At 43.0% G+C, this 72,089-nt stretch overlaps 1 protein-coding gene and 1 long non-coding RNA gene across 11 annotated transcripts in view; both read right to left on the bottom strand.

Annotated features, from left to right (window-relative positions):
* The window catches only part of LOC141278637 (uncharacterized), a 29,033-nt gene extending 26,434 nt beyond the window's left edge, over positions 1–2,599 (bottom strand). For all 3 annotated transcript variants that reach the window (XR_012331694.1, XR_012331695.1, XR_012331696.1), the window contains exon 1: positions 2,494–2,599. This is a non-coding gene — a long non-coding RNA (uncharacterized lncRNA). The remainder of the gene's footprint in view (positions 1–2,493) is intronic.
* A 20,137-nt stretch (positions 2,600–22,736) lies between these two features.
* Positions 22,737–65,520, bottom strand: PRMT2 (protein arginine methyltransferase 2). 8 transcript variants are annotated; one of them, XM_019922946.3, is made up of 11 exons: positions 65,376–65,520; positions 64,050–64,146; positions 58,173–58,280; positions 57,326–57,508; positions 52,946–53,107; positions 51,874–52,038; positions 27,733–27,908; positions 26,352–26,481; positions 25,397–25,533; positions 23,867–24,038; positions 23,155–23,320 (listed from the first exon to the last, which is right to left on the bottom strand). In XM_019922946.3, the coding sequence occupies exons 2-11, from the start codon at positions 64,086–64,088 to the stop codon at positions 23,288–23,290; spliced, it is 1,305 nt and encodes a 434-aa protein (XP_019778505.2). In that variant the 5' UTR covers positions 64,089–64,146; positions 65,376–65,520; the 3' UTR covers positions 23,155–23,287. The 8 variants fall into 8 exon arrangements, 7 of the variants coding, with proteins under 7 accessions (XP_033712200.1, XP_073660731.1, XP_073660734.1 ...); XM_033856309.2 differs by lacking the exon at positions 23,867–24,038 and having other exon boundaries at positions 22,737–23,320; XM_073804632.1 differs by lacking the exons at positions 23,155–23,320; positions 23,867–24,038 and adding an exon at positions 24,045–24,084.
* Between the last annotated feature and the right edge of the window lie 6,569 nt (positions 65,521–72,089).

Raw genomic sequence — 72,089 nt, 5'->3', positions numbered from 1 at the left:
CACACATGTCAAGGGGTGCAGAATACACCACCCCAAAATATGCCCATTTGACAAAAGGATTATTTTGGACTGAGTAATTTAAGAAGCAGCAGACCCAGGAGAATCTTTCAAAACCAAGTGGAAAATGCCCTTTTAGGAGGTGCATTTGCATTTATTAGGGATATCTCCATTTGTAAGGGTATGTCCCTCTCTGGACCAGGAATTGAATGATGACTAAATATCAAGAAAAGCTTGTTGGGACTCCCCTGCTGGTCCAGTGGTTAAGACTCCATGCTCCCAATGCAGGGGACCAGGGTTCAATCCCTGGTCAGGGAACTAGATCCCGCATGCTGCAATTAAGAGCCCGCATGCCGCAACTCAAGATTCCACAGGCCGCAACTAAGACCCAGCGCAGCCAAATAAATAAATGTTTAAAAAATTAAAAAAAGCTTGTCAATGAAATAGACCTGGATGTAAATCTGTGTAACAACCATACCCTTGTTTACTGGGCTTTGACTAATAACATCCCTTAAATGGCTGCCTCCATTCCCTAACATCTTGCTTTTGTTCTGAAGATAGCATTTAAGGTAACGGCTTGGGCCATTTCAGGGAGTGACTCAGTTTTCCTGGGTATCTTTCAAGTATACAGGAGGTATGCATGGTATATATTAAACTTCTGGTTTTTTTCTCCAGTTCATCTCTTTTTCATTACAAGGGGAATCTCAATAAAGAACATAGAAGTGTAGAGGGAAAATTATTTTCCCTCTCATATACATGCAGTGCGATAGTATTCAGAGATATAAAGGAATGGACAATCATCAACCCGTGCAAAAAAAAAAAAAAATAGATGCATCTAACACTTACATTGCTAAGTGAAAGAATCCAGTCTGAAGAGCTACACACTGTATGACCTCCTTTATATGACATTCTAGAAAAGGCAAAACTGACACGGTAAACAGTTTACGGAATATGTGGTTGAAACAGTCCATATGATACTTCAGTGGTGAATAGCTGTCACTATGCATTTGGCTACACCCACAGATTGTTACAACCCAACAAGTAAGTTACAATCTATCCAAACTTAGCTACCTAGGATATGGGAGTGTCAAAGACTGGCATACAGAATGTAACAAAGAATCTAACTGATTCAGAAATGTATGAAAAAACTCGCTGTTGGTAGTGGGACAAATGGGCTGACCTAAGTTAACTTTGGAAAGGTACAGAATCTGTAGGCCAAAGACAAAATGTGCCATACACACACAGTGGACTCTATGTTCTTTCCCAGGAGGGGTAGCAGCTAACAGTACTGAAACTACGATATCAGTCGCCAAATGGAACAAGCATTGAATTTAATAAATGACAAAGGGTGGAAGCCAGGTTTCTTACCACTGGAGTTGGATGTTACAGTCAAACAAAGGGAGAAGTTTACAATATCCATGTCATAACAGATCCGGTTGGAGATATCAGTATAAACTATCTTTAGCCTGCACATAGTTCCACATGGAAACCTTTATAATTATGTGTATGTGCATAGGCTGGGATACATGCATATATTTCGATGTACTGTCAGCTGGGCATATTTAGCTCCCACATGTAAGTTTTTAATACCATTCTCTAATAAAAGGAACAAGGCCTCTTTGAAGAAAGGGCTGATGCTAGGACTGAGACAGTAAATATATGAAGCAGGATAATCTTAAAATATCAGAAAGTTGGGCTTCCCTGGTGGCGCAGTGGTTGAGAGTCCGCCTGCCGATGCAGGGGACACAGGTTCGTGCCCCAGTCCGGGAAGATCCCACATGCCGCGGAGTGGCTGAGCCCGTGAGCCGTGGCCACTGAGCCTGCGCATCCGGAGCCTGTGCTCCACAACGGGAGAGGCCACAATAGTGAGAGGCCCACATACAGCAAAAAAAAAAAAAAAAAAAAAAAAAAAAAATCAGAAAGTAAAGAAGTACCAAAAATTTTTAAAACCCACAAAAGAAAAATTATGTAAAATGAAAACAAGAGCAAATGGAAAAAGCTCTCAACAGCCAAAGCAAGAATGAACTAACCAGTCTAATAATGTAGTGCTGGATCATAACCAAAAGTTTACAATAATTATTCACGTGTCCCAACTGGTATAAATAAATTACATAGTTTTTGATGAATGGTGTTAAACAGAAATCTCCTGTGCAGAAAGCTTCTAAACAACGTATATAGCCACTCAGCTGTCCATCCGGATGTGAAGCTAACCCCTCTCTCCTCAAGTGTGGCTTCTGCATTATGACTTCCTCCTATATAAGACACACAGGATGGACATGGGAAAAAATTAACCTCACTGTGGGAAAACTTGACAAACATTACCTCAGCTAGGTGACCAAAATTAAGAATATAAGGGAGAAGTTCCCTTAAGAGCCTGTCCTCTTGATATATAGTGAAGAGGAAGCACTTCACCTCTGTGGTCTGCTTTTTCAAAGCCAAGTCTAACCACGACAAAACCACCAAGCAAATCCCAGCGCCCGGCAGTCTATACAATACCTGAGCAGCCCTCCTCCACGCTGTCAAGGTCATGGAAACAAGGAGAGTCTGAGCAACTGTCAGAGCCCAGAAGAGTCTAAGCAGACATGATGACCGCATGTCCTCTCAGATCCTGGAACAAGGAAAGGTATAACAAAGGGAACGTGAATAGGGGCTTCAGTTAATAGTAAAGTACGAGTATTTGTTCATTATTTGTCATGATTCTGTAGAAAATTAGACAGGAAAAATTAAACGTCAAATAAGAGAAACCTACTGTAACAAACTGGAAATCTAGAGGAAAAGGGGGATTTCTTTGTAAAAACACATTACCCAAATAATGGACCCTAAATGAAGGAAAACACAAAAAGGCCAATTAACCACTGAGGAACCTCTTCCCCTACTGGCTATCCTATCACTGTTCCAGGCTTTCCCTCTCCCGGGACAGGGAAGGAGCAGGGACAGAGCTGTTTGGCAGCTCCCCTAGTATATGACCCCACCCAGTGTCTTCACCTCCCACAGCCATGCCTACCCAGTGAGGACACCTGAGGAAGGGTCAGGGATTATTGACTCAGATGTATCAACCAGGACTTTTTCTTTTCCCAGCGACTGGACACACTTACGGAAGTAAAATAAATTAGTATTTATTGTAAGGGTAGAAATACATTAATACTTGCAAGTGGCAAGTTGAAGAATGGGTTTGGACCTGGCAGGTCCAGTGGCTCACACTGTCTCAGTGTGACCTTGCTTCTCTGCAAACCTTTGTCCCGCTCAGTGCCTTTGGGGGACCCCATTCACAGGCACAGGCTCTCTCACTGCACTTGGGCCAACAGCAGTTCTAGGCTGACAACCACTCACCATCCATTTTCCGAGAAAGAGTTTCTCCTTTTCTTGGATTCCAAGAAAGTCATGGTTTTAAAATGCCTTTGATCTGGCTTGGGTTGCATTCTCATCCTTGACCCATCACCAGAAGATGGAAAATGGGACTGGCTAGATGTGGGTTGTAAACCCATCTTCGAGCTGGGTGGAACATGGGGTCATCCTTCTGCAACTGTTTGGACTGGAAGCAGGTGAGATATAATTCCCAAAGGAAAACTGAGGCCCTTGGGCCTGAGAACAGATGCTGGCTGGGAGAAAGCAACAGATTCTATGTCAATGACAGCTCACTGCACAGCACAGAATCTGACACAAAAGAAAGAAAGGGGTTCACTTAGGGTCAGGGGCTGCAGCAACTCATCCAGTGCTCTTACTGTCCCTCCCAAGACTGCAAGTTCTTTCACTTGCTGAAAAGTCAGGATCATTGGTGGTGGTAAACTCTAGTCTCTTTCCTTGGGCATCAGGTCCTCACATCTCAGAGGCTGGCCCAGAACAGCCCATGTGCCGTCAGAAGACACACAGACCTCATTCCTGCCCCTGAGAGGTGGGAGTCCTTGAGTTATGCCATCTCCCTGGCCATATTAATTGCCCATCCCTGAAAAACAATACTGCTCCTTTGCCCGTTTCTTCTCTCTCCTTTACTAAGAGGAAGAAACCAAATGCTAGGTTGGTAAGGAAACTCTTGTGCAATGAAGTAACAGGAGGCTCGAGAATTCTTCCATGCCATGGAACCCATAGTCGGCAGGCTTTCCAGAGGCCACATGGATGCATATGGCTCTCCAAGACAATGGCAGTGGCAGTGTAAACCTCACACTGGGAGGTCCAGTTGCTCTTTGATTCTTAATGAATATGCATGTCAAAAGTTTCTAACGACTGAAAGGACAGAGGATTGCAGGGCCATGGTCTGCTGCATGGGTGTTGTGTCAGGGCCACACTCCAATGTCTAGAGGATTACTACCTGTCTTGGCAGCCTATGAGGCTGTGAGCAGGAGGCCTTTTTCTCAGCCACATGCATGTTGGTAGTTGAAACTTCTCAAAGGAATGTCTACACTGCCCAGGTAGCTCTTGAATTGCCCGGCATCATGATCAGCTCCGTAACTGTACATGAGGGCCTGACAATGCCCAGGCTGGACTGAGCTAGAGGACCACATATACCTGCCTGCATAGTCAGAGGTCGACGGCTGTCCTGCCTGAGACTTGATCATCTATTCATGCCCACTCAGATGGGACAAAGGATGCCTCCAGTGCCAGGAGGGCCCCACCAGCCCTTAATAAGGCAGCATCTGGGGGCTGGCAGGTCACTGCACCCAGTCCTTTATAAATCCACACATGTCCACTGAGTGCCCTCCAGTCTGGGCTGTGCTGGAACCTGGGGCTGCCCAGGCAGAGTAGGGCCAGCATCACCCTTCCCAGGTAGGAGGGCAGAAGGAAACCATGCGTGACTTCTGACACCCTCCCCAATGCTTGACAGAGGTTGAAGTGGATAAGAAACAGTCCGAGACAAGAACAGACATTTCATTCTTCTCTCAGAGCCCAGGACTGGGCGAAGGGAGGCCAGAAAAACAGTTGTTGACCTCAGCTCCCTGACTCCTGTTTGACCCTGGGCAAGTCCTATCCATTCTGGAGGCTTCAGAGAGAAGGAGAGGGGAGGGCAATGAGGGCCAATTGTGCTTAAACCTAACTCTAACCTTTACCCTAAGAACCCTAACCTCTAACTGTAATGCCCTAACAACCCTAGCCCCAGACCCCTAGACCCTCGCCACTGACCCCTAAACTCTAATCCCTGACCCTTTAACCACAACCCTCTACCCTGACTCTCCAACAATGACCCATAACCCTAAACCGTGACCGCTGAACCCTCACACTAACTCAGCCCCAGGCCTAAAGCCTGGCCTAGTGGGTACCGAGAAAGGACCCTATGAACTCTCAAATAAACCAAGGAATTAAATTTTCCCGACCACGAATTTAGCAATGATTTCTTAGATTTGACAGTAAAGCATAAGAAATGAAAGAAAAAAATAGATACATTGGATTTCCTCCAAATTACAAACCTTTGTGCATCAAAAGAGGCTATCCAGAAAGTAAAGAGACAGCCCACAGAATGGAAGACAATATTGGCACATGATATATCTCATAAGACTCTTTACCTAGAACGTACCCAGGACTTTTCCAACTCATCAACAAAAGACAAACAATACAATTTTTGAAACAGACAAATAACTTGCATGGACTGCTCTCCAGGCAAGACATACAAATGGTCAACAAGGACATGAAAAGATGTCAAACGTCAGGAGTCATGATGAAAATGCAAATTAAAGCCACAGTGTGATGCCCCTTCACACACACTAGAATAAAAATAAATTTTAAAATAAATTTTAAAATATGTAAATAAAAATAATAAATGTTGGCAACAATGCAGAGAAATTGGAACCCTTAAAAGTTACTTGTGGATATGTACAATGGTGCAGTCTATGTGTACAAACCTTTAGCATTTACTCAAAAATATAAAATATAATTACCATGTGGTTCAACAACTCCACTCCTAGATATATACCAAAAAAATGGAAAACAGGTGTTCAAACAAAAACTTGTACACCAATTATTCATAGCAGCACTGTTCACAATAGCCCAGGGTAGGAAAGATTTAAATGTCCATCAGCAGGTAAACGGATAAGCAAAATAAGGTAGATCCATAAGCTGCATTATTCTGTCATATAAAGGAATAAAGTAAGATTATACAGCCGCTGTGGAAAACTGTATGGTGGCTCCTCAAAAGCATGGAAAATGTATGATCCCTTGATTCCACTCCAGGCTGTACACCCAGAATATTAGAAAGCAAGGACTGGAACAGATATCTGTACCCCATATTCATAGCAACATTATTCACAATAGCCAAAAGGTGGAGGCAACACAACACATCCTTCAACAGATGAATGGATAAGTACAGTGTAGTATATACGCAATGGAATATGATTCAACCTTTAAAACTAAGGTAATTCTCACACATGCTACAATGTGGATGAACCTTGAAGTCATTATGCTAAGTGAAACCAGCCAGACACAAAAAGGACAAACGTTCTATGATTCCACTAGTATGAGGTATGCAGATAAGTCAAATCCAAAGACAAAGTAGAATAAGGTTGCCAGGGGTTGACGGGAGTTAGTGTTTAATGGCTACGGTTTCACATGGGGAAAATAAAGTTCTGGAGATGGATGGTGAGGATATTTTTACAACAATGTGAATGTACTTAAGGCCACAGAACTGGATACTTACAAATGGTTGAAATGGGGCTTTCCTCGTGGCACAGTGGTTAAGAATCCGCCTGCCAATTGCAGGGGACACAGGTTCAAGTGCTGGTCCTGGAAGATCCTGCATGCTGCAGAGCAACTAAGCTCGTGAGCCACAGCTACTGAGCCCTCGTGCCACAACTATTGAAACCCGTGCGCCTAGAGCCCGTGCTCCGTAATGAGAGAAGCCACCGCAATGAGAAGCCTGCACACGGCAACGAAGAGTAGCCCCTGCTCGCCGCAACTAGAGAAAGCCTGCGTGCAGCAACAAAGACCTGACACAGCCAAAAAATAGAAAATAAAATAAAATATTTTTTAAAAAGCTTTTAAAAAATGGTTTAAATGGTAAATGTTATGTGTTTTTAATCCCAATGGAAAAAATGAATGAAATAATGATCAATGCTACAATGCGGATAAACAGTGAAAACATCCCAAGTGAAAGAAGCCATACAGAAAACCACCCAGATCATGCTCATCTTGTACACTTTCAATCCAGCAAGGTTTTTAAAGTGAGGAAAGTGAGGAAAAGCCCCACTGATGGTTCCAAAAAGAGAAAACTGGTGAAAGTTGAAGCGGGTCTGTGGATAGGATTATAATGTGGAAACCATAATTATTCCTCATTTTGGGGTTATGTGCTGGTTCCCTGGGAGAGTGGCCCTCCCAGTCTCACAGGGTAAAACAAACTGGAGTATTTTGTGAAGGTGGAAAACTTTATACTGCTATTTAAAGTTTTTTATATACTTGAAATTTACTAGAAAATAAAGCACTTAGCAAAACAACCATGTCATACCATGCCAGAAATACAGACATCAAACTCTGTTACAGAGGCCGAGCCCTACCCAGATCCAGTTCGCCCACAGTGGGGACGCTAATCACCCTTGTAGGAGTCCACATACTACAAGAGGCACCATGGGAAGATTATATTGGAAGCCACTATGTCTTGGGTGCTGTGGATGACCTGGATGTAGATGAAACAGTGGGATTTCTGAATTCTAGTTTTCCACATTCAACCACCAAATAACTGTTACAACTAAAAAATGAATTCAGTAAAACTGCAGGATACAAAAAAAAACAAAGAAAAATCAATGCACAAAAATCATTTGTGATTCTATACACTGATAATGAACCATCAGAAAAAGAATTAAAAAAAAAACAACCCTGGGCTTCCCTGGTGGCGCAGTGGTTGAGAGTCCACCTGCCGATGCAGGGGACACGGGTTCCTGCCCCGGTCCGGGAAGATCCCACATGCCGCGGAGCAGCTGGGCTCGTGAGCCACGGCCGCTGAGCCTGTGCGTCCGGAGCCTGTGCTCCACAACGGGAGAGGCCACAACAGTGAGAGGCCTGTGTACCGCAAAAAAATAAAATAAAATAAAAAAGAAAGAAAGAAAAAAAAAGAAAACTTCCCCACTATAACTTATAAATACGAATGTAAAAATCTATCACAAAATAATAGCAACATGAAACCAACAGAACTTTAAGTGGATAATGCCATAAGCAAGTATCTCTACACCAGAAGTTTCAGGTTGCTCAACATATTAAAAGTAAGCAATGTATTAAAGCACAATAATGGTGTGAAGTAAAAACACATAATCATATCAATTAATGCAGAAAAACTACAGTGAAAATCCAGTGTTATTTCATGACAAACACTCAAGAAAGCAGGACTAAAAGGAAATTATTTCAATATGGAAAAGAGTAGTACAAAAAGCCACAGCAAACATCATGCTCAATGCTGAAGACTGAAAGATTTACTCCTGAAATCAGGAGCAAGGCCAGGAAGCTGGCCTCCATCACCGTTACTCAGTGGTGACTGGAAGTTCTACCCAGACTCTTGAGGAAAAAATGAAAGGCATCCGTGGGTGAATGGAAAAATTAAAACTGCGTCTCTTCACAAAACATAGGTCTCATCATCTTATATATAAAACTACCTATAATCAGCAAAGAAATTATTTGAGCTAATCAACTAATTAAGCAAAGTTATAGAACAAAATACCAATTCATGAAAATCTGTCTTATATGCATACACTAGCAAAAAATAATCTGAAAAAGAATTTATGAAAACAATTCCATTTTAAATAATGTCAACATCAATACTTAGGAGTATATTTAATCAAGGTACAAGACTTGTTTTATGTATGTAAATTTGTACGTTTGAAATTACTGGAAAGTAAATTACTTTTCAAAACATCATGTATGTCAATAGCATGCCAGAAAAGCAGAGAAAACATCAAACTTCCATATAGAAGCCAAGCTTTACCCAGATCCAGTTCACCCAAAGTCCACATGTCATTTAGAGGCACTGGGGGAAGGTTATATTAGGAGCCACTGTCCTCCGTGTTGTGGACGACCTGGATACGGTAGAAACAGTGGGATTTTTGAATTCCAATTTTCCACTTCATTCCACAAAAAAGCTATTAGAACTAATAAATGAATTCAGTAAAGTTGCAAAATCAATACACAGAAATCAGTTGCATTTCTAAACACTAATAATGAACCATCAGAAAGAGAAAGAAGGCAACCCTATTAACAACTGCATCAAAAAGAACAAAATACCTGGGAATAAAGTTAACCAAGGATGTGAAAGACCTGCACACTGAAAAGTTTAAGACATTGATGGAGAAATTGAAAAACACACCAATAAATGGAAAGACATCCTGTTCTCAGGGAATGGAACAATTAATATTGTTAAAATACCCATTCTACCCAAAGCAATGGACACAGTGAATGCAATCCCTCCCAAAATTCCATGGTATTTTCCCCCAAAATAGAGCAAATCCTCCTAATATCTGTGTGGAACCACAAAGGACCCCGAAGAGCCAAGGCAACTCTGAGAAAGGAGAACGGGCTGGAGGCATCTCCCTCCCTGACTTCACACTTCATCACGAAGCTACAGTCACCAAAACAGCGCGGAACTGGCTCAAAACAGGCGCAGGGACCAGAGGAACAGGACGGAGAGCCAGAATTCAGCCCACACGGACGGGGTCAGTTAATTCATGACACAGGGACCAAGGACACACCACGGAGCACGACACTCCCCACAATAAATGGTGCTGGGGAAACTGGACACCCCATAACTCATGCTGGCTACCCTGCACACAAACCTGACCCAAAACCCAGCTTTGCACACCAAGCCCTTCCTCGGTCACATGAAGACGGACCCTCTCGGCCGTCAGTCGCCCACAGGAAGCTTCTCCCCACTTTTCCTCACTGTCTCTTCACCTTTCCCTCAGGCATCACCTGGGTCCTCAGGAAACCTGTTCCCTAGTCAGCGTGGACGCAGCCCCACCTTGTCCTGAAGCCGAAACCCCAGCGAGTCCTAAGGAGACCGAGCTCCTCTCAGCAGAGACGCTGAGCCGGGCGTCCCACCCGAAGCCCCCGCCCCCGCGCCTGAGGAGGCACAACTCCTCTCAGCTGCGCTCAGAATCCAGTTCGCAGGGAACGCGCATGCGCTGTGGGTCAGAGAGGCGAGCTCGGCGCCACCCTGTGGTCAGTGCAGGAAGTGCAGGCCGCGCCTCCCTCACAGGTCACTGGAGACAGCGGCCCCTACTGACAGAACTGCTGAATCCATTAAACTGGAAATTCAAACTGAAATGGAGTCTCTATCCCAAAAGTTTTCTAAAATTAGTTAAGGAACAATTAATTGGAAAACATTTGGAATGAAATGAATGTAGATGCAAACTTTACAACTTATACCAAATTCACTCAAAGTTATTCAGAGTCAATTTTTATTTTATTTTATAATTTATTTTTGGCTACGTTGGGTCTTTGTTGCTTCATGGGGGCTTTCTCTAGTTGCATAGAGCGGAGCTACTCTTCGTTGCAGTGCACGGGCTTCTCATTGCAGTGGCTTCTCTTGCTGGGGAGCACCGGCTCTAGGCGCGCAGGCTTCAGTAGTTGCGCAGCACAGGCTTAGTTGCTCTGCGGGATGTAGGATCTTCCCGGACCAGGGCTCGAGCCCTAGTCCCCTGTCCCCACAGACAAATTTTAAATACAAAACTATTCAAACTTATAGAAGAAAATTGACATGAGCTTGGATTTGCCCATGTAAATCATGAGCTTTGGAGTTTTAACACGCAACACAAAAAGGCAATCTAAAAATGAAAACAAGCAATAACATGGACGTAATAAAATTAAAGATTTGTACTCTATGAATGACCTTACTCAGAAAATCAAAAGACAAGTCACAAACTAGGAGAAAAATATTTGCAAACACATATCTAATAAAGGTTTTGTGTCAAAACATACAAATAACTCTAACACAAACAACCCAATTAAAATAGGGAAACATCTGAATGGACACCTGGCCAAAGAAGACACACAGACAGTACACAAAACTATGCCCAGGACTAGGGGTCAGAAAAACAATGGTCCAGGTCAACTCCCTGAGCCATTTGTGACTGTGGACTAGTCCTGTCCTTCATGCAGGTCTCAGAGAGATGGGGAGAGAGGAAGGTGAAGAGGGCCAGTTATGCTTAAACCTAATCCTAATCCCTAAACCCAAAGCCAAACACTAACCCTAACCCTAAACCTTAACCCTAACCCTAACCCTAAACCCTAACCCTAACCCTAACCTTAATATTAAAAAGAAATTAGTCAGTGAAATAACTATATTCACAGGTCAAAATAAAGTATGACCATCCCAGTATTTGCCTCAAAATTCCATGATAAAATCCAAAATGGATTCAAAATTAAAATAACTTGTAGAAAAGTAACGATAAAATGGTACATGCTTAACCTAGTAAAAGTAATTAAAACCCTTGGTCCATAATCATCCTGTATAATGGTTAAACCCTGTGAACTCACTCTTTGTGAATGGGAAGAAAACAGGATAACTCTTTTCATCATCTTTGTACCAGAGGAGATGATCCATAAAACAGGGCAAGGAAATGACTAGCATAAGTTTGGGAAAGGAAGAAACACAATTTTCCCATTAGATGTTATTATTTTGTGTACATAAACTCCAAATAACCTAGGATTTAAAAAGTAGAAATAAGAGAGCTTTACAAGGTAAGTGGATAAAAATATCACTATACAATAATCACTTGTATTTGTTTATATCAGAAACAAACTCTATTACCAGATAAATTTCAAGGTTGAGATACTCTCTAAATAGCATAAAAGTATCAAATAACTTTAAATACAAAAGACATGAGAGCAGTAGAAGTATATCAATTTCTTAATATTAAAACCCTAAATAAATGTAAAGATACACTACATTCAAAGACTCAAAGCTTTGATATGTTAATGATGACCATTTTTCAGAAATGATAATATGGATATTACAGAATCCGAATCTAATTCTGAAAAATGATTTTCCCAACGGTAGAATGTCTATGATATGCATAATGTCAAGAATAGTCAAAGCAATTTTTAACAGAAGAAAAATGTGTAAACAATTTTTCCAGGAGGGATCAAGAGAAATCATTATAAAGTTAAATCATTAAATACAATCATTTTGGTCCAGGAGGCCCCTACAAAACACATTAGAATTCCTGGAAATCACCCTACACATTTTTCTAGTCCTGATATGTGATGGAGGAAGTAAAGAAGAGAAGTGGGAAGAGTCTTTCACAAACATGATGTTCTTTTCTACAAATGATCTCAGATATTTCTGATATAATGCCATCATTTTCATATGCATTGAACATCGAATTATAAAAACAAATCTATTAAATACTTTGGAATTAATATAGAGAATATCTTAAAGAGTTTAGACCAGATACATTTCCCTCAAATGTTTAAAAATAGAAGTAAAGATAAAAATATTAAAAGACTTGACCACATTAAAGTTAAGACTATAAAGCAAGTGTAATAACCAGCCCTATGGAGGAGGAAGATATTTGCCACAAACATAACTGCAAATTCTGGTGTGCAGATGCATTAGGGTGTGCAGATGCATTAGGGTGTGCAGATGTATTAGGGTATGCAGATGTGTTTCGACTAAAAGATATTAGAGTTAAGTATAAACCAAAGGAAAACAAGGGAAAGAAAAACAAAAGGACAACAAATACTCCTCTGAAAATAGAAGATGGTGGAAAATCATGGAACAGCAGAAATACTGTAATTAGTAGCAGAAAGAGAAAAGGGTGATGTACGTTGCAGAAGTAGATAAACGGAAGAATGAAGAAAATTACTTGAAATATTAATCATAGGAAAAATGATTGGATATATACTTAAAAGAAACAAAAGACTCTAAAAAAATGAGTGCATGAAAGTTGAAGAGAAAACACAACCAAGAAAAGAAGCAAGGAATAGAAATACAACAGGGGTTAAAACACATTCTTAAGGTGTAAAGGGCCAAGAAGAAATAATAAAAGAAAAAGGACAAAAAGGTTATGCAATCAGTACATGATATATTTTGATCTATAATCAAGTATATTTGATTATCTTAATTACATGGAAGAGATTTTTGTGTTTTTTGAAAATGAACAAATATTAAAGAAGAGAAATGGAAATGACCAGGGAAACCAAGAAATAAATTTAAACAGGAAAGAAGAATTTAGTTAAAGGGGAATTACTAGTAGAATAGAAAAAAAGATAAACAGAAGAAATTTTTAAAGTTGCTATAGTAAAACCACAATGTAATCGTACCATAAAAAATTAATACAAAGAAGAAATTGAAATAGAGGGGAGAATGCAAGAGATATGAGCATGAGTTCAGATTTAGAAAGAAGAGAATAGAGTGAGTAGGAGAGATTCTAGAAAAGGCTTAGCATCTCCTTCACAGCCCTGAGACCCCAGTCACACCAGCATCCTGACCAAAGCCAGTCTCCGCTGCCCTGGCGCAGGAGGGTAATCTCATACGCTGTGCTGAAAAGCAATGACCGGATGCAAGAGTTATGGGGAAGGAGCTGTGTGATTTATCTCCCACTGGGCACTAACTAGTTTGTTATCCAAAATGGAAATGGCCTGTGTACAGGGACTCAATCTGGCATGCCCAGGGAAGCCTAAACTGCCCTCCCTAGGCTCAACAGTTTCAAGTGTGCAATTACCTTCTGAAGTGATAGATTGTTCCTGAGTTGAACTAAGCTTGGTAATTATTTCTCAGGGTTCCAGAACAATGCCTGGAAGGTAATCATAAGTTTAATTCTCTCAGCTGACAAACAGTATGCCAATATTCAGTGTTACACTGGCCACCATGTAGCATCCCTGAGGCTGGGGTGGTGACTATTCAGAGCTGAATTTCAAGTTTCTATCATTTCCATACAAAACAAGCGTATTGCTCTTTCTTGGTCAATGACCAAATCCTAGTTTTTATTTGAATTCCCAGTACTTACTCAATGATATAACTTACGCAGTTTTAAACACATGAAAAATTTACATTTTAAAATTTAAACCTTTTATTTTGAAATAATTGTAGATTCACAGGAAGTTGTAAAAGTAGTACAGAGAAGTCCCATTAACCCTTCACCCAGTTTCCCCAATGGCTGCATCTTTCACAATTATAGCACAATATAAAACTTTTTGACATTGATGTAATGTTTATGTATAGTCACGTCATTTTACCACATGTGTAGATTCATGTAACCATCATCTCCATCAAAATGCAAAACTGTTGGGGATTCCCTGGAGGTCCAGTAGTTGAGACTTGGGCTTTCACTGACGTGGACCCGGGTTTGATCCCTGGTTGGGAAACTAAGATCCCACAAGTCGTGGTGTGGCCAAAAAAAAAAAAAGAAGAAAACGAAGATATAAAACTGTTCCATCCACACAAAGATTTCCCTCATGCTACTACCTCTTTATTCACTATAACTTTGTTTTTTCAAGAACACTATCTAAATATGATCATATAATTTTACAGCATACAATCTTTTGGGATTTGCTCTTATCACAACATTATTCTCCGGATCCATTCAAGTTGTTGCATGTCTCAAGAGCTCAATCCTTCTGCTTCCTAGAGTTAAGTTGGCTCTTCTTTTTCTAGACCCTTAGGGTGTAAAGTTATTCACTGGACTGAGAGCTTTCTTTTTTTAATATTCACATTTACCCTTATAAATTTCTCTCTGAGCACTGTTTCACTGTTTTGCACAAGTTTTGGTGTATTGTTCTCATTTTCATTCTTCTCTAAGTATTTTTTTATTTTTCTACATTGCTAAAATATACATAATACAAAATTTACCACCTTACTCATTTTTAGTGTACAGTTCAGTGGCACTGAATACGTTCAGTCATGCTGTGCTACTATCACTACCATCCGTCTCCTGATGGATGGAACTCTTTTATCTTGTGACACAAACGCTATACCCATTACAGGGATACCTTGGAGATATTACAGGACTGACTCCAGACCACCTCAGTAAAGAGTCACACAAAGCGTTTGGTTTTCTAGAGCATATGAAAGTAATGTTTATACTGTAGTCTAGTGTATTGTAGAAATATGTCTTTAAAAAAGTACATACCTTAATTACAAAATGCTTTATTGCTAACAAAATGCTAACCACCATCTGAACCTTCAGTGAGTCATAGTAGTAACATCAAAAACCACTGACCGGGCTTCCCTGGTGGCGCAGTGGTTGAGAGTCCGCCTGCCAATGCAGGGGACACGGGTTCGTGCCCCGGTCCGGGAAGATCCCACATGCCGCGGAGCGGCTGGGCCCGTGAGCCATGGCCGCTGAGCCTGCGCGTCTGGAGCCTGTGCTCCGCAACGGGAGAGGCCACAACAGTGAGAGGCCCGCGTACTACCAAAAAAAAAAAAAAACCCACTGACCGCAGATTACCATAACAAATATCATAACAGTAAAAATAAGTTTGAAGTGTTGTGAGCATTACAAAATGTGACACAAGATGAGTAAATGCTGTTGGGAAAATGGCACTGATAGACTTGCTTGACAGAGTTGTCACAAACTTTCCATTTGTAAAACAAAACAAAAAGCACAATATCTGTGTGAAGCGAAATAAAGCAAAGCACAATAACACCAGGTATCCCTAGAACTAGAACTCCCCACCCTTCCTTCCTCTCAGCCCCTGGAAACAGCCATTCTACTTTCTGTCTCCATGATTTTGATTACTTTAAGTAGCTCGTATAAATGGAAACATACAGAATTTGTCTTTTTGTGACTGGTTTAATTCATCTAGTATAATGTTGAATAGAGTACCGGAAATGAACATCCTTGTTAATCTTTTCATTGAACAAAATTTTTGTTGCATTAACTTTCTCTGTTGTTTCTCCTTGTTACTGACCTAAGGGAGAAAGTATTCCTCTTTTGCTATGAAGTATGACGTTACCTGTAGGTCTTTTGTAGATACTGTTAAAGTGAAGCAATTCTCTTTTCCTAACTTCCTGAGAGGTTTTACCATGAGCAGGTATTACACTTTATAAAATTGTTTTTCTGCCTCACTTCTTTGTTACGACTTTTATTCTTTGTCTCTTTGAACTGATGGTTTACAGTGAAGATAAATTATACCAATTTATTTTCAAATACTTACTAGCCTTGCTACATTGCATAAATTCCACTTAATCTGTATATAATTCTTTTTTATATTGTTGGACTTAGTTTGCTAATATTTAGTTCAGGAGTTTTGTATCTAAATTGGTAAACGATATTGGTCTGAGTTTTCTTTTCTTGCAACGTCTTTGTTTGGTTTGGGTAACAGAGTTATATTAGCCTCATAAAATACGGTTTTAAGCATTCCTTCTTCTCCGTAATGGAAGAGATTGTAAAATTCATGTTCATTCTTTTTATATGTTTGGAAGACTTTTTCTGTGAAACCAGCTGAGCCCAGAGATTTCTTTGTTGGGAGCTACTTAATTATAAATTCAATGTCTTTAATGGACTATTCAGATCATCTAGCTCATTTGTTGAGTTTTGGTATTTGTGTTTTTTGAGGAATTCAGCATGACTGTTTCTTCTAAGTTTTAAATGTATGAGTGTAGAAATGTTTATAGTATTTCCCTATTATCTTTTTCACAGCTGGAGTTTCTTTCTCAATATCCCCCATCTCGTCCTGACATAGATGATTTGCATGTTCTTTATTTTTGTCATCCTTGCTGGAGGTTTATCAATCTTATTGATTTATTCAAGGAATCAGATTTTAGTTTCATTGATTTTCTCTATCGTTTTCCTATTTTCATTTACTTCTGCTCTTACAGTTATTATTTCTTTCCTTCTGCTTGCTTTAGATTTATTTTTCTTTTCTTTTTCTGGTTTCTTATGGAAGAAGTTTAGATTAAATGTTTGAGACCCTTTTTCATTTATAGTATACTCTGTAAATTTTCCTCTCCTTCCTATTATTGAGCTTATATTGTGAAGTTATTTCTAAAATTTGGCCATTGTGCTTTTTCAGTTCCAAATTTTCAGTTTGGTTCTTCTTTATATTTTCTATTTCTTTGGCTGAGACCTTCCGTCGTTCTATCCATTTCAAGAGTCTTTGTCATTTTGCGTTATAAAATATTTATGGTGGTTTCTTTCAAGTTTTTTATTAGATAATTCCAAAATCTGGGCTAACTAAATGTTGACTTATGTATTTTTTTCCCATGTGAATTGAAGTTTTCCTGATGCTTCTGAGTAATTACCTGCTAAGTGAATATGTAACGTAACCAGGACATTTTCAATATTACGTTATGACCTCTGGATCTTGCTGAAGTACAATGGAATATGAGAAAATGTTTGTTTTCGCCGGCAACTGACCAAGTTATGTCCAGGCCACAGTTCTGGCCAGACTTCAGTGGATTCTGCTTTCAATGTCAGTTATGCTTTCAAAGGCTTGACTCTTTGGATTTGTCACATGTGTGTCACCCAGTGGCCACTCTGACACCTAGGTAGAGGTCTATCCTGTAGTTATTCTCAGAGTCTGTGGTACATTCCTAAGGTCACATTCACGCATGCACAGCTTGAGGGCAAGCCGGGAGTTCAGCAACAAGCTTGTAACGTTCTTTTTCTGAGATCCTCCCTTTCTGGATGTCCTCAGTACTTTCTGGGTCCCTAGAGCTCTCTTCTTTGGCACTCCAGCCAGAATGCTAGGACTTGATTTACCTGCCCTTCTGCACCTTTCCTGTGACTGCATGTGTATCTGGGACAAGTGGTAAGAAGATACAGAAAAAAAACAATAATATGTTACTCATCCTCTTGGGACCACAGCTCCTTTAATCTGAGTGGAGTGGATCCCTCAGAGTTTTAGGTGCACATGATACCTCTACCGTCCATGTGTTGACCTGGTTACTGTCCAATAATAGAATTTTCTGCAACTCAATCAATTTTACTGATCAAGAAAAGAATATTAGGAGAGGAAGAACATAGGCAGGAGAGATTGGGAAGACCTTTGTGGCCACTGTCTGTTATTCTGGAACTCAAGAGAGTGGTCTGGGTTATAGATCAACTACAAGTAGTGTTTGGGTCATAGACTAATAGGCGGGTGAAGGGAAGAATGCATCACAGTAAAGTAAAAGTGAGGTTGGAGCCCTACATAATTAAATGTTAGGGCAGAAATGGAACTGTATGCATACAATGCTAGCAAAAGTCTTTGGAAATTTTTTAAAATAGCTATAGGAAAATGTCATGCAATCGAAGCAGTGATAACAGAGTTTTTCATTAAAAACAGCAATCAAACATCACAAAGATATTGTGAAACAAGCATTGAACACTGATTGAACATTGAACATTGAATATTGATTAGGACAATGTATTTATCTCCCAGCTCATCAGTGAAGATTTGAAATTAGATGAATCTGGGTTCAAGTAACAATACCAGCAACCACACGCACAGTTAATGTAGACACAGGTGTTTGTTTCTTGAAATTCAGTTGCATTACCTGCAAAATAAAGACAACAATGCAAAGTTTATATAACCAAGTGAGGAAAATGAGATCTGTGATATCGAATGTCTTACATACTAGATCCTGCATTAATATAAGATTATATTCCTAGATGGTAAAAATTATAGTGAAGAAAATGGGAAAGGGTGTTAAAGGAAGTATTATAGCTAAAGAAGTAGGCTTGGTCCTTGTATGTTAGAAAAGCTCTTTAAGTAGCTTTGCTCTGAAAAACATTCGATTGGAATAGAAACACTTGGGTGATGCTGCACAGCCAAATGAAAGGTAAGTGCCAATAAGAGAGAACTCACCATTTTATTGAATGAGAAGAATATTGTTGATGAGAAAGATTTTAGATACACAAATTCAAAACAATCTACATAAATAAGCTCATCAAGTAACTTTATCACAGTAGCAACCATCAATTCTATCCTTGATATTCCATGAATCTAATAAATCAGATACTGAAATAAATTTTAAAAAAACACAAAAATTGTCCTAAAAAATCAATAGGTAATGGCTCTCAGGGATATTTTAGCCAGACTACTTAAAAATACAAGAGTATAGTTGAAATTAACTCTAATGTTTAGGAGAAAAATTGTCAATTGCCAATTGCAAATTTGACCTTTGGGAAAGGCCTAGAATTTCCCAAGAGAAAGCCTAATTTAATAGGGATAAAACAGGAAGCTCACCTCCTCTGAGCCCTGGATTCTTTACTGTAGAGACCTTATCAATTCCTTGCTTTCAGACTCCTGAAACACGACTCATGGTTGGAATTCTGAGTAGCTGAGAAATCTCTTCATTTGAGACAGAATCATTACGTTGATATTTTCTTCCTGGGGCTCAACTATTGCCAATTTTTATCCGTATGACAGAGGTGTGGTCCTCTTTAGACTGTTGTACAAAATTTCTAAGAATTAGATATTCAACTGTTACCATTTTGGAAATTTTCTTCATCTCTCAAGTTGGCATTGGGAATCTGGGAAACCTGTTCATATTAATATTATACATGTGCATTTAAAAAATTCATCCACACCAGAAGAAGCCCACAGATACGATTCTCATGCACCTAACCCTAGCTAATATCATGACCATTATGTTCAGGGGCATTCAAGTTGCAATGTCATCTTTTGGAATTTGGCCTATAATGGGTGATATTGGCTGTAAATCATTGTTGTACATTCCTAGCGTGACTCAAGGCATTTCTCTCTGCACAATTTCTATCTTGAACACTTTTCAGGCCATCAAAATTAGCCCCGGAAACTCTAAGTGGGCGTGGCTCAAACCCCAAACCTCCACGTGCGTTTTGCCTTCATTCCTCTTTTTCTGGGTCATCAACATGCTCATCTGCATCTGGATCATCACAAACAATGAGACCGTCACCAATGCCTCAGCTGCTCAACCCGGCTATTCTCCGGTTTACTGTAAAACAAAGCGAGGGGATTACAGGGAGTCAGCAGTATTTCAGAGTGCCATGCTCATCCGGGTTTTCCTCTGCATCAACCTCACGGTCTGGACCAGTGGCTGCATGGTGATGCTCCTCTACAATCACCACAAGACAATTCAGAATCTTCATGACAACAACCTTTCTCCCAGGCCATCTCCTGAAACCAAAGCCACCAACACCATTCTGCTCGTAAGCTGCTTTGTCTTCTTTTCTTGGCTGCCTTACCACTTACTTGTCCTTAAAATCTGAAAGTAACATGTTGCTAGAGAGCATCATTGGATTTCTGTCCTCTTGCTACCCAGCCATGTGTCCTTTGGTGATGCTGAAAAATGCCAGTAGAATTTCCTGCCTCAACTCCTCCCTTGCCAAGATGAGAATGCTCTCTAATAAAAGGGAATTAATAGTGATGGCATGGTCACCACCCAGCCTTCCTCTCAATAGAAGGATACATTGCCATAAAAGTGTTTTGAAAGAAAAGACACAGTATTGAAAAGTGTGGGGTTTTTTTATTCTGCCTCTGGGCTCTATTCAAAAGGTAATAGAAAAATATAGTTAAAGTTTAATTAACCCCTGTGAAAACTATGTCTGCTGCAGGATTCCTCTGAATTTTATCAGATTAAGAAATCTCTCTTCTATTCCTACTTTGCTAATAATTTTTTATTATGAATGTGTTTCGAATTTTATCATTTTTACATTTTTAAAAACTACATGATTTTTACTCCTTTCCTACTCATGTGGGCAATTTACTTCCCCACTGCATTTGAGTAGTTTATATTTAAATGTTGATTCACTCTTCTAGTCCTGGAATTCAAATATACCTGCTGATGATACTTTATTTTTACATATCACTGATTTTAACTTGCTGGTATTCACCTATAATTATTTTTTCCACAATGTCGTTGTATACTTTTGGTACATTTATACTGGTTCAATAAAACAAGTGGAGAATATTCTCTCATTTTTTATTCTCTGATAAAATATGAGAGAATATCCAAGGGTGCCTCCTACTCAGCGGCCCCAAGAGGAGTCCTGCCTGCTCGCTCAGGTCTGGATATCCCCCTAGGGTGACGGCCCGTCTGGACCATCTGCTTGGCTCTCCCGGATGCTGGAAGAGGACCCACACTCCCCCCATGGCCGACACCAGGGAAGGGCCCAGGAGCTCAAGATCCAACACAGTGAAAGACACGATGGGTGAGTGAGCTGGACAGCAGGTTGGTAGAAAGTCGCCAGGATGCCTGTGAGTCACGTGGGGCACAGTGAGTAGTTTCCAACAAATGTGTAAAGGAACCTAATACACAGAAGAGAGAAAGCAGGGCAGAAACGACATGTACAGCAAGAATGACCCAGAATTTTCTAAGACTGACAAACAATATCAACCCACAGATTCAAGAAGCTCCATGACAATGTAATAAAACTGCTGAAATCAAAGACAAAGAACAAATATTAAAGCAGGAAGAGCAAAAAAAGGCACCGAGCATTGGATTCGACAGCACAGAGCTGTTCAACTGCGAACACGATTATCCTTCAAGGAAAGGGAAGACTGACCCCAGCGGCTGCCACTGCCCCCACAGGCCCAGGAGGTGAGGCTGCTTCCTCCTCACAGGGCAGGGCTGGGGGCGGTGCCTCTTCGGTTTCAGGGCACCAGGATGACCCAGCCCAGGGCCTCAAGAGTGGGGCCCTCACAGAGAGCTCCTTGGGTGGCCCAAGCGGAAGGGTCACTGCCACCCAGTGGGCTTGGAGGGAAGAGCATCAAACCAAAGAGGATTATTGTCCAGACCTAAATACTGATGGAACTTGCCTTGCTAGGTTTTGGACATGCCTGGGACTCACCACCTTTTTATTCCTTCCAAGTTCCCCTTTCAGAGTGGGAGTGTCTGTCCTGTGCCTGTCCTGTCACTATGTTTTAGAAGCACAAACTCATGTGGTTCCATGAGTCACCTCTGGATGAATCCTACCTCAAGTCTCACATATATCTGGTTTCGATGAGATTTAGAGGAGACTTTGGACTTCGGAGCTGGTGCTGGATTGAGTCAAGACTTTAGGGCTGTTGGGATGGAAATGAATGTATTTGCAGGTGAGGACATGAATTTGGGGGACCCGGGGGCAGAATGCTATGGTCTGTGTCCCTCCAAAATTCACATGCTGAGGCCTGTGTTTGAGCTGCTGTAACAGAGTATCATAGGCTGGGTGTCTTATAAACAACAGAAACATCTGTCTCAGAGCTCTGGAGGCTGAGAAGTCCAAGGTCAAACACCAGCAGATTCAGTGTCTGGTGAGGCCCCCTTCCTGGTTCAGTCTTCCTGCTGTGTCCTCACATGGAGGAAGGGGACCAGGGTGCTCTCTGGGGCCTCTTTTATAAGGACACTAATCCCATCCTTGGGGCTCCACCTTCATGACCTCATTACCTCCCAAAGGCCCCATCTCCTAACACCACCATATTAGGGATTAGTTTTCAACACATAAATTTTGAGAGGTCACAAACCTTCAGTCTACAGCAAATTCAGTGTACAAGCCCATTCACACAATGTTTGAAACCAGGCTCAAGTCTTCTCTGGTCATAGAAGCCAGGTATCAGCCTTGGGGGTGGTTCTGAGTGGGAGGGGCACTTGGGGCCTCCAGCGTGTTGGAGGGTCTGGGCCTGAACACTGGTTACACGTGTGCCCACTTAGTGAAACTCCATCCATCTGTATACTCATGACTTACGCGGTTTGGTGTATATAATTTATATTTCAATAAAAAGTTAACTAAAAATCAAAACCACACACACCAAAAAATGCAGACATGTACCTACTGGCATGAAAGTTTCTTCATAATATTAGATGAGAAAGGTTACAGAGCAATGCACACAGTATGATCCGTGCTTTTGCAAAATAATGTATGTGCACAGAACCAGGATATACACCAACATTCATTTATTAAAAAATATTTATTGAGCATGTACTATGTGCCGACACATAATTTATCTGGAAGACGTCTCTACAAGTGGACTACCCCATGCAGAGCCCCATCGCATGCATCGCACCTCAGGCTCCCACGAGGCTCTGTGTGACCCCACATCCCGCGAGCTGAGTGGGTGAGCCGAGGGCGGGAAGGACACACACACACGACGCACGAACAGCCACCTTCACAGGAGCACAGGGTTGACGAGAGTGTCCTACGAGCTTAGAACTAGACCTGGCTGAGGGACACTGGGCCATCAACTACCCACAGGTGGACACCTGGAAACACAGCCCAGTTCTAAGGATAGGCAGGACAGTGACAATGGCGAGTGTGGACCCCGAGGAGCATGGGCGCGTCTGGGGAGGGCCCGCGGCCCCGCGCCCTCGGGTAAGGGTGTTACCACCCCATCCTGGTGCAAGTCCGCAACTTCCACAGGACACGCGTTCCCGTCCAGGGCTGACGCCACTGAGTCGCGTCTGTCCCTCCACAACGCTGCATCCCGCACAGAGCTGCACCTGTCATCTCCAGATGGGAAAGACTTTCTCTCCAACCTGAGAAAGACAAAAAGGAAACAAACCAATCAGATGATAAATCATTTCAGTTTGATTAACACACAGTATTTCCTAATAATAATTTAATAGTGGACAAGAGTCTGGTATTCAGGTGCAGACTTTCAACAACAAACATTTAAACTTTTTTAACGTAAATCAGCATAAAGCAAAGCGCAAAACAGGTACTACAAAATAAAGGGAAACCATTTGATTATTTTCTTCCCTCTCCTGCATTAACCCTAAGTCTGAAGAGGAGGATTTCCCGTGGGCTCTGTGAGCCGTGAGCCCTAAGGCCCCGCCTGGCCACATGCTCACTTCAGCCCTCTAACTGCTGCCACGGCCAGAACACGACTCCACCGCACGTCCACATTGCCCACGGCAAGGCATGCGGGGGGAGCGAGGCTGCACCATGGCCCGGCCCTCGGCCCCAGCTCTGGCCACGGGGTCCGCCGGGTGGGATTAGGCATCTGCCACTGCAACCGCCACAGACCCACCAGCTGCCCGGACTGGCACCATAGCCCGTGACTCCACAGCTAAATATCTTACTTTCTGTGACCCGGGGTCTTGTCTAGAAGTGACGGACCAGCTCAGAGTGACAGACATGTGCCGTCTCCACACGGGGTTTCTCTGCAACACCACTGAGCCTGTGACCACGTCTCCCGCGAGGACGGACACGGGCTCGTCCATCATGAACAGCACCTGCTTCCAGTGGGTGGTGCTGCAAGACAGGGGCGTGGTGTCACCCCTCAGGGAGCCCATCGGGACTGCCATGCCCCCACCCTGTGATCAGACGGCTTCATGGGACCCGCGTGGACCCACAACCCGGGGGGCCTCCTGGACGCTGCACGGACTCCCTGGTGCCAAGGAGGCCGGGCCTCAGGGGCACGTGGCCAGACCCAGGTCCCCAGGGGCCGCCTGTCCCCAGCCCCTCGTGGGGTCAACCCAGCCTCCACGAGCTGGCACGGCAGTGCCCACCCAAAGCCACCTTCTCTGAACTGCTGACGCCCACGGTTCTAGTTTCTGCAGTTAAAGTGAGATACACGCTGCTGAACTCGTGTCCAAAAAAAGTCATAATTCCTGTGAAGGTTCAGCTGAGTGTGAGCAAACAAGTGCAGCATTGGGGGGAGCAGTGACACCCCGGATTCTGTAAGTCCTGTGACTCTCACACCCAAGCGCCTGAAAGGACCCAGGTCACACCCCGCAGTGAGGTTCTGCTGTGTCTCCCCTTCGTGTCACATCCTCCCTGACGCTGGGCCACCCCCTCAGCCACCGTGATGGGGGTCTCCCTCCCTGGCCCACGCCCTGCCCCCCATCCCGTCCCCATGCCACCTGTGTATGGATGACCCCACGCAGACGCTCAGGTGGGAAACGCCGGGCACACACAGTTCGTGGGGGCCCCTGAGGCCCCTCTCCTGCGGGCCCTGGAAGGAGGCTCTGGCCAGGCAGCTCGCTCTCCTGCTCGACTTCCACAAAGGACGCTGAGGACCCCTGGGCCCCAAGACCGCGGGGTGTCTGACTCAGGCGTCTGCGCCCCTCCCTGGGCCTTGCTCACTTCTGCCGATCACACGGTGCAGGGGAGCATTGGGGCCGTCCCTGAAAGGGGCAGCGGAAGTCCCCGAATGAAGGTGGCGCCCCCCCGAGGGGCCACTGTGTCCGGCAGCACGACAGACAAGGTGCGCTTCCCCACGCACAGGAGCAAGCGTGCAGCCTCGAAACCTTACTGCTCAGAAGATGCATCTCGGGAAACATCTGCCTTCCCCAGAAGTCGGAGTAAAAGCCCCTGGAACCCTGTGGGCTGTTTCTGTGTCAGATGGTGAAGAGCTGCAGCAGCGTTTGGGGCCACGGAGAGAAGGTGGAGCCTGACCATCCAGGGTGTCGGGGACCCCTGACCCCGGCCCCGAGGAAGCCCGATGCCAGGGGGGGCAACCCGGACTCACCGCCAGCCCTCCCGCCCCTGGGCCAGGGCTCAACCGCGTCTGGAGAGATTTGGGCCCACTCCCGATATTACTAGATCTTGAAACTCGTGGCTCTGCCAGGCTTTGTGTGCTGCCCCAGGACAAGGAGGGGCACACTCACGGGTGCAGCGGGCCCGTGCTCAGCACCAGCTGTGGCTCATCCTCCTCTAGGTTCTGGAACCGGACACTGAACCAGGCTGTGAATCCGTGGAGGGTGCCTGCCTTCTTGATGTCAAAGTGCAGCTCACCTTTCATCATCTGTGTTCAAGCAAATGAGTCAGAAAAGGGCGCTGGGGACCGGGAAGCAGCTCCCACCTCCATGGGGCTCCGTCCCGGATCCCACAGCACTGCCCCAGGCAGCCACGCCGTCTATTGCAGTAGTTATGCCACAAATCTGTAACTTGCTAGTTTAGCTGAACACATCAAAAACCATATCTCCTCCTAGGGAAAGTAAATGTTAAAACCTGCATCCTGAACTCAAAGGCTGCAGATAATCAGAAAAGGTTTTGAGCAATTTGGGTCTCATCTGCCTAATTTTCTGTCCCCAAATTCAGGTGGAATACTTCCTTTTCTCAATTCTTTGTACAAATATAAAGCTCCAGACTGAGTCTCTACAATCCCCAAACTAACTAAAGCCTCAAAAGTTCAGTTTGCACGTGGTTTTGCCCATCTAAGCTCCAGAAGGGGCTTCCTCCACCTCAGAGCAGCCCTTATAATGGGGTCGTCCAGAGCCCACACACGCCACCTCGTGGCCACAGAGGGTAAGTAAAAGAATTTTAAGAATTTTCTCATCAATGGGAGTTAAAAAAACTTAGAAAAAAAATTTAATTCAAATTCCATGATGAAACATATAATTTATTTGAATCTGAAGATGCTGAGAATATTACACATAAAAGTAACTGAAGTTACTAAAAGTAAAAGTAACTGAAGACGTTAAAGAGGTTAACTATAAAGAAAATAACCTAAAAATACAAAAAACAAAATCAGAATAGGAAAAAAAAAAGACTGTGGGAAAATCAATAGCAACAAGTTTAACTTGTTTATTTGAACAGGAAGGAAGGGTCACCTCTTCTCACCTCGAGGTCGGCGATCTGCACGGTTCTCATGTCCAGCTGTAATATGGTGCATGGCTCAGAGAGACAGTCTTCTGGTTTCAAAATGTGGTTATACTTGGGCTTCGAAAAAAACTCCTTAATTGCTAAAGATCTGGGGAAAAGTCAAAGTAATTTTGCTCAATATCATTTACCCACCTCTCAGGCTATCACGCCTCCTCTGCGTCAGCAGGAATTCTAACTCACCGGGCGAGAGGCGGGGCTGAGACGGCTAGCCCTCCGGGGACCCTCAATGTCCTACTCACGGGGTCTCAGCACACACCCAGAGAACACGGAATCCACGGGAAATTAAATGTTAACGAATGGTGTGAGAGGAGAACAGACATCTCCTCCAAGGGGCCAACCAGTGTCCCGGATAACGTGCGGCCTCAGCACGTTATCCCCCCACCCTCCAGTTCACGGTGCGCCTTTTCCGGACACCACAGACCGTGTTCAGACCTTCCTCCATCTTTCCTTGTCGCTTTCATTACGGAGCGTTAATTCGGGCAGCATGAGAAACCACACCCCACCCCCACCCCCTGCTCTTTTCAAACCTTCCCAGCCCTTCCCACACATTAGTCCTACATGAACCACGGAACGATTCTGTTGGAGACCCTTCCTCTCCATCCCCTTTGGGATTTGGGTTGAGAGTACATTGACTACGGAAGATTCCATACCTTTATGTTGATACATTTTCTTTTTTTGAGTTTTTTAACAAAAAACAAAAAGGCCCAGAGGCCCCCATCTTGCTGCCAACTCCCCAGCTGGACACTTAGCAGGTGTCCAGGCTCATTGAACAGAAGCTTCTTTCTGCCTCTGACAAAGGGGCCCTTCCCTAATTCCAGGGCTGCTGCTGGGTCTCTCCTGCCCACGTCCCACGGCACCTCGGAGGGGACGCAGCCGACACGTGTCACTATCCTTCTCAGAGGAGGCGATGTGACAACCATGAAGGCCTTGAGAGAAGACTGTTTTATGTTAAAACCTGAAGCTCTACCACAAGCCTGACGTATGTTACACACGAGGAAATGAACTTTTGTGGAGCACCGCTTTCTTTGCCAAATGCCAGCGATGCCTTCACTAACACATTTTCTGACTCCTGTTAAAAAGTTACGGCTCTTAGTGGGAACATCCATTTGTTTTAACAGCCCACGCATTTATAAACATGACTTTATTTTTCCCATTATATTTGGGGTCTTATAAATGGGACACTTCAATTTCCCATCACATTTGTTGGTTTAAAGACCTGTAAGGCAACGTGCAAACTTCTTAGTCACGTGAGCAAACTGAGCTCAGCACGGTGAAAGCTCTGAGACCTGCAGCCCGCCCCGCATGCTCCCGCAGCCCGGGAGCGCCCGCTGACACTCACTTGAGGGCACTGAGGTCGAACTCGTAGGCGTTGTCCCAGAAGAGCACCTTGCTGCGGTAGTCCCTGTCGGCGCTGCAGGGCACCAGGTGCAGCGCGGCCGTGGTCGGCCAGATGACCCCGTCCTCCTTCAGCCACGCGTCCCGGGCATAGAGGATGGACTCGATCATGAACTCAAACTGCAGGGAGGGAGACGCACAGGAGACACCGTGTCTGTGCAGCCCCCTCGCTGCTCAGATTCTGGGGTCTTCACGTCTGTCACCTCCAGAGGCACAGAACGGGCTGAGCTGCCCAGCCCAGGGGAGGGCTTCTCTTGCGCCCACACGGCAGTGGTCACCGAGTCCAGTCACAGCCTGGGTTTAAGCCCCATCGAGCCGCGTGGAGCTCGGAACTGGGCGTGGCTAATGGGCGGGAAATCAGCCTCTCGCCCACCCCACTCACTCAGCAGTCAGCTGTCCCCACGTTCCTAAAGCCCTCAAGTGTTTCAGGGTGTTAACTCTCCAACAATATCAACCTGGTCTGGGGTATCCTCAGGATTCTCACCACCCTTTAAGTTGGCTGAAGTCACTTCTTAAAAACGTGGAACACCGGGGGCGGAGTCAAGATGGCGTACTAGGAGGACTCGGAATTTGCGTCTCCACACAACTAGGGCACCTACCAGGCACCGGTGGGGACCCATGGACACCTAAGGGGACGGGAGGAACCCTCAACGACCAGCAGGAAGTGGGGGGAGTGAGGGGGAAGGAGAAGCAGAGGTGGGACAGGATTGGCTCCCCTAAGGGGCGCCTGGGGGAGGGGAAGGGATCCCACACCCGAAAGGGGAAATTGGGGGACCGTTGGGAGGGCAAAGGATCAAAAGGGAGCGTGGCCAGGTCTCCCCTGCCCACTCGGGCCCCCAGAAGCCCAGCCTGATCCTCTGCCCTCCCAGCCTCCCTCCTGCTGTGCAGAGCCCAAGCCACACCCCTACATTCGAAGACCCCCTCTGAGACCTGCCCCAATGCGCTGGGTCTAAACCCCACCCACACACCCCCACTCAGGGCCCTACCTCCAAACTCCTTAGCTCCACACTCCAGACGCCCTCCATTCCACGTGCTGCCTCTCCCCTTCCACCCTAAGCAGAGGCCCCACCCCACGCTCAAACGTCACCCCCCACCCACCTAGGTCCCGCCCCACCCTAAACCCCGCCCCTGCCTATTCCACCTTCACCAGAACTCCGCCCTCATAGCCAAGGCTTTTTTTTTTTCTTTTTTCTTTTTCTTTTGTCCTCTTTTAGATTGGGGTTCCATTTTACCTTGTTGATTCACTGTCATTGATTCTTTTAGATTTTTGTTTTTCCTAATAAACCTTTTATTTTTCTAATTTTATTTTATTCTTTATACTTAGTTAGTGATCTCTCCTCCTGGCTTGTTGCTCCCCCCCCACTTTTTTTTTCTTTTTTCTGCTGTGGTTTTATTTTACCTTGTTGCAGTTGTTTCAATTATAGTTTTATTTTTCCTAATATATTTTTTATCTTTCTAATTTTATTTTGTTTTTCATTCTTTGATATTGTACTGCTCCTTTTTTTCTTTATTTCTTCCTTTTTTTTTTTTTTTTTTGAATGTGCCATGAAGCTTGCAGGATCCTGGTTCCCAGGCTGGAGGTCAGGCCCGAGCTCCCGTGGTGGGAGCTTGGAGTCCAAACCACTGGACTAACAGAGAACCTCAGACCCCAGGGAATATCAATTGGAGCCAGGCCTCCAGGAGGTCTTCGTCTCAGCACCAAGACCCAGCTCTATCCAACTGCCTGCCAACTCCACTGCTGGACATCTCAGGCCAAACAACCAGTAAGACAGGAATACAGCACCACCCATCAAAAAATATATATATAACGACAAAAAAATATGTTACAGACAAAGGAGCAAGGTAAAAACCTACAAGACCAAATAAATGAAGACGAAATACGCAACCTACCGGACAAAGAATTCAGAGTAATGATAGTAAAGATGATCCAAAATCTCAGAAACAGAATGGAGAAAATACAAGAAACATTTAACAAGGATCTAGAAGAATTAAAGAGCAAACAAACAGTGATGAATAACACAACTACTCAAATTAAAAATACCCTAGAAGGAATTAATAACAGAATAACTGAGGCAGAAGAACGGATAAGTGACCTGGAAGATAAAAGGGTGGAAATAACCTCCAGGGAGCAGAATAAAGAAAAAAGAATGAAAAGAATTGAGGACAGTCTCAGAGACCTCTGGGACAACATTAAATGCACCAACATTTGAATTATAGGGGTCCCAGAAGAAGAAGAGAAAAAGAAAGGGTCTGAGAAAATATTTGAAGAGATTATAGTCAAAAACTTCGCTAACATGGGAAAGGAAATAGTCAATCAAGTCCAGGAAGCGCAGAGAGTACCATACAGGATAAACCCAAAGAGAAACATGCCGAGACACAAACTAATCAAACTATCAAAAATTAAATACAAAGAAAAAAATATTAAAAGCATCAAGGGAACAGCAACAAAGAACATACAAGGGAATCCCCATAAGGTTAACAGATGATTTTTCAGCAGAAACTCTGCAAGCCAGAAGGGAGTGGCAGGACATACTTAAAGTGATGAAAGGGAAAAACCTACAACCAAGGTTACTCTACCCAGCAAGGATCTCATTCAGATTCAATGGAGAAATTAAAACCTTTACAGATAAGCAAAAGTTAAGAGAATTCAGCACCACCAAACCAGCTTTACAACAAATGCTAAAGGAACTACTCCAGACAGGAGACACAAGAGGAGGAAAAAACCTACAAAAACAAACCCAAAACAATTAAGAAAATGGTAATAGGAACATACATATCGATAATTACCTTACACGTGAATGGATTAAATGCTCCAATCAAAAGACATAGACTGGCTGAATGGATACAAAACAAGACCCATAGGTATGCTGTCTACAGAGACCCACTTCAGACCTAGAGACACATACAGACTGAAAGTAAGGGGATGGAAAAAGATATTCCATGCAAATGGAAGCCAAAAGAAAGCTGGAGTAGCAATTCTCATATCAGACAAAATAGACTTTAAAATAAGGACTATTAAAAGAGACAAAGAAGGACACTACATAATGATCAAGGGATCGATCCAAGAAGAAGATATAACAATTGTAAATATTTATGCACCCAACATAGGAGCACCTCAATACATAAGGCAAATACTAACAGCCATAAAAGGGGAAATCGACAGTAACACATTCATAGTAGGGGACTTTAACACCCCACTTTCACCCATGGACAGATCATCCAAAATGAAAATAAATAAGGAAACACAAGCTTTAAATGATACATTAAACAAGATGGACTTAATTGATATTTATAGGACATTCCATCCAAAAACAACAGAATACACATTTTTCTCAAGTGCTCATGGAACATTCTCCAGGATAGATCATATCTTAGGTCACAAATCAAGCCTTGGTAAATTTAAGAAAATTGAAATTGTATCAAGTATCTTTTCTGACCACAACGCCATGAGACTAGATATCAATTACAGGAAAAGATCTGTAAAAAATACAAACACATGGAGGCTAAACAATACACTACTTAATAATGAAGAGATAACTGAAGAAATCAAAGAGGAAATCAAAAAATACCTAGAAACAAATGACAATGGAGACACAACGACCCAAAACCTGTGGGATGCAGCAAAAGCAGTTCTAAGGGGGAAGTTTATAGCAATACAAGCCCACCTTAAGAAGCAGGAAACATCTCGAATAAACAACCTAACCTTGCACCTCAAGCAATTAGAGAAAGAAGAACAAAAAAACCCCAAAGCTAGCAGAAGGAAAGAAATCATAAAAATCAGATCAGAAATAAATGAAAAAGAAATGAAGGAAACAATAGCAAAGATCAATAAAACTAAAAGCTGGTTCTTTGAGAAGATAAACAAAATAGATAAACCACTAGCCAGACTCATCAAGAAAAAAAGGGAGAAGACTCAAATCAATAGAATTAGAAATGAAAAAGGAGAGGTAACAACTGACACTGCAGAGATAAAAGAGATCATGAGAGATTACTACAAGCAACTCTATGCCAATAAAATGGACAATCTGGAAGAAATGGACAAATTCTTAGAAATGCACAACCTGCCAAGACTGAATCAGGAAGAAATAGAAAATATGAACAGACCAATCACAAGCACTGAAATTGAAACTGTGATTAAAAATCTTCCAACAAACAAAAGCCCAGGACCAGATGGCTTCACAGGCGAATTCTATCAAACATTTAGAGAAGAGCTAACATCTATCCTTCTCAAACTCTTCCAAAATATAGCAGAGGGAGGACCACTCCCTAACTCCTTCTACGAGGCCACCATCACCTTGATACCAAAACCAGACAAGGATGTCACAAAGAAAGAAAACTACAGGCCAATATCACTGATGAACATAGATGCAAAAATCCTCAACAAAATACTAGCAAACAGAATCCAACAGCACATTAAAAGGATCATACACCATGATCAAGTGGGGTTTATTCCAGGAATGCAAGGATTCTTCAATATACGCAAATCTATCAATGTGATAAACCATATTAACAAATTGAAGGAGAAAAACCATATGATCATCTCAATAGATGCAGAGAAAGCTTTTGACAAAATTCAACACCCATTTATGATAAAAACCCTGCAGAAAGTAGGCATAGAGGGAACTTTCCTCAACATAATAAAGGCCATATATGACAAGCCCACAGCAAACATCATCCTCAATGGTGAAAAACTGAAAGCATTTCCACTAAGATCAGGAACAAGACAAGGTTGCCCACTCTCACCACTATTATTCAACATTGTTTTGGAAGTTTTAGCCACAGCAATCAGAGAAGAAAAGGAAATAAAAGGAATCCAAATTGGAAAAGAAGAAGTAAAGCTGTCACTGTTTGCAGATGACATGATCCTATACATAGAGAACCCTAAAGATGCTACCAGAAAACTACTAGAGCTAATCAATGAATTTGGTAAAGTGGCAGGATACAAAATTAATGCACAGAAATCTCTGGCATTCCTATATACTAATGATGAAAAATCTGAAAGTGAAATCAAGAAAACACTCCCATTTACCATTGCAACAAAAAGAATAAAATATCTAGGAATAAACCTACCTAAGGAGACAAAAGACCTGTATGCAGAAAACTATAAGACACTGATGAAAGAAATTAAAGATGATATAAATAGATGGAGAGATATACCATGTTCTTGGATTGGAAGAATCAACATTGTGAAAATGACTCTACTACCCAAAGCAATCTATAGATTCAATGCAATCCCTATCAAACTACCACTGGCATTTTTCACAGAACTAGAACAAAAAATTTCACAATTTGTATGGAAACACAAAAGACCCCGAATAGCCAAAGCAATCTTGAGAACGAAAGAAGGAACTGGAGGAATCAGGCTCCCTGACTTCAGACTATACTACAAAGCTACAGTCATCAAGACGGTATGGTACTGGCACAAAACCAGAAAGATAGATCAATGGAACAGGATAGAAAGCCCAGAGATAAACCCATGCACATATGGACACCTTATCTTTGATAAAGGTGGCAGTAATGTACAATGGAGAAAGGACAGCCTCTTCAATAAGTGGTGCTGGGAAAACTGGACAGGTACATGTAAAAGTATGAGATTAGATCACTCCCTAACACCATACACAAAAATAAGCTCAAAATGGATTAAAGACCTAAATGTAAGGCCAGAAACTATCAAACTCTTAGAGGAAAACATAGGCAGAACACTCTATGACATAAATCAAAGCAAGATCCTTTCTGACCCACCTCCTAGAGTAATGGAAATAAAAACAAAAATAAACAAATGGGACCTAATGAAACTTCAAAGCTTTTGCACAGCAAAGGAAACCATAAACAAGACCAAAAGACAACCCTCAGAATGGGAGAAAATATTTGCAAATGAAGCAACCGACAAAGGATTAATCTCCAAAATTTACAAGCAGCTCATGCAGCTCAATAACAAGAAAACAAACAACCCAATCCAAAAATGGGCAGAAGACCTAAAGAGACATTTCTCCAAAGAAGATATACAGACTGCCAACAAACACATGAAAGAATGCTCAACATCATTAATCATTAGACAAATGCAAATCAAAACTACAATGAGATATCATCTCACACCAGTCAGAATGGCCATCATCAAAAAATCTAGAAACAATAAATGCTGGAGAGGGTGTGGAGAAAAGGGAACACTCTTGCACTGCTGGTGGGAATGTGAATTGGTTCAGCCACTATGGAGAACAGTATGGAGGTTCCTTAAAAAACTACAAATAGAACTACCATATGACCCAGCAACCCCACTACTGGGCATATACCCTGAGAAAACCAAAATTCAAAAAGAGTCATGTACCAAAATGTTCATTGCAGCTCTATGTACAATAGCCCGGAGATGGAAACAACCTAAGTGCCCGTCATCGGATGAATGGATAAAGAAGATGTGGCACATATATACAATGGAATATTACTCAGCCATAAAAAGAAACGAAATTGAGCTATTTGTAATGAGGTGGATAGACCTAGAGTCTGTCATACAGAGTGAAGTAAGTCAGAAAGAAAAAGACAAATACCGTATGCTAACACATATATATGGAATTTAAGAAAAAAATGTCATGAAGAACCTAGGGGTAAAGCAGGAATAAAGACGCAGACCTCTTAGAGAACGGACTTGAGGTTATGGGGAGGGGGAAGGGTGAGCTGTGACAGGGCAAGAGAGAGTCATGGGCATATACACAGTAACAAACGCAGTAAGGTAGATAGCTAGTGGGAAGCAGCCGCATGGCACAGGGATATTGGCTCGGTGCTTTGTGACAGCCTGGAGGGGTGGGATGGGGAGGGTGGGAGGGAGGGAGACGCAACAGGGAAGACATATGGGAACATATGTTTATGTATGACTGATTCACTTTGTTATAAAGCAGAAACTAACACACCATTGTAAAGCAATTATACCCCAATAAAGATGTTTAAAAAAAAAAAAAAGAAAGAAAAAAAAAAAAGAATATATATATATCTATCATTGAATCACTTTGCTGTATAACAGAAATTAGCATAACATTGTAAATCCACTATACTTCAATAAAATTTTTTAAAAAAGAAAAAAAAAAAAAAAAAAAAGACATAGACTGGCTGAATGGATACAAAACAAGACCCATACGTATGCTGTCTACAGAGACCCACTTCAGACCTAGGGACACATACAGACTGAAAGTCAGGTGATGGAAAAAGATATTCCATGCAAATGGAAATCAAAAGAAAGCTGGAGTAGCAATTCTCATATCAGACAAAACAGATTTTAAAATAAAGACTATTACAAGAGACAAAGAAGGACACTACATAATGATCAAGGGATCAATCCAAGAAGAAGATATAACAATTGTAAATATATATGCACCCAACACAGGAGCACCTCAATACATAAGGCAAATGCTAACACCCATAAAAGGGGAAATCGACAGTAACACAATAATACTACGGGACTTTAAAACCCCACTTTCGCCAATAGACAGATCATCCAAAATGAAAATAAATAAGGAAACACAAGCTTTAAATGACACATTAAACAAGATGGACTTAATTGATATTTATATGATATTCCATCCAAAAACAAACAGAATACTTTCTTCTCAAGTGCTCATAGAACATTCTCCAGGATACATCATATCCTGGGTCACAAATCAAGCCCTGGTAAATTTAATAAAATTGAAATTGTATCAGGTATCTTTTCTGACCACAACCTATGAGACTAGATATCAATTACAGGAAAAAAATCTGTAAAAAATACGAACACATGGAGGCTAAACAATACACTACTAAATAACCAAGAGATCACTGAAAAGATCAAAGAGGAAATAAAAAAATACCTAGAAACAAATGACAATGAAAACACAATGACCCAAAACCTATGGGATGCAGCAAAAGCAGTTCTAAGAGGGAAGTTTATAGCAATACAATCCTACCTCAAGAAACAAGAAAAATCTCAAACAACCTAACCTTACACCTAAAGCAATTAGAGAAAGAACACAAAACCCCCAAAGTTAGCAGAAGGAAAGAAATCATAAAGATCAGATCAAAAATAAATGAAAAAGAAATGAAGGAAACTATAGCAAAGATCAATAAAACTAAAAGTTGGTTCTTTGAAAAGATAAACAGAATTGATAAACCATTAGCCAGACTCACCAAGAAAAAAAGGGAGAAGACTCAAATCAACAGAAATAGAAATGATAAAGGAGAAGTAACAACTGACACTGCAGAAATACAAAGGATCATGAGAGATTACTACAAGCAACTCTATGCCAATAAAATGGACAACCTGGAAGAAATGGACAAATTCTTAGAAAAGCACAACCTTCCACGACTGAACCAGGAAGAAACAGAAAATATAAACAGACGAAACACAAGCACTGAAATTGAAACTGTGATTAAAAATCTTCCAACAAACAAAAGCCCAGGACCAGATGGCTTCACAGGCGAATTCTATCAAACATTTAGAGAAGAGCTAACACCCATCCTTCTCAAACTCTTCCAAAATATAGCAGAGGGAGGAACACTCCCAAACTCATTCTACGAGGCCACCATCACCCTGATACCAAAACCAAACAACGATATCACAAAAAAGAAAACTACAGCCAATATCTCTGATGAACACAGATGCAAAAATCCTCAACAAAATACTAGCAAACAGAATCCAACAGCACAATTAAAAGGATCATACACCATGATCAAGTGGGGTTTATCCCAGGAATGCAAGGATTCTTCAATATATGCAAATCAATCAATGTGATAAACAATATTAGCAAATTGAAGGATAAAAACCATATGATAATCTCAATAGATGCAGAAAAAGCTTCTGACAAAATTCAACACCCATTTATGATAAAAACTCTCCAGAAAGTAGGCATACAAGGAACCTACCTTAACATAATAAAGGCCATATATGACAAACCCATAGTCAACATCATTCTCAATGGTGAAAAACTCAAACCATTTCCTCTAAGATCAGGAACAAGACAAGGTTGCCCACTCTCACCACTATTATTCAACATAGTTTTGGAAGTTTTAACCACAGCAATCAGAGAAGAAAAATAAATAAAAGGAATCCAAAGCAGAAAAGAAGAACTGTCACTGTTTGCAGATGACATGATACTATACATAGAGAATCCTAAAGATGCTACCAGAAAACTACTAGAGCTAATTAATGAATTTCGTAGAGTAGCAGGATACAAAATTAATGCACAGAAATCTCCTGCATTCCTATACACTAATGATGAAAAATCTGAAAGAGAAATTAAAGAAACACTTCGATTTACTACTGCAACATAAAAATCAAAGTACCTAGGAATAAACCTACCTAAGGAGACAAACGACCTGTATGCAGAAAACTATAAGACACTGATGAAAGAATTAAAGATGATACAAACAGATGGAGAGATATACCATGTTCTTGGATTGGAAGAATCAACATTGTGAAAACGACTGTACCACCCAAAGCAATCTACAGATTCAATGCAATCCCTATCAAACTACCAATGGCATTTTTCACAGAACTAGAACAAAAAATTGCACAATTTGTATGGAAACACAAAAGACTCCAAATAGCCAAAACAATCTTCAGAAAGAAAAACAGAGCTGGAGGAATGAGGCTCCCAGACTTCAGACTAAACTACAAAGCTACAGTAATCAAGACAGTATGGTACTGGCATAAAAACAGAAATATAGATCAATGGAACAGGATATAGAAAGCCCAAAGATAAAGCCGCACACATGTCACCTTATCTTTGATAAAGGAGGCAAGATTATACAATGAAGAAAAGACAGCCTCATCAAAAGTGGTGCTGGGAAAACTGGACAGCTACATGGAAAAGGATGAAATTAGAACACTTCCTAACACCATACCCAGAAATAAACTCAAAATGGATTAAAGACCTAAATGCAAAGCTGGACAGTATAAAACTCTTAGAGGAAAACATAGGCAGAACACTCTGTGACATAAATCAGAGCAAGATCCTTTTTGACCCACCTCCTAGAGAAATGGAAATGAAAACAAAAATAAACAAATGGGACCTAATGAAACTTCAAAGCTTTTGCACAGCAAAGGAAACCATAAATAAGACCAAAAGACAACCCTCAGAATGGGAGAAAATATTTGCAAATGAAGCAACTGACAAAGGATTAATCTCTAAAATATACAAGCAGCTCATGCAGCTCAATATCAAAAAAACAAACAACCCAATCCAAAAATGGGCAGAAGAACTAAATAGACATTTATCCAAAGAAGATATACAGACTGCCAACAAACACATGAAAAGATGCTCAACATCACTAATCATTAGAGAAATGCAAATCAAAACTACAATGAGGTATCACCTCACACCAGTCGTCAAAAAATCTACAAAAAATAAATGCTTGAGAGGGTGTGGAGAAAAGGGAACCCTCTTGAACTGTTGGTGGGAATGTAAATTGATACAGCCACTATGGAGAACAGTATGGAGGTTCCTTAAAAAACTAAAAATAGAACTACCATATGACCCAACAATCCCACTACTGGGCATATACCCTGAGAAAACCATAATTCAAAGAGTCATGTACCACAATGTTCACTGCAGCACTATTTACAATAGCCAGGACATGGAAGCAACCTAAGTGTCCATCAACAGATGAATGGAGAAAGAAGATGTGACACATGTATACAATGGAATATTACTCAGCCATAAAAAGAAACGAAACTGAGTTATTTGTAGTGAGGGGGATGCACCTAGAGTCTGCCATACAGAGTGAAGTCAGTCAGAAAGAGAAAAACAAATACCGTATCCTAACACATATGTATGGAATCTAAAAAAAGAAAAAAAAGGTTCTGATGAACCTAGGAGCAGGACAGGAATAAAGACACAGAGATAGGGTATGGACTTGAGGACACGGGGAGGGGGAAGGGTAAGCTGGGACAAAGTGAGAGAGTGGCATGGACATATATACGCTACCAAACGTAAAATAGCTAGCTAGTGGGAAGCAGCTGCATGACACAGGGAGATCAGCTCGGTGCTTTGTGACCACCTAGAGGGGTGGGATAGGGAGGGTGGGAGGGAGATGCAAGAGGGAGGGGATGTGGGGATATACGTACACATATAGCTGATTCACTTTGTTACACAGCAGCATCCAACACACCATTCTAAAGCAATTATAGTCCAATAAAGATGTTAAAAAAAAAAAAGTAACTGTTCCTAGATTATATTTGACTATGTCAATTTCCTGGCCTAATTTTGAATAAAATGTTGATGTTTATTTAACAAAGAAAAAAAAGTGGAACATCAAAGCAGGAGTGCCACAGAGGTCACGTTGCACCGAAGTCAAGAGCGGCCCAGCGCCCCTAGGTGCCCCTCGGGAGTGTTGAATTTTGAGAATTCTTTGTATATTCAGGATACACACTGGATATGTGATTTGCAAATATTTTCTCCTAACCTTAGCCTGTCTTTTCATTCTCTTAACACTCTTTTACAGGACAGACATTTTTACTTTTGACGAAGTCCAATTTATCAACTTTTTCTTTAATGGATTATGCTTTTAGAGTCACACCTAAAAACCCTTTGACTAACCCAGGAACACTTTCTCCTGTGATTTCTTCTGAGAGTTTTATAGTTTTATGTTCTAAGCAATTAGATCTGTAATCAATTTTGAGTTCATTGTTTAGTATGAGGTATGAGGCTTAAAGATGAAGTTCTTTTTTTTTTTTTGCACATGGATGGCCAACTGTTCCAATATAATTAGGTGAAAAGACTATCTTTTCTCCATTAAATTAACTTTGCCCCTCTGTTAAGAATCAGTTGACCATATTTGTAGGAATACACTGTCTATTCTGTTCCATCGACTTACGTGTCTATCGTTTCACTAGTTTCACAGTCTTGACTACCAGAGCTTTATACTAAGTTTTAAAGTCAGGTACTATAAGTCTTCCAATTTTGTTCTTTTAAAAATTGTATCAGCTATTCTAGTTTGTTTACATTCCACATAAATTTTACAATGAACTTATCTACAAAAACTCCTGCTTAGATTTTTACTGGAATCGTATTAAATCTACAGATTAATCTGGGGAGAAGAGACATCCTTAGAAGGTTGTCTTCCAGCCCATGAACAATGTGTATCTACCGGCATCACGTAGTTTTCAGCATACAGATCTTGTACGTTTTGTCAGATTTCATCATTTTGGAGCTACTGTAAATAGTATTGTACAGTGTTAGTATTTATATAAAAATATGACTGGTTTTTGTATGTTGACTTTGTGATCTTCTTAAACTTGCCTACTAGTCTAGGAAAGTTTTTGGAGATTCCTTGGGATTTTCTACAAAGACAATCATGCTGTTTGAGAAAGGGATGGTTTATTTCTTTGTCTTCGTTCTGTGTGCCTTTCACTTCTTCTCTCCGTTTTGCACTGGTTAGGTTTCCCAGTACAATATGGAGTAGAAGTGGTGGAGCGGCCCTCCCTGCATCACTCCTGCTCTTAGGGGGAAGTTGCCATTCTGTCCTAAAAGCTGAACAAACTGAAACATCAAGAACTCTTCCTAGATCCGTAAGAGAAATGAGGTCACGGAGCAAACTGCTGCCCCCAAATAGGAGAAATTGAGAGACTAATACAGACGGTCCCCTACTTATGATGGTTCAACTTTACAACGGTGCAATAGGAATTCAGTAAAAACTATGCCTCAGATTTTGAATTTTGATCTTTTCCCAGCTAGCGATACACAGTGCAACGCATGAGCCACACAAGCCACAGCCCTGTCAGCCATGATGCTAGGGTGAACGACACTTCCAGTACAGTACTGAGTCAATTACATGAGACAGTCAACGCTTTATTATCAAATGGGCTTTGGTTATGATTTTGCCCAACTGTAGGCTCATGTGAGTGCTCTGAGCACATTTAAGGCAGGCAAGGCTCAGCTGTGATGTTCAGGAACTTAGGTGTGTTATGTGCATTTTGAAGTTTTTTGTTTATAAATTTATTTATTTATTTTTGACTGTGTTGGGTCTTCGTTGCTGCACGCGGGCTTTCTCTAGTTGCAGCGAGTGGGGGCTACTCTTCGTTGCGGTGCACAGGCTTCTCGTGGTGGTGGCTTCTCTTGTTGCGGAGCACAGGCTCTAGGCGTGCGGGCTTCGGTAGTTGTGGCACGTGGGCTCTAGAGCACAGGCTCAGTAGTTGTGGCTCACAGGCTTAGCTGCTCTGCGGCATGTGGGATCTTCCCGGACCAGGGCTCAAACCCGTGTCCCCTGCATTGGCAGGCGGATTCTTAACCACTGCGCCACCAGGGAAGTCCCTGCATTTTGGACTTTGATATTTTCAACTTACGATGGGTGTGTCGGGATGCAGCCCCATCATAAGTCGAGGAGGATCGTACAGAGAATCACAACTTGCCAGGGGAGGAAACATGAACTGTGGTTGACAAGTCGCTGGGGCCCACTGTGGACAAGCCTGAGAGTCAAAGCTCCAGATGGGCTCAGTCACAGGGGTCCCCACAGTAAACGTCAGAGAAAAGCCCCCTCGTGCTTCTGACAAGTTCGAAAGGAAGCATTTGAAATACACCAGAGTATTCTGTTCTTCTTAACAGGGTCTGCACTCAGGAAAACTAGTTAACAGAACCTAACCAGCAGGAGAACGAGAAATATCCAACTTGAGCCCCCTCCAGCCATCCTGTCCCACCTAAAAGAGGAAAAGAAACTGAGAAGCACCTGTGAAGTTCACAGTGCAGAGGCCCAGGCTCACTGAACACTGAGACCCCAGAAGGACCACAGAACACTCCCCGACCCACATCTCACCACCACATCACTACAGGCCTGTTTGCACTGAACCTTTATCCAGTCATCAAGCCTGGCTATCAGGAGAAAACCACAAGACATACTAACAGTATAAGACACACAGCAAGGCTTAGAACCAGACTCAGACACAGCAGGGATGCTGTAATTATCAGGCTGGGAATTTAACAGCTATGATTCATATGCTCAGGGCTCTAATGGATAAAGCAGACAGCATGCAGGAACAGATGGGCAATGTAAGCAGAGAAAGGAAAATTCTTGAAAAGAACCAAAAAAAAAAAATGCTCAAGATGAAAAACAATGTAACAGAAACGAAGGATGTCTTCAATGGGCTCATTAGTTAGGACATAGCTGAGCAACAAGCCTCCAAGCTTGAGGAAATGACAACAGAAACCTCCAAAGCTGAAAAGCACAGAAAACAGGCTAAAAAATACAACAACATATTCAAGGGCTGTAGGACAACAAAAGGTATAGTAGACACAAAACGGAAGTACCAGGAGAAGAATGAGAGGTGGGATCAGAAGAAGTAGTTGAAAAACTAATGACAGAATTTCCCCAAATTAATGTCAAACACCAACCCACAGATCCAGGAGTGCAGAGCACACCAAGCAAGATAAATGTGGGGGAAAAAAAAAAAAGTAAAACTAGGCATGTCATTTTCAAACTACAGACACTCAAAAGATAAAGAAAAAATCCTGAAAGAAGCTGGGGAGAAAAGACACCTACCTACTGGGGAACGAAGATAAAATTTCATCTGAGTTCTCAGAAACCATGCAAGCAAGAAGAGAGTGGAGTGAAATATTTAAAGTGTTGAGAGAAAAAACCCCACCAACCCAGAATTCTGCACCCTGTGAAATTATCCTTCAGAAGTGAAGGAGAAATAAAGACTTTCTCAGACAAACAAAATAGAGGGAACTTGTTGCCAGTAGACCTGCTTTGCAAGAAATGTTAAAAGAAGCTCTTTAGAAAGAAGGAAAATGATATACAGGCATATCTCATTTTATTGTGCTTCACAGATACCGTCCTTTTTACAAATTGAAGGCTGTGGCAACCTTGCATCGAGCAACCCTATCGGCACCATTTTCCAAAAGCCTTTGCTCACTTTGTGTCTGTGTGTCACATTTTGGTAATTCTCACAACATTTCAAACTTTTTCATTATTATTGTATTTGTTATGGTAATCTGTGATTAACATCTTTGATGTTACTATTGCAAAAAGATTAGAACTCACTGAAGGCTCAGATGATGGTTAGCATTTTTTAGCAATAAAGTATATTTTAATTAAGGTATGTACATTGCTGTTTTAGACATAATGCTACTGCACACCTAACAGACTACAGCATAGTGTAACCAAAACTTTTATATGCACTGGGAAACCAAAAAACTCGTGCAACTTGCTTTATTGCGGTGGTCTGGAACTGAACCTGCAATATCTCTGAGGTCTGCCTGTAGATCAGAAACACGGATCTGCATAAAGAAAATCACTGAAACAGAAATAAATGAAGATAAAACTAAAACTTTTATTTTTCCTATTCTTAATCAATTTAACATCTTGTCCAAAATAATAGCAACACAGTATTTAACCATGTATGCTTATGTACATATGTATATCTATACTTATATATAATAAAATGAATGAAAATGATGATACAAGGGACAGGAGGGAGAAATCAGGATTACCCTGTTATCCTAAAGTGCTCACACTAACCATGAAACCTAAGAGTGTTAGATGAAAACAGACTCGGAACAGCTGTAAATACACATTGAAAACTGTATGGAAACCAATTAAAAAAGCAAAAAAGAGCAAGTATAACTGCTATGCTGAGAAAATGGAGTCATATAACATGCTCAATTAAAACCTCAAAAGACAGAACACCTAAATACTATCGAAAATATTAAGAGAGCTGAAGAGAGAAATAGACAGCAATCCAATGACTGTAGGGGACTTCAATAGCCAGTTTTCAACAATGGATAAGTCATCCAGGCAGAAAATCATGAGGCGACACTTGACTTAAACTACACATTAGACCAGATGGATTAACAGACCTGTACAACATTTCAGGCAACAGCAGCAGAGTATATACATTTTCTCAAGAACTCAAGGAACATTCTCCAGGATAGGTCATACGTTAAACCGCAAAACAAGTCTTAATAAATTTAAGAAGACTGAAATCATATCAAACATCTTTTCTCATAGCAATGGTATGAAACTAGAAATCAATTACAAGAAGAAAACTGGAAAATTCACAAATATGTGGAGATTAAACAACATGCTCCCAAACAACCAATGGGTCAAAGAAGAATTCAAAAGGGAAATCAAAAAATATCTTGAGACACACAAAAATGGAAATACAACACACCAAAACTTATGGGATGCAGCAAAAGCAGTTCTAAGAGGGAAGTTTACGGTAATACTGCCTACATTAAGAAAAAACGAATATCTCAAATAAGCAAATCTAACTTTGCACCTCAAGGAACTAGAAAAAGAAGAACAAATTAGCCCAAAGTTAGTAGAAGGAAGGAAATAAATGAGATAGATACTAACAAGACAACAGAAAAGATCAACGAGTTTCCTTTTTTAAAAGATAAACAAAATAGACAAATCTTTAGCTAGACTTACCAAGAAGAGGACTGAAATATATAAAATTTTAAATGAAAGAGGAGCTATTATAACTGATATCACACAAAGGGTCATAAGAGACAGTATGAATAATTATATGCCAACAAATTGGATAACCTAGAAGAAATTGATAAATTCCTAGAAACACAGAGCCTACCAAGAATAAATCATGAAGATACAAGAAATCTGAACAGACCAATTACTATTAGGAGATTGAATCAGTAATCAAAAACCTCCCAACAAACAAAAGTCCAGGACCAAACTGCTTCACTGACAAATTCCACCAAAAATTTAAAGAATTCATACCAAACCTTCTCAAATTCTTCCAAAAACAGAAGAGGAGGGAACTCTTCCAAATTCATTTCTCATTGTACAAGAGGCCAGCATTACCCTGATACCTAAGCCAGACAAGAACACTACAAGAAAAGAAAATCACAGGCCAATATCCCTAATGAACATAGTTGGAAAATCCTCAATACAACATTAGCAAATCAATTCAACAATACATTAGGGGGAAAGGTCGGGGGAGGGTGTGAATTGGAAGGTTGGGATTGGCATATGCTCGCTACTAAATGTAAAACAGACAATCAACAAGAACCTACTGTACAGCACAGGGAACTCTACTCAATACTCTGTAATAACCTACATGGGAAAGAATTTGAAAAAGAATAGATATATGAATATGTATAATTAAGTCACTTTGCTGTACACCTGAAACTAACACAACATTGTGAATCAACGATACTCTAATATAAAATTAAAAATTTAAAAAAATACATTAAAAGGATCACACACCATAATCAAGTGGGATTTATTCCTGGGATGCAGGGATGGTTCAACTTAGCAAATCCATAAATGTAATACGCCACATTAACAAAATGAAGGATGAAAATCATATGATCATCTCAATATACGCAGAAAAAGCATTTGATAAAATTCAACTACCTACCATTATAAAACCTCTCAAAAAACTGGGTATAGGTGGGACATACCACAACATAATAAAGGCCATATATGACAAGCCCACATCTAACATCATACTCAATGGTGAAAAGCTAAAAGTTTTTCCTCTAAGATCAGGAACAAGACAAGGATGCCCCTCTTACCACTTTTATTCAACACAGTCCTAAAAGTCCCAGCACAGCTATTTGGAAAGAAAAAGAAAGAAAAGGCATCCAAATTGGACAGGAAGAAGTAAAAATGTCTCCATTTGAAGATGACATGACACTATATATAGAAAACCCTAAAGACTCCACCAAAAAACTGTTAGAACTAATAAACAAAATTAGTAAAGTTGCAGGATACAAAATCAACAAAAATCAGTTGCATTTCTATACACCAACAATGAACTATCAGAAAGAGAAATTAAGAAAACAATCCCATTTATAATTATATCAAAAAAAAAAACCTAGGAATAAATTTGACCAAGGAGGTGAAAGATCTGTACATTGAAAACTAAAAGATACTAATGAAAGAAATTGAAGGAGACACAAACAAATGGAAAGATATCCCGTGTTCACGGATAGGAAGAATCAGTATTGTTTAAATGTTCATACCACCCGAAGAAAGCTACAGATACAATGCAATCACTATCAAAATTTCAATGGCATTTTTCACAGAAATAGAAAAAACAATCCTAAAATTTGTATGGAACCACAAAAGACCCCAAATAACCACAGCAATCTTGATAAAGAAGAACAAAGCTAGAGGCATCACACTTCCTGATTTCAAACTAGAGTAATCAAAACTGTATGGAATTGGCATAAAAACAGACACATAGATCAATGGAACAGAATGCAGAGCCTAGAAATTAACCCATACATATGAGGTCAACTAATTTTCAACAAATAAGCCAAGAACAGACAATGGGGAAAAGATAATCTCTTCAAAACAGTGCTGGGAAAACTTGATAGCCACTTGCATAAGAATGAAAGCTCCTTGAGACACTGGTCTTGCCAATAATTTTATGGATTAGACACCAAAAGCAAAGGCAACAAAAGCAAAAATAAGTAAGAAGGACTACATTGAACTAAAAAGCTTCCATCAACAAAATTGAACTAAAAAGAAACCATCAACAAAATGAAAAGATATACTATAGAACTGGATAAAATGTCCGTAAACCACCTATCTAATAAGGGATTAATATGCAAAATATATAAAGAACTCATACAACTCAATAGCAAAAATAATAACAAAAACAACCCAATTTAAACTGGGCAAAGACCCTGAATAGATATTTTTCCAAAGAAGACATATAAATGGCCAATAAGTACATGAAAAAGTGCTCAATATCACTAATCATCAGGGAAATGCAAATCAAAACCACAATGAGATATCACCTCACACCTGTTAGGATATGTATTATCAAAAAGATAAGCAGTAACAAAAGCTGGCGAGGATGTGGAGAAAAGGGAAACTCTGTACACAGTTAGTGGGACAGACACGGTGGAGCTCCTCAAAAAATTAAAGATAGAACTACCATATGATCCAGCAATTCCACATCTGGGTTTATATCTAAAGGAAATGAAACCATTGTCTCAAAGAGATACCTATACTCCCATGTTCACTGCAGCATTATCACAATAACCAAGATATGGAAAGAACCTATCCATTGACAGAGGAATAGATGAGGAAAATGTGATTTTATATATTCACACACACAATGGAGTATTATTCAGCCATGAAAAAGAAAGAAATCTTGCCATTTGCAACAACATGGATGAACCTAGAAGGCATTCTGCTAAGTGAAAGAAGCTGGACAAATACTTCATGGTATCACTCATATGTGGAATCTAAAAAAATCTGAACTCAGAGAAACAGTAGGAAAGTGGTTGCCAGGGGCTGTGGGGGTGAAGGAAATAGGGAGAGTCTGGTAATCGGGCACAAGCTTTCAGTAACGAGGTGAACAAGGTCTGAGGATCTGCTGTATACCATAGTGACCACAGTTGATAACACTGTGCTATGTAACTGAAATTTGCTAAGAGAGTAGAACTTAAGTATTCTCACTTTAAAAATAAAGGTAAATATGTGAGGTGACAGATGTATTAATTAGCTCAATGGGGGCAATTCATTGACAATGTATACAGATATCAAATCATCATTCTGTACACTTAAATACCTTACAATTTTGTCAGTTATACCTTAATAAAAGTGAAAATAGATAAAAGAAGTAAGCTTCAGGAGAGAGTAATTTAAAAACTGAGAATTTTTAAAACTTGGAAATGGGCCAGTAAGTGAATATCCCATCAATTTATGAAAACATATATATTTTTTAATTGGGGTATAGTTGCTTCACCACGTTGTGATGGTTTCTGCAAAGTGAACCAGCCATATGTACACACATATCCTCTCCTTTTGGGATTTCTTTCCCATTTAGCTCACCACAGAGCACCGAGCAGAGTTCCCTGTGCTATACAGCAGGTTCTCATTAGTTATCTATTTTATACATAGTAGTATATATATGTCAGTCCCAATCTCCCAATTCATCCCACCCCCCACTTCCCCCCTTGGTCTCCATATGTTTGTTCTCTATGTCTGTGTCTCTATTTCTGCTTTGCAAATAAGTTCATCTGTACCATTTTTTTAGATTCCACATATATGCATTAATATATGATGTTTATTTTTCTCTTTCTGACTTACTTCACTCTGTATGACAGTCTCTAGGTCCATCCACATATCTATAAATGACCCAGTTTGGTTCCTTTCTATGGCTGAATAATATTCTATTCTATATATGTATCACATCTTCTTTATCCATTCATCTGTCGATGGACATGTAGGTCACTTCCATGTCCTGGCTATTGTAAATAGTGCTGCAGTGAACAGGGAACCCTCTTGCACTGTTAGTGGGAATGTAAATTGATACAGCCACTGTGGAGAACAGTATGGAGGTTCCTTACAAAACTAAACATAGAACTACCATATGACCCAGCCATCCCACTACTGGACATATACCCTGTGAAAATATGTATCTTAAGTTTACTTTTATCAAAGCATGCTCATGTCAGGCTCTAAACCGACATATGTGTGAGCACTGAATTAATTCATGCTGATTAAACTCCCTACCTTTAGCTGCTTAAAACACACACACACACACACACACACACACAGAAACAGAAAAGCAGAAAAAGAGAAGAAGAAAAGAACAAGGGCAACAAATAGAAAATGGTAATAAATACTGTAGATATCAATCCAACTATATCAATAATCACTTTGAATGCCAATGGTCTAAATACACCAATTAAAAGAGAGACTGTCACAGTGGATCAAACAACAAGAAACAATTATACGTGGTCTATAAGAACCCACTTTAAATATACAGTTATAGATTAAAAGTAAATGGATGGGGGACGTGGTCCAGTGGTTAGGACTCTGCACTTCCACTGCAGGGGGCACAGGTTCCATCCCTGGTTAGGGAACTAAAATCCCACATACTGTGCGGCGCAGCTCAAAAGAAACAAACAAAAAAGTAAATGGATGGAGAAAGATTTACCATGTAAACCCTAATCAAAAGAAAGCAGAAGTAGCTATGTTAATTTCAGACAGAGCAGACTTCAAAGTAAGGAAAGTGATCAGGGATAGTGAGGGGCATTACACAATGGTAAAGGGACAGCTCTCCAAGAAGACATAGCAATCTTTAATGTGTACGCACCTAACAACACAGCATCAAACTGCATGAGCAGAAAAGTGATAGAACTGCAAAGACCAACAGATCAATCCACTGTCATAGCGGGAGACTTTGACAACCCTTTCCCAGAAACGGACAGAGCCAGCAGGCAGAGAACCAGTAAGGACATAGCTGAACTGACCACCACCATCAATCATCAGGATATAATTGACATTTATAGACGACTTCATCCAACAACAGCAGGATACACATTCTTTTCAAGCTCACACGGAACATTCGCCAAGGGAGACCACATTCCGGGACAAGAACAAACCTTAACAAATTTAAAAGAATAGAAATCATACAGTGTCTTCTCTCAGACCACAGTGGAAGTAACCTAGAAATCAGTAACAGAAAGATAACTGTAAAATTCAAAATACTTGGAGATTAAACACACTTCTAAATAACAAGGGGTCAAAAAAGAAATCATAACAGAAATTGTTCAAGTATTTTGAATTTTGTCAAATTTTTGTGCATTAATTGGTAGTCATGTGATTTTTCTTCTTTAGATTATTAATAGTCAATTACATTGAATGACTTTAATATACTGAACCAGCCTTGAATTCTGAAGATAATCTCTCCTCTGTTGCAGTGTGGCATTCATCTTATGTATTGCTCAATTCAATTTGCTATGATTTTCAAGGATTTTTACATCAATGTTCCTGAGTGCTACTGGTCTGTAGTTTTCATTTTTTGTACTAACTTTGGTTTTGGTATTAGTGTAATGCTGGTCTCATAAAATTAATCAAATATTTTATAGTTTCTCTATGTGCTTTGTTCTTAGAAAGATCTTCCCATTCCAACATCAGATGTATTTTTAGTGATTGTTTCATGTTTCTTTCCTTAAAAAAAAAAGCTTAACTCTATAACCCATCTGGAATTTATTTCAGCATATGGTATGAGGAGGAATCTAATCATTTTCTCCAAAATAATCAATTGCTTCGGCCCCATCTTTGAATGATTATATAGCTGTACCTCGCTGATTAGAAACCTCTTATTATTATAAACTAAATACACGTATATTTGGGTTTTTTCCCCAACTTTCTACATGTCAGCAGCAGAGTAGGAAGATGGGAGGGAGACTGGGGACCTGAGGTCTGAGAACAGGCAGTGGACAGGAGGGGACATACCAGGGAGGCAAAAAAGCACAGAAGAGGGGCAGCCACAGGGGACGGAGGGTTCTGTGTGGGACACGGTAGGGTCCAGCTGATGGATTTGTGATACTGCCGGACTCACAGCCCCGTCTCCACGTCTGCCACTTGGCCCACAACGGCCACCACCGCCACACGGTCCCTCCCGGTCTGCACAAAACCACCAGACCCTCCAGTTCCACGTGGTCAGGCACTTCGCCCTGAGCCACTCGGTACCCCAGGCTGTCCTCACTGTCCTGTCGCCACAGTCCTCACTGCCCCTCTGACCATACGTTCTGCAATGGACAGGCGGGGACCAGACTGCCGCGGGCTTTCTCCACCCCTTCGTTGCACGTGCTCCGCTCCGGCTGCCCCCCGTGACCACACCCCCTAGCGGCCCGGCCACGCCCCCTCCACGGACCCGGCATCTGCCGGTGAACAGGCCTCCCCAACCCCGCTGGCCCACCCCTCCGCCCCGCTCCAGCCCTTTCCTCAGCCGCCCCCTCGGCTGGTGCATCCCCAGTGGCCTCTGCTGTGCCTCCAAGGCCCCTCCCCCGCACGCCCCAGGGGTCCCTGCACCGTCCCCCCTCTGCTCCGCAGGCCTCACTGGGGCCTCCGCATCATGACCCCTACCCCACTACTTCCAAGTCCTGGATGCCGCTGGCTGGCTACCTGACACACGCACGTCCGGGGAGGCAGAGAGCCCGAGCCCAGCCTCCCCCGCTGGACACATGCAGTCCCTACCCCGGCCCACACCACTGGGCTTCAGGCACATAGGGGCAAGGACACCGAGTCCCAGGTTTCTGCGCCCCGCCCCCTCTCCACCCCCCGCACCCCTCCCCTCCTCCCTCTTCCCCCTCCCCGCCCCTCACCCCTCCTCTCTGTCTCCACATAACCCTCCCAGGGGCAGAGCGGGACCCTAAGCAGCCAGGCTTCCCCGACCCGCACTGCGCCAAAGGACACATCACCGCAGCCGGGCTCTCTGTGTCCCCACCACCCCAAGGTGCTCAATAACATTTACCGAAAGAACGCTAGCGTTCTGGGGGCAAAGGCTAATGCCCACTTCATGGATTAAAGGTGTAGCAAGTCCCTTTTTCCCGTGCATCATCTTGGGAATCCACAGCTGTTATTAACAACAAAATTCTATCATGGATGTTGGGTCTACTTACACTCTATCTCCAGACAACACAACTTCAACGAGGCTAAAGGCCCAATGTCATTTACTATCATTTTCCTCATCTTCGCGATCTGTAAGAAGTTAGGGCCGGCATTCTTGTTATTCATACAAGTTACTCACTTACTATTTGAATGGATTTCTTGCTGGAAACCCTGGTGGTGCTCTCCTCCCCTTCCCCCAGATGTCATTTTTCTGGGTTTTGACAGAGACTGAACTTCAGACTGCTGAGCCAGAAAGGGGGGTGGGCTGAGGGTCTGAGGAGACCCGCAGGTCCGGCTTCCACCCACCTCTCACTTACCCTCGGAGCACAGAGAGTTCGTAAGCAGGGTGGGTGGGCAGAACCAGAAAACTCTCCACCCCGACCCACGTGAGACTGGGGAGAGAATGTGGGAGAGCCTGGGCCTCGAGCTGGTCACGGATGCAAATCAGGCGCTGCAGACAAAGATTCTGCTGGCATTAAAAAGCCACACACCAAGCACTGGCTATTCGCAGGTTCCCAAAGAGAACAGAGTTTATGTAAATCACTCACGAGAAAGTCACATTAACTTTGATTTAGATTTCTCATAAAGGCAATTTTTTAATCAGTTAAATATTCAAGACATTGAGCCAATGTTCACTCAAGAAATCAACTACACATCACCTTAGGAAAAAGGTCAGAATGAATCATGATTTATGAAGATTCCAGAGCCCAGAGCAGCCGCCCCAGCAGTGCCCGCTGCCCCTTACCAGCAGGCAGGTCCCCATCCACTCGGACACCAGCACGTCCACCTTCTCCGGCAGCAGCACGTCCTCCACCTTCTGCTGGAACACGGTGATGATGTCAGCGAAGCCGTTCTGCATGACCAGCTGCCCTGTGTGCTGGGCCATCTCACTGGCCTCCACCGCGTACACCTGCACGTGACAGAAGCACCATCCGTGCGTGCCCCAGCCCCAGACGGCGGCCCGCTGTCCACTCCCCCAAGCCTGAGTCTCCTCGGCTGAGTCAGAGCCAGCAACAGAAGGCAGGCAGCGTGCTGGACGGCGGATGGCCACGCTGTGCCGCCTCCACCTGACGGAGCCCTGGGAGGACCTGCCTCTACTCGTAACTCCACTTTCTGCCTAAACGCAGACACAGGGCTGCAGGTGGACAGAAGCCTCTGCACCCACGTGGGCCACCCACCCCAGAGCCCCAGGTTCCAACACACGCAGCGACACACTCGGTAACCGACACAGGAGATTCTTGGCACTCAAGTGAACAGTCAGACTTTTAGGGTAGCAGCGGCTAATTACAAATCCAGATTCTCAGGAGGTCCTGAACGCTACCTCCTGGTCCTGGCAGGGTCTGGACTCAGACGGTCACTGCCCTGCGGTTGCACCTGTGAGCTAGGAACCTCATCCACCTGTGCTGGGGCCGTCGAGAGGCGGCACCTCTCCTTGGCCCGGACGGACTTTAACAGGAGGACAGGAGCCCAGCAGGAGTCCCAGAGAGTGGTCCACCCTGTCCCTGCCAAGGGTCACTTTCGGCGGGGGAGGACACGGGACGGTGGTCTACACAAGCAGCCCAGCCCAGACACGTGGACGCACGTGTCTCCTTGCGTGACTGAAATAAGTTTCACAAACACAGCCCACCAGCTGCAACTCACTGGGATATTTTCTATTCTGTCCTATTCACTCTGTGCTGTCTGCGACTCATGAAACCCACGTCGCAGCCTCTGGCGGGCTCAGCCTACAAGAACGCGCCGCCGGTTTCACCTACGAGGCGGGCGCTTCACCAAGACCCGGCTTCGAAGTTGTGAAAGAGCTGCTGCCTCCTACTCACTGCTCTAGGCTGAGCATAATGTGCACAGAAGAGGCTGATGATCCCAGTTCCACAGCCGACATCCAGAATCACTTTATCTTTCAGGGATTCTTTATTCTGCAGGATAACGTTGTGGTACTTAGTCGTTCGTGGCTGGTCTGCCAACATCTCCAAGTGAAGTTTCTAGGGGAAATACACATGAAGGGAGGGTCACTGCCTGCAGCTGGAGCTCTGGCTTAAGGCTGAGGGTTAGAGCCTGACCTACCCGCTCGGCCCCACCACCCCACACCTAAACTACGAGTGACAGCGTTTAAAAAATAAAAGTCCAAAATATGCAGCAGACACAAGTCAGAATAGACAGTGAAGGAATGACAGGGAAGCTTCCGGAACCCTCCCCGCTCAGCGCGCCGCACCGCCCCAACAGCCAGGCGAGCGGAGGGGCAGGTGTGGACCACGGAGACGGCGGCGGAGGAACGGCCACGTTGCCGTCCAGACGCAACGTGGCCACGATCCGCCCAGAGCGAACGGCCAAGACTGGGGGAGGCTGCGGGAGGCGCACGCCCCCGCCGCGTCCTCTCCGAGCGGGGCCCTGCAAGGCCCTTCACGTGACCCCCCTCGCTGCCTGGGGACAGCAGGAGCCTCAGCACTGGAGGGAGGAGCGACCCCGCCGGCGCTCGGGCCTGAGCGCAGGTCCCCAGCTGCACTGCGGGCGGGACTTCCAACCTGAGGACACACTCCACGGGAATCGGTCCCCAGGCAGGCAGAGCAAGGCTCCTCCAGACAGTCTGGGGCCACAGAGGCTGCTGGAGCCCCGGCTGCAAGCGAGGCGGCACCCCCAGCACCCGTCCCCACGCCCCACGCCATGGAGACCCAGCTCAAGTGGCACCACGCACAGGGGGACAGGCGGCCCGGCCCCCCAAACCAGGTCAGCACCAACAGGAGGCCTGCACGGGCCTTGCGGGCCCCATGGCTCCTCGGAGACGGACAAAGGGAGGCCACCGGGGTGGACGGAGTTGACACCTAGCTGTCCTGCCTTGCGGGGCCACCTGACGCGGAGTCAGAAGCAGGATGCGGAGGCCCCAGCGGAGGAGGCCGGCATGGCTGCATTCGCCTCAGACACGATACACTTCAGAGCGAAGAGCATCAGGTCGTCACAAGACAGGGATCACTTCAGCAAGAGGACATAATAATTCTAAATATTCTTGTACCTAATAACAGAGCTTTGAAGTACACAAAGCAAAAGCCAGTAAAACTGCAACAAGAAACAGACAAATTCCCAGTTATAGTCAGAGCCTTCGACACCCTTCTCTCAGCAACTGACAGAAGCAGAAAATCAGAAAAGACAGAGACGTGAACAACACTTTCAGCCAACTTAATCCAACTGATAGAACACTTCACCCAGCCATTTACAATAATGCACAAAAATATCTAGGAACAGATTTACCTAGAAAGGTACACAACCCTGTATGATCAAAACCTTAAAACTCCGACACATCACACAAGGCTTAAGAAATGAGAAAAGTCATCACAGAGATGTCACTTCTCCGTAAATTAATGCACGTTTTCCACGTAACACATTAGAATGCCAGACAACTGGATGGCGTGGAGTCAGGAGCACAACAAAACGATAATAAAACTAGTTTCGTTGCAGCAAAAATAGAAATGAGACTTTTCTGATAAACAAGAACAATGAGCAACAATGAACAGGGGGGGAAACAGCATAAACAGGCCTGAAAGAGTTAAGGCATCTTGGTTATTCTTTAGCTGTTACTACTAACAAACACTGGTAGCTAGACTTGTCCTTCACAAAGCTAAACAAAGTTAATTACTCTGATTCCACGTGAATCGTACCCTGCACCTGGCATTTACTCGATGCATTCACTTGTAGCAAATCACCCCTTGTAGCTGTTTACATTTCAGAAAGAAGGTCGCAGGCCGCCGATAACCCAGAGATGAATGGACCCAATTACCAGGCTGCCTGACGCCAGCAGTGACTGTTTTAAAATACTGCAAGAAGAAGAAGAATGCAAGACCTTCACCACTTTGATCCTATCACTTATCCTGGACTGTGAGTTCCACCTACCAGACCCCCTGTAATTCCCCAGAACACGGGGGCACAGTTCTTGAGGCGCTAGCCTGCTGGGTCTTCCCTTTGCCTGGCAAAGAAAATACAAAGCCTCTCTATTTCTTATCCTCCAAATCTCTGTCTCTGTATTTCTATTCGGCATCGGTGCACAGGGAGCCAAAATTTGCTGGCAACAGTTTCAAAAAAATAAACAGACGAGGCCATGAAAATGCTAAAAATTAGGAGAACTGCTAGAGGCCTAGCTCTTCCAATCATTGAGAAGCATTTGGACCTGCAGAAGAAATAACCAGATAAATGACACAGAACAGAGATTCCCAAAACAGACCCTAACAATTTGACATATGATAAATGAGCGTTTCACATTATGCAGAAAAGGAAGATTAACCAAAAGCTGGAACAGCTGTATATTTGTGGGGAAATTAAGTCGAATTTTACCTTATTCTTTACAAGTAAATCCCGGATTGATTTAAATATTTCATTGTTAAAAAAATGCAATCACAAAAGTTCTAAGAGAAAGCATGGATATTTATAATCTCGGAGTGAAGGCCTTGAAAATAGGACACAAACGCAGAAGCTACAAAGAAGAGAAGGACAAATTAGACCATATAAAGATAAAAAGTTCCATGGGGGAAAAACAGCAGCAAATGGTCAGTGTGATAGATACAAATACAAGCTAAACTGCCTATTTAACACATAAATTGACAGAAAGCAAGCAAACAATGGGCAAATTATATGAAAGTCTATCAAAAAATAAGAAATACAAAAGGCCAATAAGATATGAAAGAAGATCAAGCTCACTTTAAAAAATGGAAACCAAAACCGAGGTACATAGTTCACCTTTAAGACTGGAAATCTTTTCACTCTGAAGACCTGTGGTGGTGAGATACACCTTCTATGCTGTTGATATCCTTCTGGCGGCCAACTTGGCAAGATCCACCCAAGTAAGAAACACATACATACACCCTTCAGATTTACCCAGTGGAAAGTCCAGCAAAGGTTTAGCAGGATTCATGTAGGAGGACATCCATTACAGCATTGCTTGCTGTGAGGAAAACTAAATATGATCCTTTTCAAATCAACACAATACTCCGCAGCTGTTGTAAAGAACAGACCTTCAAAACAGTACCGCTGCGTGAGAAGAGCAAGGTGAAAAACTGTGTGTGACACTATTCCTCTTCTATAAATTTAAAAGAATAAAACAGATGCAGCTTAGATTTGGAAGAAGCGCAAGCACTGTTGCTGAAAGAAATCTCAAGGAGCACAGTGAGGAGACAGACTCCAGGTGCCGCTATGTCTTTCTTAGTAGACGGAAACCTCTAAATATGTACACACATCAGTGGGTTCTCATTTCCTTTAACATTTTTAATTGTCAAATATGACACACCTACAAAAAAGTACACTAAAAAGTACTTTAGAGTTTACTTAACACAGTCACATTCCAAACACTCTTGTACCCACACCAGAACCCTGCCAGTACCCCTGAGCATCTCACCCGGCCTTGCCAAACATAGAACACCCCCTTACCAGTAACCACCATCCAGATTCTCAGGGGAATCAGGCCCCTGCTCTCGAGAGCTCCACAACTCACACGTACATTCATAGGCAGCACCTTTTAACACTGCCTTGTAACTTATATAACTGAATCAAACATAAGGTATTCTTTGATGTCTTCCTTCTTTCACTCAACATTGTATTTGCAACGTTCATCATGCATTTAGTTTTATTTAGTTTAAAATATAAACAGGGTTGTCTGGACCACAGGACTTTGGGTCTTTATTCACATTGGAAAAAAACAAACTAATAAGCTAGTTATTTATAGGTATTACTGTTGATTTATATAATTTTTTTGTATTTCATTTTTAATGTAAAAGTTATTACTTTTTTTTTTAAATACTGAGAAAGGTTCATAACTCCACTGCTCAAACAATATCTCTAAACCAGTGGTCTGCACATTACAGCCCGTGGGCCAGTCCAGCCCTCCACCTGCTTTTATATGGCCTACAAGCTAAGAATGGCTTTTACATTTTTAAACGGTTTTTAAAAATCAAAAGAAGAATATGACACATGAAAATCATATGGAAGTCAAATTTCAGTGTCTATGGATAAAGTTTTATTGGAACGCAGCCCTGCTCACTTGAAATTTTGTACAGCTGCCTCAGCATGTGGACGGCAGGGCTGTGCAGCTAAGGTGAAGAAAACATCTGTGGGCCCTGCTCTGAATGATGCGTAGAAGCCCAGAAATTATTTTTAAACTTAGAACCTAAAACTAGCGAGAAGCTAGCGCCAGCTGGCTGGGCGGGCAAGGGAGGCAGTACCAGGGTCCCGTAGCTGCCGAAGTACTCCTCGTCCTGCCACGAGTCCTCGGGGCCCCAGTCCTCCAGGTGCTTCCCCAGGTGGTTCGCAGGGATGTACCCGCAGCAGCCGGCACGCTCACCCCACCACCAGTCGGCGGTGGTTTGTCTCAGGATGAGAATTTTTTCTCCTCTCGAAAAGCTGAGCTATAAAAACATACGGAGAAATGAAAATTAAAGAAAAACCTGCAGTTCGTATTTCCGTGATAAATCCCCCATCACTGGGGCCCAAATCACAGCAATTTCGAAAAGGAGTCAATGGGTAAATGCATCAACTGACAAGATATGAAAATGATACCAGGATTTTAAGATTTTTGTGGAATATCTACACAAAACAAAAGCACACCTTAATTGATATTTTTTTAAAAAAAAAGATTAAACATTTTCAAACAGTGTAAATTTCTTAGAACAAAATTTCTAACAGCCTCTTCACCGTAACTCAGCTAGGTGGTAGCTGATTCGCTTACTGGAGGCTTATGCTAAGAAATTCCTATTACAAAGTAAACAATGCTACATTCAAGTAGATATTTTTATTTACACCCAATTTTTCATTAATTGGAATAGGTTCTAAGTAAGGGTTTCAAAGCAGAAACTGAAGCAGGTACCTCCACCCCCCGTTCCTCACCCGGGAATCCTTCACATCAGGCTTGGGACCCGAATTTGTTAGGCTGGGAGGGTCACCCACAGGTCTCCTGTGGCAGTGAAGTATCTGAATACTTCTTTATTTAAATCTGCTATGACTTCTGCAAATTTTACATCTAATCCTGTCCCTGAACATGCTGAATCCACAAAGCATAACCCACATGGCTACCTGCGTCTCATCGGTGGCAGAATAGTCTGCGATGGCCACGAACTCCTCGGGGTGCACAGTACCCTGGAGGTTCCCCTCCTCGCCCTGCACGACGGGGTCCTCTCCCTCCTGTTCAAAGCAAGGGAGAAAGGGAGGTGACTGTGGGGCTGCCCTTCCTCTCCTCCCTTCTCTCTGCCTGTCTCTCCATCTGTCTCACTCCACCTGTCTCTGCCTCCCCGTCTGTCTCCATCTCTGTTTCTGTCTCTCTCTCCGCCTCTGTCCTCTCCATCTGTCTCTGTCTCCGTCTGTTTGTCTCTGTCCCTCTCTGTCTGTCTGTCTCTGCTGTCTCTGACTCTCTGTCTCCATCTCCATCTCCGTCTCTGTCCCTGTCCCTCTCCATCTCTGTCTCCGTCTCTGTCTCTGCCTCTCTGTATCTCTGTCTCTGCCTCTGTTTCTGCCTCTTTCTGCGCCTCTGTCCCTCTCCGTCTCTGTCTCTGTCTGTCTCTGCCTCTCTCTCTGTCTCCGTCTCCTCCATCTCTGTCCCTCTCCATCTCTGTCTCCATCTCTGTTTCTGTCTCTCTCCACCTCTGCCTCTCTGTCTCTGTCTGTCTCTCTTGGCTCCAGGTTATTAGGATGGTTTCAAATCAAGATTCACGTGACCACGTTTTCATCCTACAAACACTTGGGGTCGTCTCCACCAGCAGAATGAAAGGATCTCACCCTTCCTCCACCTTGACTTTAGTCTCTAGTACAAAATGACTCGCATCCTTAAGTGAACGTCAGAGAAAGAACAGGAGGCACCGTGAGTGACCACTTAGTGACTGACCCCATCAGCAGCAACGCTCTGAAGGTGGTGACCGGCCCAGGAGAAAGCAGCCCTGTCTGGGTGTCAGACCCGAGGGCAGAGCTGGGCAGCCGTGCTGCGGGCCGACAGGGGGCAGGGCGCAGCCCTCGGGGCGCACTGCTGCTCAGGACTGGAGAGCGCGCCCTGGGTCTCCGCTGCACGCGGCCAGCCTCCCTTTGTGTCCAAACGGGTCTCCCTGGAGGCCACACCAGAGGCGGCAGGGCCCCAGCTCGCGATCCAGTTCACTGCAGCAACCCCGCCCGGACATACGTTTAAACAGATTTTCCTAAACGTAACCATCATTCATGTTCATTTTAGAAAATGTGTGGAAGAACAAGAGCACAAAGAGGAAAATTAAAACTAAGTGTGAGCTTTGCTCATTGGTCAGAGATCAATGACGGTAACATGCAACCATTACAGCGCTTCAGGCTTTCTTCACGTGCACACGCAATACCTCCTTATATGGTGTTTACCCGGATCATAAGATTCTGCCTCATGACATATTTTGCACTTATTAAATTCTGAACATTTTTCCCCATCATTAAATACACTTCTAAGCACATTTTCAGTATCTCACAGTATTCCATTCCATGAATTATTGTAACTTATTTATCAAATCTCCTATAAGCATTTAAACTGTTTTCAGTTTTGACTAGTATAAAGTATGTTAAGGTGAACTTGAATATGAATCGGTCTGTCCCTGATAGTTTTCTTAGGACAAATTCCTGAATATGACACTGAGGGTCAAGGTCTTTTACGGCTTTGACACCACCACCTGATGCCTTCCATGGGGCGGCCGCTCGAGCTCCTGCACGCGAGGACATAGCCTCGTGAGTTCCCCGCGCCTGATCAATAGAGGATGTTCATCACTGCAGCCTCTGCCAGTCTGAAGGCAAGAAATTACCTCTTGGTTACCTCCATTTGCCTTCCTTTGATTATTAGTGATCAAACATGATTTTACCTATACACTGGTCGTCTTTTTTATTTTAATAATCACCTGTTTGTATCCTTTGCACATTTTCCTATCACAGTAACGCGATTCGTTTCTGCTCACCCTCGTCCTGTGCGGCTCCACCCGCGCTGTCTGTCACCGGCCCCCCACACCCCCGACCCTCATGGTTGCCTGGTGTACATGGAGAGGGAGGAGGGTCCCCACACCTCCCGTGCTCGTGTCACACGTGCATTTTTTCTTTTGACATCGCTTTTTTTTTTTGCGGTATGCGGGCCTCTCACCGCTGTGGCCCCTCCCGTTGCGGAGCACAGGCTCCGGACACCCAGGTCCAGCGGCCATGGCTCACGGGCCCAGCCGCTCCGCGGCACGTGGGATCTTCCCGGACCGGGGCACGAACCCATGTCCCCTGCATCGGCAGGCGGACTCTCAACCACTGTGCCACCAGGGAAGCCCTGACATGGCTTTTTGTAAAAGATACCAGACAGTTTAAAAAATTTTTTCTTTTTCACTCACACAAGAACTTGTGGCAAACTCCCCACCTGCAGAACTCTACATAGCATACGCATATATGCTACGTACGTACACATGTACATACATAACACATGGCTACATAACACTCCGCAGCGGGGATTCTGCCTGAGCCTTAAGTCATCTTCGACTGATGGACTTGCTCTGGATGTCCGGTCTTCTACCGCCACAACGTCTGTGCACATTTATCCTGACATGATGACATTTTATCTCTATGAGACAGAGTGACAGGGCTGAAACATAAACATAGTTTTCACTCAAACATTTGTCAGATTCTTTCCATAAAGGATGTGGCACTTCACACTTCAGCAGCAGTGCACGGAGTAACCGTCTTTAATTTTTGCCAGAGGAATAGGTGTAAAGACTCCAGAAAAGGTAAACATGTGGGGAAACACTATTACTTATACTTTATAAAAAAGACTTTTGATAGTATAGAGAAACAATAATAATTTATTGTGGGTTTATAGCATATATAGAAGTAAAATATGTTACAACAACAGCACAAAAATAGCGGCTGGTAAATGGAACTAATTTAGAGGATTCTTGTGAAGTGGTCAAAAAAAAAAGACTAGAATAGGTTAAGGATGCATATCGTAATTTCTTGGGTAACCATCAGAATAATATTGGGGTGGCCAAGAAGCTTGTTCGGGTTTTTCCATAACATCTTTAGAAAAACGCAAGCAAACTTTCTGGCCAGCCCAAAAAGGTACAGCTAAAAAGTCAACAGAGGAGATAACATGGAATTACAGAGAATGTTTTATTAATCTAAACGAAGGCAAGAATGGAGAAAGGTAAAAAGGAAGAATTGTGACAAACAGAAAACAAACAGCAAGATGTTAGGCTCATGTTAGACTTATGTTACATGTTAATGGACTGAATACTCCAATTAAACGGCAAATATTATCCGACAGGAAAATAAAAGACATAACTATAAGCTCTTTACAAGAGGAACACTTTAAATATATGGAGTTAGTTTGGCTGAAAATATAGGTATATATGTGTCTGTGTGCCACGCAAACACTAAGACAAAGTAGATGCAAGGCAAGAAGTATTAATAGGTAAAAAGAGACTTCATAAAAATAAAAGGGTCAACTAATCTAGAAAACAAAAACTAACCTAAACATATGCACCAAATAACAGAGATTCAAAATATATGAAGCAAAAAGAGATAGATCCAAAAGGAAATAACAAAAAAAACAGACAAATCCACAGTCACTGTGGAGATTTTTGAAACTCATCTCTCAGTAATTGATAGAACAAATGGACAAAACATCAAACAGGATATAGATTTGAGCAATACTAATAACCCATTTGACAGTGAAGACATTGAACACTACACCCAACAACTGCAGAACAACTTAGTCTCTGCAAGTGCCCATGGAACATCCACTAAATAACCCTTACGATGAGACCATAAAGCAGGCCTGAATAAATTTCCAAAGATTGAAATGTTATATTTTCTGACCAAACATAATCAAACCAAAATTAACTAACAAAAATATAAAATTTCCCACGTTTGGAAATTAAGCAACACACTTCTGAATAGCCCGGAAAATTTCTAATTTCCATTGTGATATATTAGAAAGTATTTTAAGTGAACAATAATGAAAATACAATGCATTTAAATGTGTGAGGTGCAGCTAAAGCAGTGAATAGAGGAAAAGTTACAGCTTTAAAGAGATTTTATATATATATATATATATATATATATACATACATACACACACACACACACACACAAATATATATGAAAAGAAAGGTTTAAAATCAGTGATCCAAGCTTCCATCTCAGGATGCTATGAAAAGAGAAAATTAAACCCAAATAGAATAGAATAAAGGATATAAAAGCAGAAATCAATGAAATAGAACACAGATGGACAAAGAGAAAATTAACAAAGGTTTCTTTGAAACATAAAATTGATAAAATCCTAAAAAGATAAAACGCAAACTGTAACTATCAGGCATCTCTTCTGTGATGAAGAATGTTATTACCAGGATGAACACAAATATTATTGAAATACTACCATGACTCATAAATAACCAGGAAAACTAAAATCACAAGATACCATTTCTAACCCACAGACTGACCAAAATTAAAAAGCCTGATGTTCTCAAGTGTTAGCAAGCACTTTGGGCTCCTGGCAGACCTGTGAACTGGTAAACCACCTGGGAGAACAATTGCTCATTATCTAGTAAAACTGAAAATATGCAATCCCTTCCATCCTACAATGCCATTATTGGGTAAATACCCTGGAGCACATGTGCACAAAGAGACACACTGAAGGATGTTCACTGCAGCACTGTTTGAAATAGAGAAAAACTGGAAGCAATGTAAGTGTCCAAAAAAAGGGAAAGAGATAAAATGTGGTATATACCTAACGTACAACAGTAAGACTGAATAGACCTACATACCTGCCTGTGAATGTGATACATTTCATATAAGGAACACACTACAGGGACCATCCTTCAGGACTAAACCAGCTGTACCCATACATTAAAGACAAATCCCTCAAAAGTAACGCAGGTGGAAAAGGCAGGCTGCAGAGCACACACAGACTATGACACCACTTAGGTAAATTCTAAAAAGCACACAAAAACAGTATCATATGCTGCTCAAAGATGCCTACTTAAGGTATAAAAGTATAAAAGATGGTGCAGAAGCACAAATATCAATTCATAATTCACAGTAGTGTTTGCACTTGAGACAGAGGAAGAAGAATGGGACTGGGGTTGGGGAACAAACTTTATTTATGTTTTTTTATTCATATATATACTTATATTCTGAAGTAAATATAACAAAATGTTAGCAAGTTTCCACTTCTGTGTAATATGTATTGATACTTGATGTCTGCAATGTTATTCTGTAAATGTTCCAGTAGTTCTTAAATTTCTCAAAAGAAAATTAAGAGATCCATGAAATTAAAACTTTTATGATTAATTTTAATCATATTTTAAGAATCATATTTTCATAATTTTAAGAAACAGATTAATGAAATGATCCAACTATAAATAAAATTTCTATATATAAAAACCCAAATGAATTTAGAACAATAATTAGAATGTAAAGAGAAAAAAAATGTTAAAATTGACATCACAGACATGAAAATGTTTTTTAAAAAACATTATTTATTAGAGTATTCTGGTTCTTAATTTTACATAATTGACATTCCTTTAAATTTAAGGTGACTTTTTTTTTTACTGTTAACTTGAATGAAATTATATGTGGTCCCAGGCAGATAAACAGTATGAATATATAAATCTTTTCTAATGTCCAACCTGTCTCTAACATATTATGTCTGGGATGTTTTTAAACAACTAAAAAAAAAATGTGCTTTCTTCACCAGCTCAAGTGCCAAAAATGGAACCCTAGATTCCTGGGAAGTGTTTACAGTGCCCATTTCAGAATGTCATGTGTGACCTTTACACACTGTGCATTTCCTTTATTTAAGCATCCCCTGGTTAGTGGCCACCCTCTAAGGTCCAAGGAAAATGCCATCACGCTGGGCTGAGCTCCACTCTCTGTGATGGTCCTGGTCTTTAAATACAAGTTCTCACACAGCAGAACCGAAATTACCTGCAACTCACTTCTGGGGCAGTCACCTGGTGTTGCCATAATTCCTTTGGGATCTGCACATAGCTGCTGCTTTAATGTTTCATTTTCCCCTCCATTTCTATTTTAAAAAGAGAATGAGAAAATGCTTGTTATGTTGCATAATAATTAAGTCCACATAACTTCTAAAGTCCACGAAAAAGGTCCTCTACCAAATGGAAGTAAATGTAAATGAACAGAAATGAAATTTATAAACACAATTCTTACAAAATCAACTGAAAGCATTTAAAATTTATGAACTCCAAACAGTGTATATTTTCATCACTAGCCTGCAAGGTGTTAACTGTTCATTGGCCAAAGACTGTTAGTTTCTGTTAGATCACTGGGTTGAATTAAAACAATAAATTGATGTCAATTCCTTCCTTGGGGCCCTGACTACTTTAACTCCAATTAGGATTTCCTATCTGGGGCTTTAAAGTGTTTCCACTAACAGGAACCAAGGTCTGCATCTCCCAGAGGCTTTTCTTCTCATTCTCAATCTTATTTTTCCAGTGACAGTGTAACCCATACTACGCTCTGAGATGGATGTGTGTTTTTTTCAATTATACAGCAATTCTTTGTTTAAAATGAGGGCTTCACTTTATCAATCAAGACCCAATACTTCTTTGGGTGACGTTTGTAATTATAAATACTAATACACATGCATTGCATTTTCGCTGGAAACACTGCATAGGGGCCAGAATGGGGCTGGGCCGGTGGGAGGGCGGGGCCGGGTTGACGGATGGGGCCAGGGTGGGCGGGGCGGGATAATGGGGCGGGGCCTGGATGGGGCGGAGCTCGGTTGAGGGGCGGGGCAGGGTTGGGGGAGAGGGCCAAGGATCCTGAAGGGCAGGTGGCCAACGGGGTGGGGAGAGAAACACGGGAAGAGAGGATGAAGGGAGGGGCAGGGCGTGACGCGTGAGCAGAATGGGTAGTGAGGGAAGGGAATGTGACCTGCTCTCTGAGAGGGTGGGAGATTGGCCCGGAAGCCAAAGGCCGACGGGATGTGGGCGTGGCACTGGGGCGGGGCTAGGGGAAGGGCGGGGCACTGTGGGCGTGGTTGGGGAGATCGCGGGGCTGCGGGGCGATGGGTGTGGCGCCGTAGGCGTGCTCGGCAGGAGGGCGTGGCCCTGGCGGGGGCGGGGCCCCAAGCTCGAGGTCAGCACAGAGGCGGGAAGGCGCGGAGAAATCTCGATAGGGGGCGGCGGCCTCGGACCGCCCGCTGACGCACACTTCGGGCGAGGACCCCTCACCTGGCATGTCCTGCCCTACGCGCGGTCCAGCCGCCCGAGCTGCCCACGGGAAACCTACCTCAGCCGCGCTTCTCCGCTGAGGTTGGCGTCCACACCTCCGACACGGAGGGGCAGCCAGCACCCACCAAGAACCCGAGCCGCCGCCCTCAGCCCGCGCAGGCGCAATGTGCGCAGGCTGCCCGAGTAGAAAGCCCCGCCCTGGAACCGGCTTCGCGCGCATGCGCCGCCGTACACGCCCCGCTGTCCGGAGAGGGGAGCCAACGCCCTGGACTGCGCAGGCGCAGTGCGCTCGGGGGCATCCCGGCGAAGACTCGGTCCTGGACCGACCGCCCAGCGCAGGCGCGCCTCGCGGATCCCGCCTTCGGCCGTTGCGCGAGCCCGGGCGCTGCGCTCCAAGCGTGCGGGCTCGGGCTCGCGTCCCCGGGCGCTGGGGGCAGCCCGGGGAGGGGGCGGGGTGGCGGCGCAGGCCACGGGGAGCGGGAGCCATCCCGGTCTGGGGGTCAGAAACCCGCTATGAATGACAGAAGCGGCTGATTTCCGGAGCAGGACCCGCCTTCTTGTGCTTTTCTTGTAATAATTCAGTTAACCTTCCCAATCACACTGTGAAGTGTGAACCTTGTGTCGTTCTTTCCAGTTGACAAATGGAAGCAGAGTGATTTTTTTATTTATAAACTTCTGAGAGGAAGTTTGGGATTTAAAGAAAAACAATAACGTTATTGGCCACTGCTATGGGGGTGGGGCAGGTGGTGGCTGGAGCCGGAAAGGTAGGAGAAGGTGGTCAAACTCCTAGAGAAAGTAGGGTGGCGGGTGCCAGGGCCTGGGAGAGCGGAAAATAGGGAGACGATGTGAATGGGTGTAGGGTTTCAGTTTCACAGGATGATGAGAATTAACGGGGATGAATGCTGGCGATCGTTGCACAGCAATGTGAGCTATTTAATATCACTGAACTGTACACTTATAAATGGTTAAGATAAGTTTTATGTGTATCTTACCATAATAAAAAAAAGAGCAGGAACACAAATTACCAATATACGAAATGAAAAAGGAATTCAGTACAGATGCTGTAGATTTTGTAAATTTTGTAATTTTATGAAACTTTGTCCAAAAATTTTAACAAATTAGATAAATTAGACAAATTCCTTGAAGAACAACTTACCAAAACTAAACGAGAATATTTAGGAAATCTACATAGTTCTAGATTTTCGAAAGGAATGAATTTCATAATTAAAAATCTTCTTACAAAGAATACTCCAGGGGCTTCCCTGGTGGCGCAGTGGTTAAGAGTCCGCCTGCCGATGCAGGGGACACGGGTTCGTGCCCCGGTCCGGAAAGATCCCACGTGCCGGGGAACGGCTGGGCCCGTGAGCCATGGCCGCTGAGCCTGCGCGTCCGAAGCCTGTGCTCCACAGCGGGAGAGGCCACAACAGTGTGAGGCCCGCGTACCGCAAAAAAAAAAAAAAAAAAGACCGAAAAACATTTTTTTAAAGAATAGGGAAACCATAGACTGGGAGAAAGTATTTGCAAAACATCTACCTATCAAAAGGTTCCTATATGAAATATATGACTCCTAAAACCGAAAAACTAAATTAATAAACAAATAAATAGAAATGGGCAAATGACTTAACAGACACTTCATGAAAGAAGATATACAAACAGTCAATAAGTACATGAAAAAAGTTCCTCAATATTGTTAGTTGTTGGGAAAATGAAAATCAAAACTCCAATGAGATACTTTTACACAGACTGGCTAAAATTCAAAAGACTGACACCCAAATGTTGGGACGGCTGTGGAGCAAACATAATTGTCATACATTGCTGTGGGAGTATAAAGTACAAGAGGCGCTACGGGAAAATGTTTGGCCTTTTCTTGTAAAGTTATACATATTATATAAGTTGGCTCTGGCTGCCACAATAAAATACCACAGACTGGGCGACTTAAACATCAGACATTTATTTTGTCTCAGTCTGGACGTCCATGATCAAGGTACCAGCAAATCCGGTTCCCATGAGTGCGCTCCCCTGGCTTGTGGACAGCCGCCTTCGCGTTCTGTCCCCACAGAGCTCAGAGAGACAGGCTCTGTGTCTCCCCCTCTTCTCATAAGGACACCAGCCCTATCGAATTAGGGCCACGCCCTTCTATCTTCATTTAACCTAAACGGCCCCCTAAAGGCCACCTCCAAGTGCAATCACACTGGGGTTGGAACTTCAACATATGAATACTGGGGGGTCACACTGATCTACCCTACAGCCCAGAAAAAGAACTCCAAGGCATTCTCCAAAAGAAATGCAAGTGCCTTGCCCAAGAATGTTTATAACAAAAAAGTTGGTACCATTCTAAATGTTATTGAACAGGAGAATGGATACACAAACTGTGGTGTATTCCCACAATGAACACCGCTCACGAGATTTACTTTCACGTCGGTGAAATCACGACCAGCTTGAACTAAAAGGGACTGAGATAATTCAAAATGAAACCAGGCTGCCGGGGACCCCGACCTTCTAGGCTGAGGAGTCAGAAAAGGAAGGATGGGAGGCTGTGTGCCCTCCCAGGGAGCAGCGGGGGACTTGGACTGGGGAGCCTCCTGTAAGGAGCAGAACAGGCTCTAATCCAAACACACTTACTCCCGGGCCGGGGACCCTGGGAACTTGGCGCTGCTGATTTCGCGGCCGCAGCGAGCGGGCAAGGACACGTGCCTTGTGCTCCACGCTGCGTGAGTGGGAGTGTCTCTCATGTCTACCCTCCTGTCTCACCAGCATGTGCTGGGGGTGTGTGCAGGAAATTCAGACGACTTGTCTTCCTAGCTCACAAGTCTCTGCAACAAGAAGAGGTGCTGCTCAGGAGGCCCAGTGGCTACTAGACCTGACTGAAATCATGAGATGCTGAGCTTCAAGCCTGATGCCACAGTGGGATAAGATTTGGTGGGCGGCGGGGGCGGGGAGGGGGGGTCTGGGTACAGGGTGAGCAAACGCTTTATGTTTAAGGAATGTAAATACTTTGTGGCTAGAATGTTAAGTGTGGGAGATTGCAAATGCTGTCCTGAAAAATAAAACAGCCAGTTATTTTACCAGCAAAATGGATTTATTCGGGAATAGCAGAGGAATCGCAATTCAGGACATGCAGGCTATGGCAAACTGTAGGCAAGTCTAGAGAACACAGGAGAGGAAGGCCATTTCGCAGAGAAAAGGGGGAATTGGGAGGGGCTTCTTTGCAGGCAAGTCCACTGGAGGGAAGGGAGGCTTCAGGGTGACGACTTCTCATTGGCTGGGCTACTGCTGGGCAGGAAGAAAACCCTCCTTCTCCTGCTGGGTGTAAAGTTGGCTTCCTCCGGCCCAGGAATGTGAACCGAGCTGGGAGGGAAGGTACGGGGCGGGGGGATCTCCCCATTCAGGGCATCCTGACTCCATTTTAGATGAGGTTTCTCTTTCATTTTGGCCCCCAAATGGCCACAGTACTCTGCAGTTTTTCCCAGCAAGAAGTGGACCCGTTGAATCCTGGCTGGCCTTGCAATGCACCCACAGAAGTCGCAGAAGTGACCATGTGCAATTTCCGAGTTTAGGATTCAAGAGGCCACTCAGTTTCCATCTCACTCTTGAAACCCATACCACCAGGTGAAAAGGCATAGGTGAGCCTGCTGGATGAGCAGAGATAGAGGGCTAAATCACACAGGCACATAAACACACACACACACACACACACACACACACACACGCATATGCATGCACATGCACACAAACACAAACACAGAAACACACAGGCACATGCACACCACACACACATACACACCTGACAATCAGTCACCTCCAGAACCAAAGCCACCTGGCTGACCAGCAGTAACTACAGACAGGAGTGAGTCCAGATGACACCAGCATAAGACCTGCCGAGCTGAACAAATCCCAAATAACCAATGCACAGAATCGTGAGCTAAATAAATGATTGTTGTTTGAAAACACTAAACTTTGGGACAGTTTGGTATGCAGCAAAAGCTAATTGATACATCAAGGAATGCTAATTAAAACCATAATGAGTTGTCACCACACGCCCATCAGAATGGTTGAAAGACTAAAAAAACTGAAGTGTTGGTGAGTACCTTGACCGATTAGAGTTACACGTTGCTGGGGGAGGGAGGATATAAGCCGGTATAATTATGTTAGAAACTATTTGGGAGTTTCTGGTAAAGTTAGACATATGCCTGTCCTGTGATTCAACAATTCCACTCATAGGTATGTGCCCCCTCCCCCCAAAATTGCATACGTGCCTCGACAGATAAGTGCAAGAAGGGTGCACAGTGGAGGGATGGCGTGAAGGAATCTTCTGGGGTCCTGGAGTGGGTCCGTATCTTTAAAAGGGTGCAAATGGGTGTTGTATACTATGTAAGCCACACAATGTAAAGTACACCTCAATTGAAATTAATCTCTCAATGTCTTGAAAAAGATGTGTGCCCTCCACTGTGTGTAAGTAATTTGTGGATGGAGGGTGAACTGTGGGGGTTTTAAGGGCTGTAAAGTCTTTGACACTCTTCCCATCACATTCCTCTCCCTGAATCTGGGTGGGCTTTAATCAATAGAACAGGAGAACAGCTGTGACCTCTGAGGCCAGCTCACAAGCGGCCATGTAGCATCCTCTAGTTCTGCTGGAATGCTTGCTCTTGGGACCCAAGCCGCTCAGGGACCCACACAGATGCCAGATGTGCAACTGTGGAGGGGGCCAGGGGACCCACTGCCATCATTTGAGCCATTCCACTGTTCCAGGCTTCCCAGCTGTGGTCCCGGACATTGTGGAGCTGGAGCAAGCTGTTCCCCTGCACTCTGACCGACGTGCACACTGAGAATGAGGAAGAGGTTGAGGCTTTTACGCAGTTTGCTGGTGTTTCTTGTGTGGCGGTGGGAACTGGGGTGGAGTTTGGTGCTTCGACGTGGCTGCCGCCAAAGCAGGAGCCTAAAGCCTACAGCACTAGCTTGCAATCAGGCAGGAGCTGGGGGGCCTGCGCACCGGCGGTGGAGGCGTGGTCGACCACGGCAGGGGCAGCAAGACGATGCTCCTGGAGGCAGGAGGAAAGACCCCTGTTATTCAGCCCAGGAAGCCGGGCACCAGGGTGGCCTGCGTGCAAGTCGAGGTGATGCCAGGACTGGTGAAGCGGCTTCCAGACAGCGTCAGAGTGTCAGCGGCGGTCTTGCAGCTACACATCTAAGCTATGGTCAGGGAGAGAGGAACTAAAGAAGGATTATCCAATTTGCAAACAGAACTTAAAAGAGCTATAAAGGAGCCACGATTGGCTCAAAAATGAAACTACTTTTCACCCCCACCCTCTCCCCAGGCCCCCACCTCCAGTCTCTCCCAGCAGAAGATTCTCAAACAAAGAGTGAGCTCAGGGCAAAGGCTGAATCCGAGACACTGTTGGGGAAGTGTGGTCTCAGAATAAAAGCAAGAAGAGGTGGGATTGGAAAACCCTCTAAGACTCGGAAACAATTTAATTGCTGCCTCATAGACCCGTTCAGGTGGGCAAAAGCCTTCTGTAGACCTGGCACTTGGGCCCCTCGGATGCTCTTGTGTTAATCAGCCCCAAACCTGAGGTCACTGGACGCAGAAGTCTCATGGGGACCAATTAGAAAAGGGCCTGTTTCAAAGAGATTCGGGTGTAGGTTTTGTCAAATGGCATGAACACCGATGAACTTTGCAGAAAACCCACAGTTATTAAGAGAATGGTACCAGCAGAATCCACAGCAACTTGCACTAAAAGAAGCAGAGACAGCACAAGATGGAAAGAGGCGTTTGGACCCTGAACTTCTCCAGGTAGGTGGAGGCTACAAACAGGGGCTACTGTTCATGGAAAAGGAAGAATGACTCAGTGCATGGAAAGGGGTCAAAGCCAAGTCAGAGGAATCATTCCTGGGCACTGTGGGCTGATGAAGCCTGGTGCTGTGTGCTGGGCTGGACGGTGCTACCCTGTGCCTCCCATTTCCCCTTCAGAATGGACTGTCCAGCAAAAGCTGTTCTAATATGGAAGATTATAGAAATTCAATCTCACCTCAAGAAACAAGAAAAATCTCAAACAAGCAATCTAACCCTACACCTAAAGCAACTAGAGAAAGAAGAACAAAGAAAATCAAAAGTCAGTAAAAGGAAGGAAATCATAAAGATCAGAGCAGAAATAAATGAAATAGAAACGAAGAAAACAATAGCAAAGATCAATAAAACTAAAAGCTGATTCTTTGAGAAGATAAACAAAATTGATAAACCATTAGCCAGGCTCACCAAGAAAAAAAGGGAGAAGACTCAAATCAACAGAAATAGAAATGAAAAAGGAGAAGTAACAACTGACACTGCAGAAATACAAAGGATCATGAGAGATTATTACAAGCAACTACATGCCAATAAAATGGACAACCTGGAAGAAATGGACAAATTCTTAGAAAAGCACAACCTTCCAAGACTGAACCAGGAAGAAATAGAAAATATAAACAGACGAAACACAAGCACTGAAATTGAAACTGTGATTAAAAATCTTCCAACAAACAAAAGCCCAGGACCAGATGGCTTCACAGGCGAATGCTATCAAACATTTAGAGAAGAGCTAACACCCATCCTTCTCAAACTCTTCCAAAAAACTGCAGAGGGAGGAACAATCCCAAATTCATTCTATGAAGCCACCATCACCCTGATACCAAAACTAGAAAAAGATATTGCAAAAAAAGAAAATTATAGACCAATATCCCTGATGAACATAGATGCAAAAATCCTGAACAAAATACTAGCAAACAGAATCTGGCAACA

The sequence above is a fragment of the Tursiops truncatus genome, chromosome 4 (assembly GCF_011762595.2).
Source record: "Tursiops truncatus isolate mTurTru1 chromosome 4, mTurTru1.mat.Y, whole genome shotgun sequence".
NCBI classification, from domain to species: Eukaryota; Metazoa; Chordata; class Mammalia; order Artiodactyla; family Delphinidae; genus Tursiops; species Tursiops truncatus.
The sequence above is the reverse complement of the archived record's forward strand: the minus strand, read 5'-3'. Positions and strand labels throughout refer to the sequence as shown.

Bases quoted from the DNA above. Each gene is read 5' to 3' on its own strand.
- PRMT2 (XM_033856309.2), bottom strand. From the start codon at position 64,088: ATGGCAACACCAGGTGACTGCCCCAGAAGTGAGTTGCAG. The intron at 58,281-64,049 runs GTAATTTCGGTT...TGCTTTGAACAG, and splicing joins GCCCCAGAAGTGAGTTGCAG to GAGGGAGAGGACCCCGTCGT. The intron at 57,509-58,172 runs GTAGCCATGTGG...ATGTTTTTATAG, and splicing joins CTGCCACCGATGAGACGCAG to CTCAGCTTTTCGAGAGGAGA.